Genomic DNA, 72,089 nt, shown 5'->3' with positions numbered 1-72,089 from the left:
TGTGTAGTAATTATCTAAGCAGAGGTGATTAATGGATAGAAAATACAAGTAGAAAAAAGTATGAATTCACATGAGCAAGCATTCCCAATGGAAATCTAAATCTAAAGATTGTGCTTATCTRGTGTAGAAACAGAGGACTGAAGTATGACCTACATATTGCGTCTAGCTGAAGCTGAGAAAATTCACCTCGAATTTGAATATTGAATCCTCAGAGGGAACTGAARATGGTCTATCTTAAGGTGTTGCTGATCCACAGTTATTTGATAAATATTAATGATAATAAGCATGATTAATTCAATAAARTAGTTTAGAAGCTTTTTCTCAAATGATTTTCAAATTAGGAGAAGGAAACTTCATCAAATTAAGTTATTTTCTATGAGTCGCTCTATGGGATCTRTGAGGGACTGATTTTAAGTCACTTTGGTTTTAAATCAGCAAGCAGAAAATTGTCTTTGAATTTAATGACTTTAATTATGTATTTTTTTGTTTGTATTTTATTTTACCAAGCCCAGATTTATACTTATTGGTAGCATTAAATATAAAACATGTTTATTTGATAATAGAAGTTAAATAAAAATCTTTATACTAAATGTTTTTCCAGCTCTTAAGAGTGGTGTTCTGTAGCTGTACATACTTACTTAAGCAACTATATAAGAATATTTTTTTACATTCATAATTTTCACATTTTAGTAGATTTAGAAAAAAGCGAATGATGTTTTGTATTTATGGCGTAACTGACTTTCTATATGCCATTTATATCAAGTTACTTTTGGAAGGAGACTGGAATTCAATTATTTCATACACTGAAAACCAATGTTGAAAATCATCTCTGATATGCCTTAATAGATTTTTCACACGTAACAATTTCTGAAATCTTCAGTAAAAGTTGCACTCCATAGACTTCTGAATAGCAGTGGTGARTAGGCCCAAACAGAGACTCTGTAAGTGCTGAAATTTGAAATTGCTGACATAGAAACTTTCTTAATCCACACAATAGTTTTACTGTTATTTATTTATAATGTGGGATATGACAGTTTTGTTAAAGATGTTGCACCTCATTCTTTCTTAAAAAAAAAAAAAAAAAGCTTGTTTAACCACTTACAAAAACGTATTGATTCAACAAATGATGGCTTTCAATTATTTATGTTATTATAATATGCTTAGTTATTTATATTTGTTGTTTTAAGTTCAAACTGAGATATAAAACAGGTTCATTTTTTACCATGCGATAATATAATTAAATAAGGATTTTGCATTGTCGATTTCTCATGTTATATCTCTTTCTGCTGGTTTGATCATGAAGCCTTCCTTCTTCAGCTGCTCCTTAGAAACAGCGCTGTTAGACTGACAGACTGCCCTGAATGCAGAGGCTAGTCCCTCCCGTCCGGCGAAGGGCAGCCCTGCTCAGCGTGGAAGCTGTGCCTTTTCTATGGGGGAGCGAAAGCCACGGAGTTGGGCATTTTGATTGATTTGAAAGAGTTCTGCAAAGTAACTTGGCAAAATGCTGTAAATAAAAAAGTGGTCTTGAAAAGATATTGTACATACGTGTAAGAGAAATGAAAAAAAAAAAAAAAAAAAGCCTTTTTTTTGCCTGCTGTTGTTAGCATAGCCACTGGGGAAATGTGAACGTTACTTTGTGAAAAGATAGGAGATACACAAAAGGACAATACTGGAAATAACAGTGTTGACTGAGCCTGTCTTAGGCTGTGTGAAGAGCAGAAAGAAAGCAAACAGATTCAGTAATGGCTCCGTTTTACTGCCTTATTTCTAGTATTTTACCCTAAATCAGAGTCTGCTTTTTACTGATTGCCTGTATTTTAAATCTTCCAAGGAAAATAAAGTGCATCTAATGCCTAACGACAGTAATACAATCCAGACATGTTTGTCACTCTGKATGCTTTATTACAAGGTGATAGCATTTGTACTTTCTGCATAGAAAAAACGTATGTGCATCTCATTTTCTTATTGCTTTCTTCTTTCCCTTTCCACATTATGGTCAAGTGGCCTGAATCTTTCCTGTTTTCTTCAGGTCAGCTGCTGTTGATRCTTAAGGTTGGAGTGATAGGACAAACTGGACAAAAATATAGAAAGCTTATGTAAGATAAAAACAAAAGTTGAATGTAGGTGAAGAATATTTGGGATATTCCCTGGATATATGTGGGGAACATTTCACAGCATTTGTCTTTATTGTTTTAATTGTGAACCACTAATTTAATAGCTGTACTCTGCTCATTGACATGCTATATGACTTAACAGTATTTCATCTTAATCTTGGGCTCAGCAAGATCATTGGGGTCAGGCTGCTGTCAGATTATGTAAATTATCTTCARAGTAAAAGACTGAAAGCAGACAGAATATTCAAGCTAAAGATGTGGTCCCATATTGAGTTCCTTTCCTTTCAYATTCCTCATAATGTTGGTGCGAAGAATTTATGTTTGAAGATTTTTTTCTACTCTTTTGTCTGGCAATTAGCTARCTCATGGACAAGAAGTCATAAAGCATTTTTGTAAGGTCTTCTAAATGTCTGAGTTGTTGACTTCTATCAAAGGTAGAGTCAACCTATCACTTCTGATTGTGAAGGAGATAATATTGGCTGTATAAGCCTAAAAAGGCCATTGACTACCTGCTTACATCTTTTCTCATATACAACTTATATCAATGTAGGTGGTCCTTTAATTGCGTTACATACCTTTTCCGTATCTGTCTGTGGCTTCATCAATTATTCAGAGATATTGGCCACATGTGAGTGTATTGATCACTTCAACTGATAGCTTTAGGAAAGCTATTCTTGGCAATAGGAAAAAATTTTCTTTGTTATCTTTGTTATCACAGTAAGAACTCCACTCTTGCACCAAGTACCATTGTGGCAAATAATAAATGAATATGTAACAGAACAAGTTTCTGTGTGGAGTATGCCTACAACATAAGTAAATAAGCTGAAAAGTCTGTATCAGATAGGAACCCAAACTTGTGTTCCACAGAAGAGCCCTCAAAATGACGATGTAGTGGTCACTTTGATGTCATGATATGCTGTAGGTCTGCCAGCCCATATAAACATCTATTTATTTAGGCTATAGACATTATATTTTTTACATATGGGATTTATAGAGAAATATTTCTAGATAAGAATGATAATTCCTCTGTGTGGCTTTCCTAAAATCATATTTAAACATGAAACATTAATAGCTCTTTATAATAGCACAGTGTAGAGTGTTTAGAGGATGGCAGCCCTCTGAGCCCATTTTTGCTTCACTTTGTGTGTCAGGATAGGCAGGCTGGTAGTGCACAGTTTTCTTTTCAGTGCATTTCTTTTATGGAGGCTTCTGTGATCAATGCTGACGTGAGCCAGCATTCACTGAATTTCCCCTGTGTTTCTTCTTGTGCCTTTATTGCCCTCATGCACCAGAGGGGAATAGGAAAAAAAAAATAAAAAAAAAATAAAAATAAAATAACTCTCAATGCTCATAAGACAAAGCAAAGGTTGTGAAGAGCTCAACCTTGGAGAAGGCAAAGCTAGCCAACCCCCTGTTTTGCACAACAAAAGAACTTGAGGTTCTCAGTTGTATTCATAACTTCTCTCTCAACTGATACTGATTTAGAGATTAAATTAATATATTAATCTATGGAACAATTACAAAAAGGTACATACTAATATTTGTAAGGATGAGAAGTRTTAAATAAAAAAGGAGAAATGTCATTATTAAGACTTTAATCCAACAAGCTGAAAATTTTGAATAAACAAAAAGAACCTGAGTAATAATTAGCAAAAGCAGAGAGCAGAGCGAGAGAGAACTATTATCCCTGTTTTACAGCTGCAATACTGATAGATACAACTCACTTTGAGACTACCTACAGAATTTCTTACAGGGCTAGGAATGAAACACCCATTGCCTYTTGAAAGTGCAGAGGACTGAAAATTCTTGCCTGTAGTTTTAGGAATGGCTGGAATTGCTACACAACACTAAAAGTTATTGATACAAACCTATGAACAAGGGAACTCCTGGAGAGCTGGCTCCATGCACTTAGTTTTATCTTTTGTTTTTTCCCTTGAATATCCTATTCTATATAATCATGTGCTTTTTTTGTTGTTGTTTTGTTTTGTTAAGGTTAATCTGTGGTGTAACCAGTGTATATTGCATATTTTATTAGCTTATTTACAACTGTGTTGTCACTGGCCTTGTTATGTAGCTGTGAATAATTAGTATGTGAAGTCTCCCCCTCTAATGGTTTGCTCTTCTGATTGGTGCTCATGGCCTCTTGGTATCAGGGCAGAGGTTTTGAAGGAAATGGTAACATCTTTTATTAGACTAATTGAAATATTCAGAATATAGAAAGAATGTCAGGGTCATGAGAGGCTTAGCTGAAGGAGGAATTGATGTAACCCACCTTCATTCTCTTAGGGACCAAAGTGAAAAACACTAAATACTGACAAAATATACAAAATAGAGAAGTGATCCTGTACAGAATCCCTTCTTTTCCACATTCTTTCCAATTTTATTGTGAGAAGTGGATATTTGGAAAGTGCTTCCCCCTTTCTATCCATAAATAGCTACTTCATGAACATGTGGTCCCAAGGCATTTTTGTAAGGCCTTCTGACTGGCCAAAGCCTTCTGCGTGTGAGTCCACGGTGGCTCAGTTCCCATACCAAGAGCCAAAAGAAGGTGTAAACGGAGTGAGAGGACAAACAACCTGAATTTACAAATCCTGCYGGTTACACCCAGCTGGTGTTGCCTTTCTGAAAGCACTGTCCTCCTCCAGCCCCTCGATGTGTGAGTTAAGCCAACGTTGTCTCCAAGGACCAAAACTTGGAGTGATGGGGTGTCAGTTAATGATTTATAAGAGGGCTGYGAGACCTATGTAGGCTATGAGCTAGACCAAGGAGTATTTAAGCTGATATCATTTACTGGAAGTATTGAGGGGAAAGAAATGTATCCTAATAAATTAAACAGTGCCAGAAGTTGTTCCTAGGTGCTGAGTATCRTTTTATTTATACTATTCAACTGTTGCAGTGGTCACTGGCCTGTTTTTAGCCCTGGTCAGCTCACACCCTCCCAAACAAGTCCCCTGCACAACTTGAAAGCTAGCAAGGACCCAGAGCCACCCTCTGGGGGAATTTGCARTCAGTCATCCTGTTTTGGACTCTTAGGAGAGTTTGATATTAGTTAGAGCATTTTGGTCTTTTTTGGTTCTGACAAGAAAATTTAGTTGGTCCCAATGGTACTCGCTTTTTAGAACAGGTAATCTTCTCCATCAAGTATACAAGGGAGGTATCATCATCTGTATGAGGAGGAAGTACCTTTAGTAGTGTTTGGTTTTGTTTGCTATTATGTACTAGTTCTCCACCTGGAAAGTGTTTGTGGTCATTATCTTGTTTTGTATTTGAAAAAAAACTGTGGTTGAATGAGAATGGAGGTGGAGAAATGGGTCTTTCTGTGAAACTTTGAAAAATCAAAACATTTACTTCTGAAACTCTGTCATCATTCCTGAAAGGAGTTTTGTTATGGCTGCTTCTGCTCTGCTAGTCAGTGGCTTCTGGTTTGGGGCCACATTTGGGTCTTGAACCACAGGAAGCCTCCACGCTTCCCCTCCCCGAAGGCATAGGCTGTCTGATGGCTCAGGGCAGTCACCTGCCTTCGGGGCGTCACACGTGGTGATATCTGCTACGAAAGTAGCTTGCGAGCACTCAGACATTTTTATGTATAGTGTTCTGGTCAAAACTCTGTATTTCCAATCTTCCTAGGCCCTTGCAGCCTCTAAAGAAAGCCCAGCTCCACAGCTTTATCCCCCTTCACTCAGCACTGAAAACGCCCTGCAGAGCAGGAGATGTCCCCATCTGAGGCACGTATGGGTAGGGAAACTGAGGCGCGTTGTCTGATCCAGGGTGAACAGCACAGCTTGGGAATGGAGCCCCAGTCCTGTGCGTGCCAGCTAAGTGCACGGGGATAGGTGACTTAGAGGTGACAGGCTGCGGCTGCAGACAGCCAGGCCTCCCCGCTCAGCGGTGACTAACGTTCCTGAAGAGCCTGCCCGGGCTTTCCTCAGTCATGATTTACTGCATGTGAGGGTCTTTATATAAGGTTTTCTATGCCAGCAGCAGTAATTTTAAACTGTATTATTTAAAAGYCTCTCCTTGATTGAAATAAGCACTATTCCTAAATATTTTGCTGGAATAACATCGAGATGTGTCATTTCTTTTGGAAAAGTTGAGCAGCTTAGTGCTAGAAGACCTCACTAGAATATAAAACAGATCTGTTTAAAAAGRAAAAAAAGATCAAAATCAGAACCGAACTTTCAGTTCCTTCCTATGCTGGAACAATAGAGCAGAGGCTGCTGCTGCATCACCCAGCTTCCCTGCCTGCAGTGGTTTTGCTTCCCTGCCTTCAGGAGCTAGGTACCTCCCCTCCTAACGCAGCAAAGCTAAATTTAGCCCCTGCAGAGTGCACATTTCCTATATTTAGTGTTCTGAAAGTCAGATTTCAGCAAGTAACTGGCTAAACCATTAGGTGTTCTGCAGTCCCAGAGACAGGAATAGAAGCCTAGCTAAGTGCCTCCTTGGGTTTTTCCCCCTCTGGGCAGGTAGCAATGACAATGAAAGGGTCTGTGCAAGGCTGGACTTCTCTTCTTCTTTTTATTTTTTAATACATATTACAGTAGTTACCTTGGGATTCCTGAGAGCTGCRGAGCCCAGTGCTACAGGGAGGAGACACTCGGAGGTGTGTGGAGGTGCACTGCCCAAAGCGGTGGCTCTGGCAGGCTGCTGCAGCATCCCCAGCAGCGCAGCCCACTGCAGCAATGATATAGGCTGKTTTTTTACCGTTTTGCTGCACAGCCGCATATTGGTATGTGTGTAATATATAGAAAGAGATGCATATCCTTATATACAGAAAGGGTCTGATTCATATTTACCCAAAGCCTGCTTAATATCAGCCTGGCAAGATTTGTAAAGGTAAGATAATATTGTTTGTCAAGCACGGTGATGCACTGGGGAGAGAAACAGGCAAACTTCTGGGTGCTCTGCGGGTCCTGCATCAGTATGGGTGACACAGGCCGGAGGTACCCTCAGAGGTGGAAAAGAGTTGTGGTTTTTGCTCAGTTGACACCGACTGTTTAGACGGGCGCAGTGGCATGGCGGCCCCCGACAGCGGTGCGTACCCACGCTGCGCGGCTCTGTGCCGGACCCAGACCTGAGCGTGGGGTGCACCGCTAGAGGGCTCACAGACTTGTGGAAAGGGATGTGACTTACTGCGTCTACACAACAGGCTTCCGTTCAAATTGTAAGATATGCCGGCATTAAACCCCTTTTATGCTACTGGTGGAGGTTAACAGAGACGATGTAAATGGGGATTCAATGATTCATAGATCATTTCTGCCTGCCTCTTGGGTCACGAGAGACATAGGATTTTAATTCCTGAGTGAATCGGAAGGCAGCAGATCGATTTGGCTGAACAAATCACTGTTTGTTTCTTCGTTCAAGTCTCTGGAATCTGCACCTTGAACAAGATTGTAAGTAGGTTATCAAGTTTCAGGATTATTGCCACCAAGGCCTAAATATTTCTTTTTCTCCCCCTTTTATCCCTTTTCTGTTATTGAACATTGCACAAGGGGGGTTGCTATAGCAGGAGCACCACTGGCAACTATGTCTTCTGACTTGTGTCATCCGAGGAGTTTTCACAGACAAAGTTGCACCGGAGGATCCATTTTTCCATGCAGAATACCAGGTACTGGCCTAGATAGGTGATTTGCCTTTTCTAATACCTTAATTCCTAGTTTTCCCAAGCAGATAGGTTAGTTGCTATAGAGAAAATCATATTGTTACAAGCCGAGGAGCGTGACCTCAGGAGAGGATTGAGAACAAAGCAGCAATAGTGAAGAAAGAGAAGCGGAGCCTTCAAAACATCTTGTTTTCACAGATTCGCTGTGAGATGCCAGGAGTGTATTAAAACATTCAGGATGGTATTCAGATATTGGTTGTTTCCCATGTATGGGATAGTCCTTGGGAAGGGGGAAATGTTTCTAGCCATATGACARTGTCCTAGACTAGAGTGAGCCCTGTGTTCCCTTGGCTTCTGTTTCCTAACTGAGTTTCCATGCATGTAATGAGTTGCCATTAATGGGTTTTGACCACTCCTTTGAGCTGGTATCCAGTAGCAAGGAGCTAGCAGGGAGTGAAAATCGAATATGTGTAGAAGCGGAGAGGAGGGAAGCAACTCTGAAAAGGACCAGATCCATGCAGCAAAGCAGAGCTAATTGCTGGGAAGAAGCAGCTCAGCACCTGTTGCTGTATATGGACCTGTGCAGAGGCAGGAGATGTTTGCCACATGCTGCGGCCGTGAGTGACTGGCACAAAGGCAAGTCCATGCTGTTTGAGCTCCAGTTTAACTTGTCTGGTACTCATAAAGCCCAGTCTGATTTCAGCATTTGTTCATACATGTGAACATTAGATGTATCTGCAAAAGTATATTTATTTTGACATCTCTTGGCCCAATGTTCTGAGTGATGTTTGATTAAAAAGGGGAAAGAAAGGACATTATTTTAGCTGGAGGCCCAACTACTAGAAAGTAGTGGAGATAGAAGGAGCTTCCTTGTTGAAAGTAATTAGAGAAGATGAAGTACTTTAAGTGAATGGTTCACTGCACTTAGAGTTAATGCTGAATTTCACTGGTCTGGGAAAAAGTGCTGAAATGTTGCTGCTCAGATTTGAGTTAATGATTTTTTTATGTGTTACTACATGACCCAACTCACATTGCCATGAAAAGAGATTAATTATAATCCAGCTAGTGTCCTGAGTACTCCAGGAAAAGATTCAGTAGAAAAAAAGCTGACCCTGTGATGTGTGTTCAGATAGCAGGTGAATGATTTAATATTATCTCGCTGTTAGATCCAAGACCCAAAGGAAATGGAGGCCTTGCAGAGCAGAAGGGTGCCTAAGAGCTAAGTGGTGCTACCCCGCTAAAACGTAGTCCAAACAAATATGATAGAGAAACAAGGGAGGATTTAGCATTGAGCTAGATGGGATCTGAGAAGAGATAGCAAMCTGTTATGATATGGGAGTGTGTGCCACTCTGGCAAAGATTAATGTTTCACAAGCAAAGTCCCTTAGACTCCRCTCCCAGTAAATGTGCACTTAAAGAAAGGTGATGGAAATAAGTATAATACAATTGCTTTTATAGCCGAGAAACTAGCGGCAGAATAACGCCGTGTAAGTTGCTATGGCCTGGCTACATGGCAATATCCAAATGAATGTCCGATAGCTCAGGTCCCAGTATCTGTACAGTGCTGTCAACACACTGCCTTGCCTCTGCAAATGTGGAGCCCCTCTGCACCAGGTTGGTGCAGCTGCAGGGCTGCTGGAGGGCACCCAGCTAGGCAGTAACACGCATCAGCCTCGGCCTACGCATTAAGCCTTTGCAGTTTCTCCATGTCTTGCTGCACCAAGGCAGTGTTGAAAACCAGCTGTGTGCAACCAGACTGCCAACGATTCAAATGAGGCCAGGATTTCAGCCCGGAGAGCTATTCGGTGTTGTCATCCTCCTTGGGGCCATAGCCGGCAGGCTAATTAGCCAAGAGATATGAAACCACGTGTGATTTTTCCCTTCACATTCCAAATTAACCTGCTAACTAGATACTGAGTACCAGTTTCCCTTCTTCTGTCTCTCAGGTGCTTATTTCTGTTGCCAAAAAGTCTCCCTCCCTGGCAGGCAACATGGGAAAGGACGGCAGCCCTCTCTCTGTCCCCAGATGGTCACTGCCATCTCCTCCTCAGCCACCAACTGCTGAATGTGAAAAGATTCATGATATGAGTGTGGACATAGTGAGAGGCTGAGAAATTCCCTGGCTTGTAGTACTGTCCTCAGCTCGACCTTCCTCTTCATCTATATTTTCATTTACCAYTCAGGGTGGAGGAGTGAGGCCGTGAGTCATCCTGGGGGCTGATGACTCATATTTTCAGTCAGAGCCTTAAGTATACTGAGCTGTGCTGAGGCTTTCTTGAGAATATGCCCAGCCTTTTATGCCCGGAAGCTCAGTTGCAGGAGGGGACTCTGCATTTGGGGTATGTGCATGGGTTTTCCTCACAGTGATTTCTAGCCCCGCATCGTTTTTTCTCTCTATTTCATCGTTTCCTCCCTTGCCAGTAGATTTTCTCTCCCCCGTAATCCACCTCCGTGCTCTCCGGCTCCCCAGTGAACCAATTTTCCATACATGCTAACATTTTCCTTTCATATCCCATATTCTTCTGCTGCTCAGAGAGAACCCCCAAGTATTAACTGTCTGTATAAGATACAGCTCCATCAAGGCTTGGAGAGCCTGTCTATGTGCTTGAGATTGCGCTAAGAAATACTTACCGCATTCTTCTGAGCGCTCGGTTGCTGAAGTGTGTGCGCTGCTGTATGTCATCCCTTGCAGCTGGTGTCACCATGGGTTAAATGGGCTGCTTTCCAACTGCACATTTGTGATTCTTAAAATACCCGTCTGGTCCCCAACTGAGGTTTGCATAGCATCATYGTGACTGGCTGAAGCAGCTGCTAGGCCCAAGAAGGACTTGTCTCCTTCTCCTGTTCAAGTTTCACCTTCATGACGGACTACTGTACCAAGGAGCCATGTGCTTGGGATCTCAAAGAAGAGTGGTGGCCAGGAGACTGGCCCACGGCTGAGTGGGGTCTACTCTGGGAGGAGGCAATAGGCGGCAATCTCGAGGTGGCTGTTGGGGAGCTGCAGGAAGGATCCTGCTTGAAGTTAAAGCCAGGACTGACACTGAAAGGGGATCTAAATGACAAGGGCGGATGGGAGCTGCAGTATGATGGAGAAACTGGAAAAGAGGGCAGGATTGGAGGGGCGCAAAACAGTAATCAAAGTAATCTCACCTCTTTTGAACTGAAGAATAGTGCGACATTCAAAGGCACCAAACAAAAAAGGCACTATTTGTATCAAACGGTGCATGGCTGATGTATTGGCAGTGCTTCATTATCACTCTGCATAGCTTTTAATTGAGGTTACCTAAAAACAATAAGGAACAAAAGTGTTTCACCATGACTGAATTCTAACCATTGCATGGGAAAATTGGTAGAATAATAATATATATGATGAAGAAGAATGGAAAAAACAAATTATGTTTTCCTCAGTCATTTCAGTTTCTCTTTAATTTGTAGAATTTTTAAGTAACACACACAAAAGCAAGTGATACAAACAAGTTATGGCTTATTTCTGTCATATTTTTTCTTTAATTTCTTTGCTCTTCCTCAAATTAAAAAGAGACAAAGGAGGAAGGAAAGTGAAAAAAACAGTTTGGGATTCTTCATTGAAAAAAACCTTTAAATTTTCAGTATTACTAAAATTTTTCTTTATAATTTTCATCTTCGAAAAATGCCAGTGTTTCTCCATTTGTTGGAGAAAAAAACCAAAACCAGCATGAATTGAAACTTTCAACCAGTCTTTGCTTGCCAGAATAAAAAATGGCTCCTGATCTCTGCATCTATCTTTGCTTCCAGATGCAGCAGACATAAAAAAAAAGGCAAAATAATTACACTGTGCGTACAAACTGCAGTGCATCTCACATTTTATGTGATAGGTTGAAAAACTTGTATTTGATCTGAGCCAGCTCAWGCATTGATAATAAATATAGGAGTTGTTAACAGGCTATCAAGGAAGTGAAGGCATTCTGCACCCTTTTCTAATCTTGAAGTTTAAAATAAAATCAGGAAGCACATATATAAAAAAATTCTCAGATCAAAGTATACCTAGAAAAAAAGATCTGCTGGAATCAAATAGCTTCCAAAATCTCTGGATACTTGCAGTATTACTGGAGCCAGACTCCCTGGAAGCTGCCAGCCGCGTTGTGTGTCTTTTGGCACCTCTGCAACATACATAAATAGCTGGAGACCTTTCTGCAGCCAGGAACAAGTGAGATGAGAAAAGGCCCTGCTTCTAAATTTGAAAAGAAAGCTGTAAACAACAGGCATGCTGACTGTAAATGTGCCAGGGGACTTCATGAGTCTGCCCTTTGGTCCTCTGTGCAGGCAAGGTCAGCTTCCCCTCTTTTTTTCTAACTAAACACAGACACTGCATGGGCACAGTCCAGGATTGCTCTTTCATGAAGACCGAATCCCAAGTAGAGAAGAGAAAACTCTTTTGCCAGCGTGATCCAAAGCCCCAAATTCGTATCTGGGCTTTAATAAGGCGTTGCTTGCCAGTTGTCCGAAGTGGCTGCTTTAACAGTAGATGGTCCTTCTCAACAGCTCTTCCAGTTAATCTAGCCTTTGAAACGGTCRGGCAGGATTGTTTTCAGGGGAAGTCAGGGCAGTAAATAAGATCTTAGGCCAAGCTCTCCACTAGCCTAAATTAAGAATTAAGTAATGGCAATTCACTACAATGTGAGTGATGGCAAAGGCCACATCCTACCGCTGTCTGGGACCACCACATGTTTAGTGTCTGGCCAGGTGTTTTTGTAACTGATTTATCTGCAGTTGGATGTCTTTGCTTTTCCCTAGCCTTATTCAAATACTAGTCATATTTCCAACCTCTGTGAACTCTGCACACTCCACACAGCGGACCGCAGATTCTGTTGAAGGTATAAATGAGGAAAGTTAGATGTTAAGTTATCTTTTCCCGGATTTCCACCATTTGAAGAGTCAGAGCCTAATTTTAAAAGGTTTTAGTTTGTTCTTAACTGAAATTTTTGCTACGTTACTTTGCAGCAGTGTGTGTATGATTTCATGGATCTTAGGACTGAAGAGAAGCACAATCCAATAGGATATTGAGGAATCTTGCAGCCACAGTGTTATGTCAATGACATTTTAGTTCCTTTAATAAAATAGTTGTGTAACACATAGAATCAAAACTGAAGTCAGTGGCTACCTGGGTAGCTAGGAGGTACGGTGCATCAGTGAAAACTCTAGCTGAGTAGGCAGCAGCACATGGTACATTTCACACCTCATCAGCYTTATATCCACTAGAATAATTTTTCAATTATTCACTTCTGCAGGTGAAGTTGTGAACTGGAATGCGCCACAGAAAACATAAACCAGTGCCTAACCTCCCAAGCTGCTCAAGATGCTTCAGTTTATTAAGCTTTTTTGCCACTTTTTACATGGTTTTCTAGTTCATTAAGGTAATCCTTCAWAGTTTTTAGCAGCTTACAGGGGAGCTGTGGCTACAGACACTTTCTTACCCTTTCCTTGATAATATATTTYTCATATTGTTCTTAGGAGTTGTTACTTCATCAATTTTCTAGTTCTGTCTTCAGATATCTTGTCTTGCAGATGAACAAGGTTTGTATACTTTTTCCTTTTGGGCCTAGACTTGACATAGCAGGGAAGAAGAGTTTAGTTTGATGATTCACCAAAATGTTCTTGATGGCCTCTGTTCTGYTTTTTGAGAGGATGCGCCTTCTTCCGTCTCGTCAGTCACATTTACCCAACTGCTTTGACTTCTTTGCACGTTTTCCAGAAGCCATAGCCTATTTGTGACAAATGGTCTGGGAGTCTTCAACTGTTTGTGCAAAGCTTGTTTTCCTCAGAGATCTTCAGTTTGGCGTAGATTTTCCTTTTTTTCGTCTTTTCCATGACTTTCTTGGAAATGTGGCACTGCTCACTGATTGCACCTGCCACCACAATAAAATCAACTTTATTAGTAGCATGTAATAATGTTTAATAACATGTACTGTGCAGTCTGAAGCCCACAAATGAGATCAGTGCTCTGTTTCACAAGGATGCACAGTTCTTCCTATTTTTTAGACAAAGAGCAGGACCTTGAAAAGACTATCCAGAAAACCATGGAAAAACCTGGTTTCCCTTCTGAGTCCYTTTGTTACCTTAATCAGAAGATAATCTTTCCTTTTTGGCATTTCCCGAGTGCTATGAATTACAAGTTGCTTACTGACCAAGAACACCAAATGGTGGTGTTCTTCCATGCAGGAATATTTTGTTCTCAAGTCTTCACAACTTAAAGACGCAAGGAATAACTTGTGTCTTAAATAGCTTGCATCTTGCAGATGAAAGAGCTGTTATTTTAGAACAGCTGTTCAAATGCACATAAACATCCTGACGAAATTGCTTAGGCTATTTTGCATATGATTTACATTAGTAAGAGGATTTAATAAAAGTTTGTAGTATGAAACTTAATTTCAGCTCCTGCTTACAGCAAGTCAGGTGCAAGCTGCAACTGATTAGAGCAGTGAGCTCTGATCTGCTGAATTGTGCTCTGCTGAGCTGCACTGTAACGGTGGAAGTGGCTGGGGTGGGGAAATTGCCTTGGGGACAGGTAGTGGAAAACACCTCTTCTGATCTGCTGCCTGATGACGTTTATCCATTGCATTCCCAGAGTTCCTACTTCTAATGGCTTCTTAATGTCCTCCATGCTAGGCATTAGGGTGATTTCAGTTAGGTTCACAGCGAGGAGCTTCTGTAGTAGCTGATGCCCTGCTTTTTGTTCATTGCCAAAGCAGGGGAAGCGTTAGGGCACTGGGGAAAAAAAGCCGTTCTCTGAGCGTGGGGCTGGAATCAAAGCTCGTTGTGGTACAAGGGAAACATATCTGAGCTGTGGAAAAAAGAGAGGGCTGCTATCTCCATGACACTGCTGCTGTTCTTAGAGCAGGGATAGTTTCTTTTTGTTCTTACAAAATGAGTGGCTAACGGACAGACGTGAAAGTAGAGACATATCAACGTGAGATATAGCTGCATTTCAGTTATGTGATACAATGCAAGGAAGAAAGTTTGGAGTGATGTGACCAGTAGAAGTGGATTGGTGGTTGGACCTTGAGCACCTGTAAACATGCTTATTGTGTTGACTTTCATGGAAGTATATGAATTAACAGTAGCTAATTCTTTAGCTTCTAACATAAAATGATCAATTGAGTCTAGATTTTGATATCTGATGTTTATTTCGCTTTTTTTTATTTCTAAAACAATTAAAATTTTCAGGTCTTTTAGAACACAGAGTATGTAGCTATCAGTAGAAATCTAAAAATCTCTTTATTGGTGTTACTGCAGCAGCACAGCTCTACAGATTTCAATCTATGTCACAGATGGGGTGAATATTTAGGAACATCTCTTTTGCTAGTGGTATATATTCTTTTTCAAGGTTGAAGGTCTTGGGAATGATTTGCTGAACAAATACTGCAGTTTGAAGACTGACCTCAGCTCCCAAGGAATGTAATGGCAACAGGAAGTGTTGTGATGTTGACTCTGTTCCTTACCATGAACTTCCTGTGTGACCTGGAGCAAAATGTCTTTCACTTTACTTTGGCTTCTGTCTTGTGAAGTCGAGCATATTTAAACTKCCTTGTCACTGAGAAGGTTGAGTGAATATACCATTTTAGTGATGATGAAGGACAACAGAGGTGCAGCCATGTAGGTAAATATTGAATATTGTCAATGAAATTATTTATATTCTTCCATATTTGTATGCATTACATGCCTTCATCTRTATCTGTTACAGCTATTTATTGTGCAAGCTTGTGCTTTACTTCCAATACACCAATTCATGTTTTTTAATTTTTCGAGTCATGCTCCAGTCCCCAGTGAAACATGCAACACCAACACTGGATTTCAGCATTTCCCAGCCAATACTGTGGCCTTTCTCCAGCTCCTTGACCTCTGCATATCAGATAGAGCAGAACAGTTCACTGAGCAGCTGCAGCTGGCTTTTGAGCCCCTCTCTAATGGCAGCTCCTGATCACGTCTGTGCTCTTCTCATCTGACCTAGAGTGGAAGGAGTGGCTGGGTTGGGATACATGACCATGGACACACAGCTGTGCAGTGCCTGCATGCTTGCCACAGCTGGGTCCACTCTTTGCAACAGCTTATACTACTGTGAGACTCCTTGAACTGGGCAATTTACAGACGTCCGTGCTCCATAGAGGGGCAAGAATTTTCCATTTAGAAGCTTTTCCTCAGAAGCTTATGAAAATAAGAGGTTGCATTTTGAGGCATTTTGTTACAATCTAAAACTGTAGACAACTGCAAGACTGTGCTCTGGAGTTCATTCTTCCACACCGAAATTCCTACTAACACTTGCAATTGAAGATAATTCCACATTAGAAACTGAGAGTCATTGTGGGGCTGAAGAGGGGCATAAATGCAGGGGCTAATGAGTGGAGAAGGGAGTTTGTTCTTACGTGTTTGCCCAGGTGGTTATATGATTGTTCAGGTGACAACTATCTTCTGATTGACCAAAAATAGTGAAATAGTGGTGTTTGYTCATCTCTGTGATTGCACTGCTTTATTCTCATTGCAGACTGATATATATGATTGCCTATCTGACAGAATGAGAAAGACCTATTTTCAGTTCTTTTTTGAATGTGTAAGTTGACTTGGCAACTAGGGTCCTCTGAGGAAGGACAATCTAATAACCTTCTTCTGTAAGGACAGTACTCCCGTGTAAATGCGTTTTTTTCCATATTCTGCAACTTGCAGCTGTTGTTATACCACAGGTGCCAAAGTTGTTGACAGTGATTTGAATGAAACAGTTGTTATTGGGCTCCTGGCTCTCTGGAGCAGTCTGTATGGTTTCCTCCAAAAGTTACATTGCAGAATTAGTCCCTCTGGAAACTACCCTTTTCTGGGTGCAGTGCTTTTTAAAGAGGTAACAAGATTTGTGATAATGAAAGAAGTGCAAGGGAATGGAGGCTGAAGAGAGTTAAATCATTACCCTAGGAGGTCAGGCTGCCTACGTGGGAACCTGTCCCAGATGCAACAGAGGACCAGCAAGACCCAGCAGATCTCTTCCTGATTGCAGACTATAAAAATCTTTACTCCTTCAGTGAAGCAGTTACTGATGCTGAGGCCCCCTCTGAATCCAGGCAGAGTCCATGGAGCAATTCTATGGAGTCCTGAGACTTCAGAATAGGCATCCTACTTTTTAACAAGTCAAAGAAAGTCACTCCTGAAGAGTCTGTCTGGGCAGTCTGGGTATGGTAAATGATAGTATGGAAGAATGGGGTAGAGGTTAAGAGAAATGAGCGTTTTTTGAAGAGAGGGAGGGATATTATCTGAGATAAAAGAAAAAAGGAGAGGATAAATTTGAAGGACGAAGGACAAAAGTTTACCAGGCAAAGAATATGAAAAAGGAGTATCTTGTGCAGATGCTGTTTTGATGAACTGTTATAGATTGGCAGCTATCTAGTAGCTATCTAGTTTACTTTAGCAATCTAGACAAGGATTCAACAGTTAATCTTCACCTAGCAATCAGCCACAGACACTGTGATGCGTTACAGAGAGGGATTTATCAAGAGCAAAACATCCCAGGCCTGTGTCAAGGTAGAAGGGGAACAAAGAGACTGATACATTTGCAACCTCACATTCACATCAGCCTGACTACCCAACCTGCCACTTCTAAGTGAAAGATGTCACATTTTAAAACACATTTACATCCCTAGGGATGCATAGAGGTGGCTTACGGCATTCTCAGAATTGTCTACACATCCTACTCAAGGGCACCAAGTGAAGAAACTTTCATTTCTATACCTCCATTTCGGATGCCTAAAACTTTTTGAAAATCTAACGCTAGGAGGTCAGATACATCATGTCTTACTTCATTTCATGACTAGCATGTGACTGTGGTCATGAATATTGTTTAAAGGCTTTCACTATATTATTTATAGCCATGATGTTGCATATGTGCTGCAGGATTATTTTAAAACTGACTGTATGCTTTTCTAAAGAATATATAAAGATTATCTGCGCTCTATTTTCCAGTTCTCATAAAAGGAGCAGGAACGATGCAATATTGTGACGGTGATATGTGAAGTATTAAATGGTTTGACTTTGAAATGACTTATCTCATGAGGCCTGCTGTAATCTCCTTTCTAAAGAACTCTCCCTCTCTTCTGGAGAGATTTTCTTTCCTAATGGTTACTTMGTCATGCTTCTTTTTATAAATATTGGGTTAGACTAGGCAGGGAAGTGACACCTTACGTGTGACAGAGATGGGGCAATCAAACAGACTAAGCACTGCACTTGTGTGTGTTGCAGAATGCACAGGTTGAAATACATATCAAATAAAGCAAAAGTATTAGCTGAACAGTCATTTCTCTTTTCTAATGGCTACTTCCTTTGTTCTTTCTACTTTTCTCCATGTTTCCTTTTCTGTCTCTTTCCCTTCTTCCTCCTTCTTTAATTTCCTTATTGTATATAGGCCTGCTTGACCTCAGGGGGAAAACTGCATCTTTAGGCCTTGATTCAGCACAGGACCTAAACACAAAATTTAACCATTGCTAGCTCAAGGTGGTAAGTTTTAACCTCTTCTTAGGCATTTAATTTAGAAAAAGGAATGGGAAGGAATTTGGGTTGCATTGACACTAGAGTAAGGTCCATAACTTTCCACAGGCATCCATCAGAATTTCAGAATATTTTCTGTGTATAAGCATGGGATCAAAGACTTTCTGTTACCAAAGGCAATGAAGAAATCTGGTAAAAATCTCTGTTGAAAATCTGTAGTTGGGGGATCAAAGAATTAAGAGCTACCACTGAGGCAACAGTTGCAGATATTTGCAGTTGCAGTGAGTTTAATGAAGAGAAAAATAAATGACCCAGAGGCTGGAAAAATATTCTTTTTGATCACTTGTTTGCGGGTAAGTTTGGTTGTTGGACAAGAAAATCCTTCTCAGTTTTCAAGCTGTGGTCCCATTTTTTTTTTAGCTAATTTAAAACAAAATGCCGAGTCACCACGCTTATCTGAAGGCAGTTCTCTGCATTCTGCTTGTTTTGTTCGGAGGTGTCCCATTCTCCAGCCTATGGCCAGTCTGAATCACTTGGATGCATGTATTTATGTTCTAGTTCTGTTGTAAAGTACCCACTGGGGATGATTGTAAGTTGACTAATCATTGGTGCAAAAATACAAATCCTACGGGATAGAAGGAGTATGTTTGTGCCCCCTAAGTTTGCTGGTTAGATTTGAATCTTTTCCCATGATTTATACTGGTGCCCTAGTGCAAAATCCCATACAACTAATCCATACAACCTCCACAGAGTCCCCAGAATAGATTACTTCTATCTTAGTAAGAGCGAGGTCATAAGAGCCCAACAGGGACAAAATAAATGAAGAACATAGAATTAGTTTGTGAAGAGTTGTGGTGGTTGCCAAGTGGTCTGCAACACTTGATCACTAATGTGCAGTTATAACTCAAGAAGCAGCAAACAAACTGCTGCCACAAGAAAATGCCCAGCTCACAAGTGGAATTTTGTTTTTGCTTTTGGATGCATTTGGACATTAGCCTGAACTATGTAYTGCCTTATGGAATTCAAGCTCTGTCACCTGGTCTAAATACAATGTTCAGGCTAAGCATTTCAAAGGGAAACAAAGGAAAAAATCTAGGAAACCATGCAAGCCCCTTACTTTCTTCATGGRCCACAAGGTGGTCAGTTCTGCAGGAGATCCTCATCCATCCACTCTGTTGTGGTGGGGAGAGAAGCCTCWATGGCCACTGCTTGTGCTGGAGCTGTGCCTGGTGTTGCTACATCGTCCCCCATCCACAGAGGTTGTTCCAAGGCAACAGCTATAGCAGTCACCCTGGGAGCAGCGTTTCTCTTACAAACCCCTAATGATAGTCCTTTGGAAGCTGCCAGAGAAACCAGTAAGATCAACAGCCATTGACATGCCAATAGGCTTGAAATCCTGTCCTGCAGGTATCCCCAATGTCCATCAAATTGCTACTCAGCCCACAGCAGGAAAGAAGAGTGGAAATCTGTGGTGGAGTATGAGTCAGGAGCCAATATGAGACTGGTAGGAAGCAACCGAGTCTGAAAAAGGGATTTATATTATAATTAATGCTATTGAATAGTGCTGGATAATACTTGTTCTTTCTGTGAAATCACTGCGGGTGATGGCTTGAAAATGCAAATGCTCTCAGCTAGCTGGCAAAAGGATGTAAGCTAAGCCAGCTGCAGTCCAGATAGGGCACAGCAGTACCTGTATGTGCTGCTGCTTCGGCTCTTGGAGAAGAAAAAAGAAAAGAGCTGGAATGTTATGGAAATCTGGGTGAAGGCAAAGAGCGGTAGATGCTGGAGCAGAGTTGTCTGTATGGAGGTTGTAGGCTCCCCCTTCCTATAATGGCAATGGCACTTGGTGATCTGAGCAGCTAGCAGAGCACAGACTGGCTCAGTTCGCTGTTTTTTCCAGGTGATGGCATGTACAAATAAATGAGGGGCAGCAGACAACCTGCGAACAGAAGCTTGCTGAGAAGTGTGGAAGCTGTGGTACATAAAATGGTGTTCCTGGGCTTATTCCATAAAGCCTTTTTGAAGGTACCTTTTGATCTGAATCATATCACATGGATCAAAAGGAGGGATATGAAAGGTATGAGAAGCAAAGTAAGTTGTTAAATGACATGAGATGGGAAGTTTCAGTTTYATACTCTACATTTTTTGATGCAAGCTGATCATTGGAACAAGTTTTGAGAGTAGCTTTTTATTGGAAATAGATCTGAATGGGGGATGCTGGCAGTAAGTAACAGGCTGTAGGAATTTTTGGAACCTTCCTCCTTCCTTATTTSAAACTGTCTCCTAGAAAAGTCTTTGCTCTTGCTCTGTGGTTCTCTTTTACTAAGACTGCTGTTTGTGCAGCCTCATAGTACTACAACCATAATATCCTGGGAATAACAGTTCACAGTAGTGTACTGTACTTGACCTGCATCTTGCAACCTACTGTCAGTGTCTCGTTATCAGCTTCTTTTGTATGCATTTCCCTCTAAAATTCTGATATATATTCTCCCAAATTTGTATTGACAGAAAACTTTTTTTGCCATGGCTTGCCTCTGGCTTTCCATGGATTGAGATTTTCATAGCTCATCAAGAGTCATATGCAAAGTACCTGTTTCACATCTCTCTTTTTTTCCCTTGGCACTCTAGTATTTGAGGCAGGATGGGTACTGAAGTATGAGGTAAGAGACAATGCAACTGTTCATTTAAAATTTGTTACACAGAGGTGTACTACTGTGAAACTAAACCGAGCCCCTACATTAGGTATTTTAGCCAAGAAATAGGATAAATCAGAACATTCTTAAGAAGTCCTAGATATGTTTTTCAGGGCAGATAATTTTCAGTGAATATACCCACCTGGTCCTGACACAAGCAGACTTTACTGAGTAGTATTTGTTAGGCGTTAAATTTAATTCTCCTTGACTAGCTTCTTCAGCAGATTTTGGCTGAGTTGAGGAGAGGCGCAAAGGAGCTGTTATTCTATGGCAAGCGAATGTGATGCTATTGTATTTTGCAGATAGGTTTCTGAGATGCATTCTGAGCCCTGTGTGCATTATAACTTTAACAAACAGTATAAATATTTACAGATTCTGCTTCCTTCTAACTCTCCGAATGGATTTGCTCGTGAGAGAGAGAACCGGGTATTATGTGCTTCCCACGCAATCAGCAGAGTACGAACCGAGTTCTCGCTCTGAGATGACTGAGCCCATCAGATTCAGAGGTTTAAGGGCAGCTGTGACCTTGATCTAAAGGGAGAGCTACAGAGCTGTGACTGTGTCACATAGTGCAGGACTGCACACTGCACTGCTTGGTGCTGGTAAAAAGGCTTAACTTGCTGGTATATCTGTGCTCAAGTTTGCAATGCCAGTGTTTGGGGAATGAAGGCAGCACTAGTTTTGCTTTTAGAGATCTCATGTTTCATCTGGAGTTAGTGAAAGGCAATAAATGCTGACTGAGATAGTACCCTATTTAGTAAATGCCTTCCCAGGGACAGAAATAATGGTTTCTAAGTCGATTAGAAATGTTGTATGTGTGACTTCATTTTTATTGCCTAACAGTTGGGTTTACTACAGTTTCCCTGTATAAATAAATAGGCCAGTTTGGCTGTGCAGAAATCAGTAGGTTGGTCAGACTGCTCCTTTAGCTAGGTGATAGTCAAAAATGAGCAGGTACTACTCAGGCAGAAGCAGTATCCTCCAAGGATAATTATTATCCTACCATAGGGTAATAACTTGAAAAACATGGAGTTGAAAAAAACCCTCTTGATAGCCAAAAGAGATTAGAAACATTCTGCAAGAATTACTTGAAATCTGCATAATTCAGAGGAACTAATAAACCAGGAGGTAGCAGGTACTAACTCTGTAATGCAGATGGAGTTTCCTGATCACCAGAATTAGTGTTTAAAATGGCACATTTTGTTGCAAGGCTTTGCTGACACTTTTTGAACTTACAGAAATACTAGTTTGGGCCAGTTTACTCTAATTTTGGCTATTTTTTTTACCCATATGACTATAATACCTACTATGCTGAGCTGCTCTGCCTTTTCCCACAAGCTTACCTTGCTACTGCCTTCCAGGCATGATCTCAGGCTGCAAAAGGGAAATTTCTTCTTAGGGAGAATGGGAAAATGCCTTCGGAGCTTCCAGGACAGCATCCTGATGAGACTCACTTCTGCCTTCCAAGAGGAATTTGATTTAAATCCACAGCTAATCTCTACAGCCACTAAACAGCCCATCAGATTGTACCAGCTTTTGACCACTCTGAAGCTGGAGCAGGTTTAGCTGGGTCATGTGGACCTGAAAGGTTTTCAGTCTTCTTATAACCCAGTGAATCCCTCCTTGCACCAGACTGGCTTATCCAGTTCTCTGCTCATCATTGCAAGTGCTTTTCCCTCAATTTCATTTTAGTTTGTGTATGAGTATTAGTTGTTGCTAATTTCTGTGTAGTTTATGTTTCATGTCACCTTTGTTCTATCCTTTATACTGTGCTTGCCTTTTTGTTATTGTAAAATAATGAAGCAGGATGACTTATAGGACACTAAAAGATACAAGGGAAAAAATGAGTGCACAGGTGCCATCAAAATTTTGAGAGGATAATTTTACTAAAAATTAGCTGTTTCCAGTTTTATTAGCTCCAGTCTTAACCTGAAAATTATTCTGACCTAGCATTTTGTGCGAAGATTTATTAGGAATAGAGAACAAACTGGGTGACTCTTCCCTTGTGTATACACACATCTACCTACACACATTTACAATGTATTTATTCTTCCTTTTTTAACCTATAATAATGAGAGAAAAGCTCAAGAGAGTTATGAGTTGGCAGAAATTTAATGTGTTTATGTTGAAAGGCATTTATGTTGTTATGAGTAAAAACAGTTTTTTGCTTCTAGGTCAGAAATAGACATATAAATCATCATCTTTTACCCAATTACCTCCCTAATTTTGTTGCTTGATGAAAGGATGTGACTGATTGTCATAGGCTACTTAAATTTATTTCTAGTATGCTGAGAGAATGTAATAGGATGTAGGGGCAAGTGGGAAGGTTGCTGACTAAACCACTGGCTGGTTTTTATGACCAGCTTTGGCCTGTAATGCCACCTGATGCAATTGTAATTGCTTTACCCGATAGCAGAGGACTAGGGAGAGCTTCCCTGGGCAGAGACCTTGTAGCACTGAGTATTTTGAAAGTCCATATGATTTTGAGTGGCCATGTGATTGCAACACAAATTTCCCAGACAGTAATCATCCACAACTAGACTTTCCAGTGTGATTAGACTGAAGCCAGCCCTCAGCGAGGATTACACCATGGTGTTCACACAAACCAGACTGCAGGTTTGGCTCCCAAGATATGGCAGTGCCAAAACATGGGATCTAGGAGTTCAATGTGYAAAAAAAAGAAAATATCAGAAACCTGCACGCTCTCTAACTACAGCGTCAACATCTGTAGCTAGATGGCTTTCTTGGCCACCCAAGAAAGTTAGAAGAGATTGCTGTCATCTTTGTTGTCAGACCTACTATGATATGAGAGATCCCTACTGCCAAAAAGTCTATACAAATATCTTCTTTGTTGCCTACTTCCTGCAACTGAAGGAAAAAATCCTGCAAGGTTCAGAAAGGAAGGTAACAGAGCAAAAGTAGCTCATCATTTATGTATTCTAAGGAACTTTCTCTTTTTTTTTATTTTATTTTATTTTATTTTGAAGGAAGATGTTTCTGATAGTAATGTATGGAGTATGTGTGTTTGTATGCTGACACACATCATTAAAAGGGTTGCCTTGACACTGGCACTGATAGTCCCTATCTTTAAAGCCTAAATCTGCAGTTCAGCTATTCCAGATACTGCTTCATTTAAGAAAGTTATCTGAAGCTGCTAACTTGTAAGGTGTGAGCTTTGCTTAGAATAGCTAATTTTGATCTGAAATAAGTAGGTAAACTGCTCTGTGGGTGATTAGATTAAGAAGAGGGTACATAATAAGTAGAAAATTACTCTTTCTGGTGTTAGCCACATAATCTGCTCTGGATGTTTGATAACTAAAACAAATTGCTGCAAAGTTGTTGCCCAGCCTGCCAATCTGTGAGGTCAAGTTCAGTCGTCAAGATTTCCTCACCATATCATTCAATACCTAATGTAACCAGGGAAATTTTAATACATCTGTGTGGTAAGTTTCCTTTAAATCAATGTCAGCTTGCTTATTTGTTTCACTCATGCCTATGAAAATTACAGAGCATTGATTTATTCTTTCTGAAAGCATCATGAGCTGAACCGATGTGGAATAAGGTGAAGCAGTTGAGTTAGCATGAGTTTACATTATTTTCTATGCACTTTAAAGTGTTACTCTCACAATCTTTCAAGAAACAAATGTTATAAATTCTAAATATTACATTTTGGAAATAAATCATCCTTGCAAGTGACTACAATCCCACCAAATGTGCTAAACGAAACTAAATGCTAGTTATTCCCAGAAGGACTGTGGTAGACCCTTCAGGCCCAGGAATAAATTAAGGCACAGTACAAATAAATAAATGGAAGACAGGAAAAGTTCCTATGTCAGAGAGCTTACAGTATTAGCATATGAACCAGTGCCAAAGGGCAAAGGCTCCAGCATAGTTTAGAGCCACGGCTCTTGTAGTTTCTGCAGATTGAAAGCTTTGCTTTTCCAGAGCTTAGCAGTAGGTACTACATGAGCTTATGCCTTAAATTTAAATTCAGGAGTGGTATCCAATCTTCAAATCAACCATGCCCTGCCTTTTCCTAAATCTCAGCCTTTCTGTAAACTAGGTTTGAGGAAGCAGCAGTTTGACTGTTGCATGTATCATTTGTCTTTGTAAGTGCAAGAGAGAGGGTTCATTGAAACAGCTGCAAAGTATCAGGTCACAAGGCTGCTCTGAGAGATGCCCCTTGGACAAGTCAGTACCTGCCCTCCACCTTTCACCACTCCTTTTCTGGGAAATAATATACCAGACCAGTTAGATCCAGTATCTGATGAGAAACTGGAGCACATGACAAGTTGATAAACAGTGAGATTTCTTTCAGTATAAATTCACCTTCTGTAGATGCATGGAGTAGTTGTTTTTGCAGGCCAGAGTTTCAAAGTGATTGGAAGAATGCAGACTTGTTTTTGAAAGACTTATAGCTGAGAAGCATGGGCTGTTTGGGGGAACCAGGTGACAGCCCACTGGTGTTACCATTGGATATGCCCAGGTGCTTTGCTCTGTCTGAGAACTGGGCAACCAGCTCCGATGCTGCATTAGAGGGCAACGCCTGACAACCRTCTTCAGAGATATGCCGTGAGAAACAGAGATGGCCTACTGCCTTCACAGACTTTTCTATATAAATCCAGTATACAAATAGAGGAAATATGCCTTAAGAGGTTATTTTATAGGAGGTAAGGTTCACATCCCAATCYTGGTACTAACTCAGTATGATCCTGGATAAGTCCTTTCCCTTSACTTACACTCATTTTCAGGAGCCACAGATATGCCATAGAATAATATTTGCCTTTCTTATCACGAGCAGTTAGTGACTGGGAAATGCTTTGAAGTCTTTGGCKCAATGGCACCAGATTTATAGACTTTGTTGTGCTGCATAAAATCCTGAGAGTGTTTTAAAGGGTATAGATGAAAAAGGGGCTGACTTTGAAGTCTATGGTAAAGTTTTCACGGATTTCTGAGGGCTTTGAATCAGATAATCAGTGTGGCAGGAAGGGCGGAGGGTGAAAAGACTTGTGCAAGGTCATCATCCATTTGTCTTTAAAGAAGGAAGCAAGCTGCTGAACTTCTSATGTGATTGCCCTTAATGCTGGTCCTCAGAAGAAAGGAAGGTGAGGTAAATGTTGCTGAGATCCCAGCTACTTACAGCCAGGTTTGAGATGGATCCTGGCAGTTCTCTGAATCAGTGCTGTCTGAATTTTTCTGACCAAAGCAATGATCTGGTGATGAAYGTGCCCATGAAAATGGAAGAAAAATGACTGGATGCTGCAGCTTCTTGCAGTCCTCTCACAAACAGACCCTCTAACTACTGGGAGCCACACTGCCTGGGTTGTTTCAAGGGTCAATGTCCATGTGAGGAATGTGACACCTTGGGCCATTTCTGTAACTGCCCATGGTGTAGCAGGTGAGCAGGGAGTCCGTGTACAGAGTAAACAAATCCTGTCATCATTTTTTCCTGTAATGTCAGGCTATTCTGATGAAGAAGACATGTGAAGCCAAAGCCAGGGATCAAAACTTGGAACCTGCTTACAGCTTTGAGAGGAAGTACTARAGCAAGGGAACTTTCCAACGTGTTTCAAATGAAGACTGAAATATCCCACCCGCATTTGTTAGTTCATTTCTGAGCCGCCTCAGCTGGATGACTGAGATATTTGTGCACAAGCGATGGGAGAGGGGATGGCCCACTCCGTAGCATGTGACGTGGCACTGGGCACTGGGATCTGTGTRAAAACTGGTATTTGGTCCCTGATCGAGTTACGGTGTCCCAGCTTCTTATCTCGGTGCACAAAACGTATGAAGAGACTGTGTGCATCCCACGCTGCCGGAGCAGGAGCTGCTCATCTCTGCTGCTGCCAGTGCAGGCTTCTCCATGTCTGGGACCTGGTGAAGCTCTGGTGGGAGACAAGACAGAGACACCCCCAACTACCCTTAGTCCCTGGTAATAAGGGGGACAGCAGCTAAGAATCAACAACTTTTCTCTCCCCAGAGAAGCTTCTGCATCTATTTCCCATGGTCAAAAACAGCATTTATAATGGGCACTTGTTAGTTGTTCAAGACCATCTATTTGTCTACCATAGATTCTAGCRCATACTTTATATATTTCGTAGTTTCTCCTTTTCCCCTTCTATTTAAATGTAGCATACTGTTATATCTAGACAGTCCAACCTGGTAGTTAGGAAAGAAAGACATTTTTCCAGGTTTACCAGGGCTCTACTGTAGTTATTTTCAATAAAATTATTTAATAATGTGTTGCGCTTTCTTGAGGGAAATAGGGACTTTTATGGAGTAACATTCCTTGATGCCCAGTGAAGATTTTCAGTCAAGTTTCATAATTTGTTCAAGATTTACTTGTACTTGACTTTTCTCTGGCACAGTTAAGGCAGTGATGCACACATTTTACTGTGCGTAGTAAACTTAGATTATTAACATTATTAGTCATGTTAAATGGAGAGAATAGAGAATGAATAGCTTAGCTTAAGTTTTTTTTGGAAGGCAGGTAATTCTTATAGCTGATATATTGCCCTGTGTCCAAAGTGCGGACCAAATTTTCTTGTATCTATGCAGCAGTTCACTCCTCTGCTGGGCTGTTTCCATCTGTGCTTATATTATTTATCACTGATGTATCCATCAAATCAGCATCCTTTAATGGAGCTACATTTTGCTTTCCCTGTAAAATGAATATCTCATGCCTTGTTTGTCTGGGTGATTTTTTTTTTTTTTTTTTTTACGTTAGGGGAAGAACAAAAGAACAAAAGGAGGAGCAGTGCTCTGATGCTGAGTCAGAGCGAGCAGGAGGTGTTACTCAGTGCACGTGTCTGCAACTGCACCTCACGCTGCCTCCCTGAGGCAAGCAAGAAGCCATCATGCTTGCTGCATGTATACATCGAAATCATAGCAACTCCCTTCAAATTAACGTAGTTTCATATTCTGTCCCAATGCAAATACTGATCTAAAGCCCACTGAATTCCAAGGGAATCTATTCTTTTGCTTCAATGGACTTCGTTATCTAGGAGAGAGGCAGGGGGAGAAGAGTATTGAATTAAGAAAATGTGCAAGAGTTTTTCCCAGCTAGTCACAAGCCAGCTGTACTCTAGGACACAACCAAGAGATGGATCGTTAATTAGCTTTGAAGGGGGAGAGAGAAAGAAGTTTCTAGGACCTGTTTAGGAGGTCCAGAAATGGATGTTCTTTATGTGACTCTTACTGAAAGTGTCCATGGAAGTACAGGAATCTCAGGAGGAGAAATAGCCTAGTTGTACCTGGGAATCAGCGACAAACACAAAATTGTGGAAGATTTCCCTTGTCCAGTCCTGTTTGAAATACCTCATATTCAGGTCTTCAGCACTCCAGACAACCAAGCCATCTGCAAAAAGTATTAGTATGTATTAGTGTTAAGTAACTGAAAGTTTCCTTTGGGCTTCCTTTAGTCTATGTTAAAGGCTCTTTACTGGAAACACAGTGGTGCGAGAATGGAAACAATTTAACAGAATTTGCAAAGACAGGAATGATACTGTACTAAGCCTGACTCACACTAAACCTACTAAGCCTCATGGAAAGCCTTAGTTGTGGTTTTGGTATCTTAGCCTTGGTGTTGAAAAACATGTCATAATGGCTTAAAAATGAGGCAACTTCTGCCTTACCAAGGATTTTCCGTAGAGAATTCCCATGAAAAGTCAGTCAGTGTCCAACTGTGCTTGGCTTGCAATAAGAAGACTGCTAAAATCGCCAGTCTCTCTCTATGCAGGACTTTTAATTTGCTCACCCTCAGCCCAGTCCAGTGTCCCTGATGCCCTTCCATTGATTTCAACTTGCATTGGATTAAGCCCAGCAATCTTCCAAGCATATTCATTTCATGGTTGTTTGTAGGCTATGTTTCAGAGGTTATAAATGTACTGACCGTTATAAATATCTTTATAATTTGACCTTACAAAAATGCAGCAGTTTTACTATGTTCTYATAGTCTTCATTATTACTGAGTCATCCCCTTTTAAGCAGTCAATGGTTTAAAAGTGGAAAAACCTTCCATTACAAAAACATTGCAACCTCCTCCATAGAAGAATATAATTTAATGTCATCAGCTATGGAGCTTTTTAACTTGGTTWACTAGCATTTATCTTAAGCCATTAGCCAATGCCAATTCCAGCAAGCGTCTCTTAGTTCGAACTACTCCATACTCAAACTATCTTTAAGCTCCAGAGCCTATACAAAGGTCTGCTAATTAGAGTAGGTTTTTTTCCCATACTTTGCTGGCTATCTAAGGAGACAAGTTTTGAGAATGTGGAGCTAAAAAGGGTTCACATTATCTTGGCTACTGTATCAAGCAGCTTTACGTCAACATCTTCAAGTTACATCCAGCCTTGACCTTCAATATCTAGCCTGGGACTTTCCAAAGCAGGACTCTTTAAATGAACAGGGCCACAGACTTGGAGCTCAGAGTCTGATGTATCGGGCTACCGCAAAAGATGYGCATACAATCAAACACAGAAGATATGTGTACAAGTGCGCTGTGTTTTAAAAGAGTTAGTTCCACAAAGGAGCATGAAGTACTAGGTAAGGTACCTCAGCACCTCCTTTCAACCCCTACTCAGCAGCTGTTTCAGTCAAGGGTRCGTGCTTTCTATGTGTGTATGAATCTTCTAGGAAAATACTGACTAATTTATGCTGCTGGGCACAAATCCAACTGCTCAGTTTCATTTGGCTCCAACATTAAAACCCAACAGGACTCTCAAATTAACCATCTTTCACCTGTAGGACCCAGTCTGGTAGATGTTCCCAGGACTTGCCTACTAGTTCATGCTGGGCACAAAACAGGACACTCAGTGGTTAGAGTACTTGCTTAGGAAGTAGGTGAACCAACATAAKGTCCCTCCTCTGTCCAGTTTGGAGTAAGAGTTTGCCTTCAGRTGTTCCACTTGCTGGCAACTATCAGGCTACCCCATGTTCTGGCCTGCATAGCTTGTCTTGCTGTAACTGCTCCACTCTGTATGAACTACTTAAGCATTTGTTAGARCAAATTCCTTCTGCTGGTTGAATGTGCTAGGTGATCAAGTTACTAATTTCTTCTTTCCTTCTGTGGGGCTCAGTGAATGGTAACAGTGTACATACTGTTGTGGTCTTGCACCAGTGATTATATTCTTCTGAGATGAGTAACGACAGTAGGCAAAACAGCCCCCGTCCGGGAGCAGGGTAAGAGGTGGCTAACCTTGCCCAGTATCACACCTGTAGAAGGCTCCCTGTGTTACATGMAGCAAAATCTCATACACACACAGATGCACATGAACATGAAGTTCTCAGCTTCCTGATAACCCTCTCCACCAGGCAGCTCTTCTTCCTCTGTAGCAAGAGTCACACAGTTTGAGGGACTGTATATGAGTACATCAAAAACACTTTCTGAGCCACCAAATCAGCCCTAGGAAGAAACTGCACCTGAGCAACTGCACTGCACAGCAGCTGTGGCTGTGTGATAGTGCTGGMTGAAGTGATGCATGAGGAAGATTCACCTTAAATGACACAATCCTATCCTTTCTTGAAAAATGGGTCTGCACTTCAAATGCACTTTCCCCTCCCCTCGTCTCTGCCTCTGCCTGCGCTCTTGCAGCTCTGGAAAGCACGCTGTCCCGTGTTCCCTCCTTTAGGCGTGATCTGTGATTCAGCACAATCCCTAAGAGCTCTGGCTGGCTCCCAGYGCTCCTGGACTGAGGGTGCTTTTTAGTGACACCACCTTCTCCAGCAGTATGCCATTTTTTAAAACATCCTGGGGGAGGGGGGTGGAAGGGGAGGAAGGCATTCTTCCCTGATGGAGGGACTTGTTTTCCCTCTTCTGAGTAAAAACAGGACTCAGTTGGCTGTTTAAAGCACAAAGATGCCAACTTCAGCTATTATTATGCCCCAGGATGAGAGGTGCTAGATAAGGTGGAATGAAAGAATGAAGAAAAATCACAAGGGTTTATTACAGTGTCTTTGAATGAGACTGAACTCTGTTCTTACACTCTGTTAGAAGTCACCTGTGTGAAATGAAGTATGTGAAATTACTGGGGTTTGTAATAACACAGCGATGCAAAAGGATCACAGTTTGCCCTTTTCTGAAGCAGAAAGTATATGTCTTATATTCTAATATAAAACTGGTAGATCTAGTCAGGGGGGATATGCCTGGCAGCACCTTAGATACAAAAATAGAAAAAACATTTAAAGACAAGTCTCACTTTGATCCCTTAGGAACCTTTTCCTTCCTTCCTACAATCAAGAAATGTGGTGCTGACTGTACAAAAATATTCTTTATGCCTTGTGTGTTGCTTGGAGCACTTCACCTGTCTGGTACCCCACAGATGAGAAGTGCAGCTTTAGTACCTTAGGGGCAGCAGAGCAGCTCCGCTGCTCTAACCTCGAATCCCCTAACCCAGAAGATAGGTAGTTGGCATGGATGAAAAACAAGGTGCCTGCCTAGGCTGCTGGTGCACTTTCTGTCTTCAGCTGAGTGACTCCTAAAGGATGTGAAGCCAAGTCCAGTTTACAGCTGGCTCATTGGCACTGTCAGCATGTGGTAACTGGCCTAGCAGCAAAAAGCAAGGTAGGCAGGGAGCTGGTCTCTGGCCATGCGGATTGTTACACACCAGGACTCCCAGAAGAAACAGCCATATTTGGGGAGCTAGAAGTGATCACATGAGCAGGGGCCGTATCACTGTTTGGTGCATTGTAATGACTGCCCTGCCTGGGAGGTCACCATGCTGCTGTGAGCTCAGGAGGGGACCATGGGGTGGAAGAGCCCAGAGGAGCCATGCAGGATTTTCTTGGCATCTGTAATCCAGGCAAGGACAAAATGTTGGAGTTTGGAGCTAACACTATCACACTATGATTCATCTGAGCTTCCATATTTAGAGGTGTGTCACTTTCTCCTTATCCTGTTATCTTAAAACATCACTGTTATCCTTGCATTTATGTGTGCATCATGCCCATGATGATTATTACAGAAAGGGAGATGAAATGCAGAGAGGCACAGGACAAGWCTAAATTACAAACGAAACGAAGTACACAGTTCCCTGTCTTTGCATTAACCAAGCTATCCTGGAATCAGGCAAGCCGTGTTAGCTGACATATGCGCCTGGATGAATTAGCAGCCTGGACGTAATGACAGTATTGTTTCCAAAATATGTGTTAGTATCTCTGTATGGGACTTTCAGGAGTACCAACTGCCTCAAAGCTCATGGCATGGTCTCTAGCCTTGTTCTGCCTTGTGCCRTGGGAGCTCAACCTAAGTGACCTACTCAGCTCACATGGAGTGTGAAGCAGCGGAACTGAGCTTGAGCCTCTCAAGTCCCAGGCTAGCGCTTGAACCATTAGATGCTCTTTCCATTGGGGTTGTTCACAGTGGGACTATTCACAATGATTCATAGCAGAGMCTCTCATGGGACTACTCATCTCAGTTCTGCTGTGGATGCCAGTTCCCCAGGACTCCCTTATTTTCTGGATCCATTCCTTCTACATCCATTCCTTCCCCTCTTTCTTTTCTCTGTGAAATGGTCTCTGGCATGACTCAGACATCTTTTTGCATTGCGCAGCATTCCAGATACAGATTGCTACTTGAACAATTTGTTGGAGCAAGATCCTGTAATGGATTTGTTCCTTTGACTGAGGACTTTGCATGAATCACCCAAAGGCCTTCTGACCAGGCAAAAATTGAAAGATGAAGCAGGTGTTTCTGCACTGGACTTTCACCCTGAAAGGCCCCTAAGAAACAAGCAGTTGTGGTTATTTTTTGCTGGAATTGCCTTCAGGTTTATTATCATGCACCTACCTAAACACTCCAGTTTTTAAGACTTCCAACAATTGATTGCTTCACTAGCAAAGCCTTGTGATGAATTTTCRTTCTTAATTTGTTTCTAACTGGTGTTTTCATACTTCATGGTAAAACTTTTAAAGGAGTCATTAGCTTAGTCTCTCACTATCATATTGCCTGCACATGTTTTTTTCTCCCTATCAGAACTTACGCTGTTTTAGGCACTTACCTGGCTCTGGCTTTCAGATCTATGGTTGAGGTTTGCTGGAACATGGRGTACCATGTAATATCAACTGCACCAAGGTCATGCTTATAATGTGGCAGGTGTCATCTTCTTATCCTTTCCCATCTCCTATAACTCTGTAGTTTCAAGTACTAAAACAGAGTTATTTTCACTGTCCATGCAGGATGAGGAGTGAAGACACTGAGTATTTCTCTGTATTGTACACTGCACAGAGTAGCACCTACTACTATCCAAGCAAATGGTAAACAAACTGGCTCAGTTATAGGTATATGTCTGGTCATGACCAAATGGGACATACTGGGTCATGGTGGGCACATTCCTGTTCTAGAAAARCTTCAAATAGCATTAAGCTCTGTATCAGGGAGAAGGAGGCCCCAGCAGAAAGGAAGAACAGGTAGTAGAAAATAGCCTAATTTCTGAAAACAGCCATCTCTGAAGCACTAGCCATTTTTGATATAGTTTTTAATTAACTCAGCAGGAGACCCATGATAAAATACTTCATGGTGAGCTCTGGGCAACTGGAATTAGACTGTTCTAACAAACAAGTTCATTTCAAAATGCTGTAGTTTGTCAGTACCACGCTACCATCTGCTCTCCATTATGGCTAAGACCGCAGTGACTCGCCAGAGACCAGCACAGAAACTGCGATGTGTCTTCCATGCCCTTCTGTCTCACTCAGGGTGTTTGGCTCTGAAAGCATTTATATCACGGTTTCTTTAGTTCTGCTCTTCCCACACTACATCATCRCCCCTTTTGTTTATTTAATATGGTCTTTTAAGCAACATACTGAAGTTTGAGTCAATTTTTAGTTAGAGGAGGGAAAAGAAATAACATGTTACCTACTCTTTCTCTGCTAGATCGGAAGAGTTAATTCATTGCTGCTGTATCAGCTGACAAAGAGGTAACAGTGGCTCATTACCTTTCAAGTTATCATAGAGCACATCATTATAAAAATGTTATTAGCTTTCTTGAATATGCACATAGCATCTGATTTTTTTGGTGCAAGTGAATGTACCTGGCTTCCCAGAACAGAATTGTTTAAATCTAACCCAGGTAATGAGATCAGTAGGCGCAGCAGGTGGAGAACAAGTGCATACACAGGGACCKCTTCTCTGAGATGGAAGAAATATTCCATGTCTGACCTGATTCAGCTAAGTCTGTCTGAGAAATCTTTGCCAACCTTTCAAGCCAGCCAGTGGATGTACAGAGGGCTGTCAGTATGAGGAAAGTGGATTAAAGCAGGGTCAACCCAAGTGTCAGTTTAAAGAAGAACTCTTGATATTAGAGAGAAGTTTGCTCAAAGGCACCAGAATAGTGATTCCTAGAGTATTAAGGTAATTTTGTTGAAAAGGACATGTGGAGGTCCTGTGGGATTGATTTTAAATATTTGAAATTTCTTTTGATGTCAATAATTTCTCTGTTAATGTTAATGATTTTTCTTGCTTACTCATTACAGTTGTTATTATAGTGAGATGGGAAAGTGGAAGAAATGAGCATCCTAGATGGCTTGACAGGAACCAGGTCAAACTAGCTATGTTGTGGGGCRGCTCAGGGCACACAATGCTGCTCGGGCAGAGATAGAGGCTGGATGAGGCCATTATTTGTGAGATTTCTTGGCCCAAAGCAAACAGCGCGGCCACTTGCTCAGCTCACGCCAAGTAGGAAGAGTTCCCTGACTGCTGAGGAACTGAGCCCATTTATACTACTAGCCAGGGACACATGCACAGTATAATAGAGGAAAGTAATCACTAAAGCCATAACCCACATTTCTTGTTAATAATCCTGCAAATGCTCTGAGTCTGTATGAAGTGGTTGCAGAGCATAAATGTTCTTTCAGACACTGTTTCAGGTTAATGCCGTGGTTATCTATGTATTTACTGTATCTGCTGAAGAGCACTTCATTTCTTAAAGATCTTCTCATCTTGTCGGCTTGTAAATAACGTGGAGAGTAACTGCAAATGATAGCTCAATTTTTGGCTTTGAGACTGAGAGTTCAACATTTATTATGCTGCAATGTTAAGTGCAGAGTTTGTGGTATATATATGCCATAGCTCCCACCTGCAATGAAGGCAGATAAAAGACAGMGGTGTCTGGAAAGCAGATAATGTTGTAGTAGGGAATGAGCAAGATGCAGGCAATACTGCTAAAAAGGTTCAGATYTGGCATTTGTAAGTAGGGTGAAGAAGGATGTCTGCATCAATCTTGTCTCATCCAGTTCTCTTCCTGGACTCTTAATTAAAAGAAGTAGGTGGGTATTTCCAACCTAGTGCAGCATATTCAGCAAGCAAAAATCCTTGGACAAATCTCTTGGTGCTACAGTCCAGCCTGTGAGCTGAACAAGTGCAAGCTGGTTACAATTTAATAACTATTTGATTACTGATCTTGAATTAAGTTTATGGTCGTGAGTCAGTTCCTAGCAGAGAAGCAATGGCAACTTTAAGCCCTTTGGTRTTTGCCTCATCAGTGCAACTGTTGCATGAATGAGCCACAGACACTCAGCTGCTCTCCTGCACCCCGAAAAGGTCCCTCCCTGAGAGGCCAGAAGGATGTGCAAGAGCAGTGCTGTGTCTGTTCTGTGGATAGGAGTTTCTCCAAGGCCACTTAGGATTTTCCACCAGTGCCAAATTCATGCTGAAAAGGTAAAATTGAGAATAACAAAGGAAGAGAAGAACTCTCCTTGTAAGACCATGGTCAGAGATTATTTATTTATTATAGCAGYTCTTGACTATATACTCTTTCACATCCTGTTAAAACCTGCTTCCCTGCCTGCTGCTAGCTTGGCCTGGGAAAAATGTGTGAGCTTATCCTCATGAGATGGCTCTATTCCCTCACACAGGGAGTAGTGCAAACTTTACAAAAGTCTGTGGAGAAGCTTCCACCRTTATCAGTGGGCTTTGGGGCAGGATTTTGGACAGTGGGCATGTATATCTGAAACTAGACCATGATACACTGTTTTAAGCTGTTGCCTATTATTGTTTATACTGTACTGAATGCAGTTAGTTTGTAGTAACCTGACAAGTCAGACAGGGAGAGAAGATTGTTGCCTCATAGTCTTTTAGTAGTTGTAAGAATAATGTGAACGCAGGAGAGATGTAGATAAAGCTTGGGAGCAGGAAGCTCCAAAGCAAAGTCATGTGAAACTAAGTAAAGTTAGTTTCTGCCCACAAGTATGACAGAGGAGATGCTAATTACTTGCCTCCCAGATTATAGCACTTGCGGCTAGGGGCTGCCGAGGCCAAACCCACAGCGTTACATGCTTACAAGGCCATGTTTTCTGCCTCCCAAGTAGAAATAGCAGTAAGGGATGAGAAGGAAAGAAATTGTGAGCTTGCCTGGGTGGAAAGCAGTGGATAGGAGTGACATTCACCCACGGGTTCAGCCGTGGCATCTGTTAGACTACGGTAGAGTACAAAACACTGAATTTTGGCTGGTTTGTGTCATTATGACATTGCTTTTGCTGATGATTGTATATATTTCAGAGTCAATGCTTGCCCACCTCAAGATAGACTGGAACCAAAACCAGAGTCTTAAGCAACGTTGAAGGAGCTTGAGCAGTATGTTTATGTTGGCTGAAAAAAAACTTTGGGTACAGCCTCATGCAAGCATGGAAAACYAGAAGTTCAGTTCTGGGGCTACATGAAGTGCCAAAGGCCTCTTTTCTTTATCTTGCTGAGGATTTCTTTCCTTTTGATTATTTCTTTCCTGTTTCCTGATCTGTGACCACCCCTTCTCCTGTTACTCACATTTCATTCTTAGCGTATTACTTCTGTTCTCCGCTTTGTTTTCTTTGGTCAAGGGCTGAGACCTCCCAGCACAGATTAAAAGAATTATGTCAACRTTATCAGTTGGCTCAGATTCACTTGGCAAATCCCCTGCTTTTCACAAATGACATTTGATATATTGTGCTGTCTTCTTTCCTGGTAGTTTTTTGGCAATTTTTCTTCAATTTCTTAAAATTTTGCTGGTATTATCCCAGACATCACATCTCCCAAGATATAAGGACATGTGTTTATTTTAAGGRATTTCATAATGGCATATTCTTCAGGTGGGTTCATGCCTCTCTTCCACTGTTCACTTCAGTCCTCAGGTTTCTTTCAGTAAGAACCATCTCTTGTTGTGCAGCTATGTGTCCTTCTGCGTTCTCTGCAACTTGAGACAGTGTTTTTAGGGCTAGGTTCTAAAGCACAGCAACTTGCTTGGCTCAAGCAAGGTCTGAAGAATTTGATTCTGTGTATAAACTGAAGCTCATATCCTGCAAAAATATAGCTGTGTCTTTATATACTGGGATTTATCCCACTGGCATGGCTTGTATGCTAAGCTTAGACTTATAAATTGGGGTGTAACAGAGTGCTAGGGCAAAGTTCCCATTGAAGTCAGTGAGATAATAGCTGTTGTGAAGCTGATACATGAGTAGGGAGTTGAGGATTTATTCCTACAGAARAACATCTGTTTATTCTTTTTAAATGGTTTACAGATAACCTAAGGCAGAGTATGTCCTGCTCTCCATGAAGTKAAGGCAGTTAAAATTTATGTCTGAGAAAGTGAGAGCAGACTATATACTACCTTATCTGCCCCCCTTTGTCTTGACACACTTTTGGACTGATTCCCTTTAACTCGGGGTGCAGTTTTTCCACTCTTCCTTGTAGACATATGCCAAGTAAGCTCTGATCCTGAAAAGGATTTACGTGCCTAACTCTTGCTTGAAACTGAACTCCATTGATTTTGGCCAAAGTTCACAAGCARGCCCATTGATTTCAATGGATAAGAGTGAAATCAATACTGTTCAGCTCAAAGGGCTGAGCCAAGCCTGCTGGTCCTGGCCCACAGGCTCTTGTGCATGTCTTTAAGTGTAAGCGTGGGGGCAGCCCTACTGCCTTTTCTAAATTTCTCAATGTGTAGATGCAGCTTACTATGCAAAGCATCAGCTACACACATACTGGTACCTCGACACAGTGATGAATAAGATAGCAGTCCCTTGTGCAACTACTGTGTCTTGAAAAGTAAATCTATACACAAGCAATGCTTTATGTTTGATACTGAGTTTTCAGCAGAACTCTTCCTGCCTGTGATTCACAACAACATCACTGYTGGTGATGTTTATACTACCTGCTTACAAAGAGTAGAGTACCCTTAAAAATGCAGGCCACCGCAGTACCATGCTAGTGTGATAAATATGGACTTGCAATAGAGTTTAAAAACAGAAAAGGATTCAATAACTGTGAGTCAAGGATCAAGTCTAAGTATGTGCTCTTAAGAGCCAGCTGGTCTTCTGCCAGGTCTTCTTCATCCACGGACTGGTTTCTCTTCAGCTCTGTTGGCATCTCTCTGCTTAGGTGATGCCACGACCTCTGTGCAAAGCTTATCTTATGTTACATAATCCTGAACACTGAACTGACAGAGGTTGCAAGTTCCCCCTTGATTTTATGGGAAATATGCCTCCATTTCATGTGGTTATGAGCTTGCCTTTTCTTTTTTTAACCATTGCTGTGCTGCTAAGTCTGATCTTTTTATCATTAGTCTAAGAGGATTTTATCATAGTCTCAGAGTCCTATAAAAGTAGTCCCTGCTCCCAGATTCAGGTGATTAAAAAAAAAATCCCTGCCATCACGTTTAAAAAAATAGGCTCAGAGTTATTGAGAAGTAATTGAAAAGTAATCTGTTCGAAGTGACTGAAAAATATTGAAAGTGAAAAATATTGAAAAATGTTGAACGAAAACTGAGAAATCAGAATGTATGGAAAAAATAGAGTTCAGTTTTTGCTACAAAAGTCCCATGATTTTTAAGTTAACCTTCTGATTTGGGGAAAAGAGCAACTGAGTCCTCCTCTCGCTGCTCCTTCTCTCCAGGACTGGTAAAACTGCCCATGTTTTCCCCAGTTACCTCTACCATTATCCTACTCATGCAATGTCTCTTCATGAGGAGTGGAGCAAGTAGTTTAGCAACAGGCTTCCCTGGATTTTGGGAGATCAGTACAGGGAGCAAATGTTGATATTTCTCTCCCTCAGTTCTCACCTTTTTCTTCTTCACCTTTTTTTTTATTAAGAGTTACAAAAGTATCAAAAGTTCTTTTTTTTTCTTTTTATTTTCTTTTTTTTTTAAGTTTGCTGCTTTTGTTTTGTCATTGCAAGTATTACTCTGCCCCAGCTTAGCTATAAAAGCCACTGACCATACTGRCTGTATACTATCTGCAGACCTGCTAGAGCTGCCTGTTTACCAAGGAGTGCTTTTCTCCTAAATCTTTGAATTAAACGTGTTATTATTTATTAAATAAATAAAGTTTTATTATTTGCTGAAGTTTTTATTCATGAAGAAATAAGGTTTGATTTAAAATRTTAGGCTTATGTGGGACTTCAGTGATGCATAGGCCCTATATTGGCTCTCAGATGGGGGGGCAATTACACCTTATGCTAGAAGTGTAGGTGGGATGTTTCTGTGCCATATAAGGTATAGAACTGGAGAAGTGCTGTGGGCTTCCCCAAACAGTGCATCTGCTCTTAGCTGCGTTTTGTCTGTATAGGACCAACTGTTCATTTCAATGGCATCTGATTTGGGTTAGCGTGAGCAGAAGGTGGCTCAGTCCTTTTCTGTACAGTAAGGGTGTCCTAAGTAGCTGGAAATTCTCTCTTTTCCAGATTAATTTTAGAAAACTCAAAGCTGGTTTGATCAGTTTTTAGAGCCAGAAAACTTTTGCAAAGCAGACTCACCATTGCGTTGCTCTGCCCTGAGGAATTCAGGCTSGAACCTTATCAGCTTAAGTGATACCTTCCCACTCACAAAGATTATCTAAACATTAAAGGTGGATACTGCAGCTTAGATAAAAACTAAGTTCAGTTTGCAACTTTRCTGACTCACTGTCCTAGGACCTCACGGGAACCATTCCTCCTCTGCTTCAGTTTTACTTTTTTGGGTTTTTTTTCCTCCATGCCCCATTTCTGCCTGTCCACAAGATACATTTTGTTTCCCACCTATGCCTTTCCCCTTTTGAAAATTACTTAACTCTTTGGAGAAGAGTCCTGTGAGATGTATCCCACACAGCAATGCAGTGCTAGGGCGCTGCTGGGAATAGAGCAAGCAGTGTGGGAGGAAGGAGGTGATGGGGACAGAAGAGGCAGAAAGGTCGATGAGATGATATGACATGGGAGAACGGAAAGCAGAGGGGACTCATCCAGGGGCTGCTGCACCCATTTGCAGGTGAAAGGCTGGAAGAAATGTAGTGTGTCCCCTGCCTCGAGACCTGATGAGGTACTTGACAACAAGAGAGGGTTGGCTGGGCTAAAGGAAACATCCTGGGCTTGACTCTTCAGCATCGTAAGTCCTTCTGTCTGTGCTGACAGCACAAGGGAGTAGCAACAGTGCTGAAGATAGAGTTATTTGGAAAGTTTTCATAGTCATGCAATGAGATTTCAGTTGGCTTTCTTGCCAGTCCTTCTCATGAGAGACTGGGGGTTTGGCTGGAGTAAGAATAACCGCAATAGGGTTATTATCCTGCTGGATAGCAAGGTGTCATCTACAGCAGTCCTCACAACGATGAAAATGATACAGGCTGGACTAATTGACCACAGCTTGGTCTGAAAGTGTCAGGATTATTTGAGGCTTCTCTTTAGTCTCCTCCCTCCTTGCTTCAACTCAGGCGCAGAGTACTTATTTAATAAGTGCAAGACAGCTTCTCTCTAGAAAATTTGGCTTTTGTTCTATGACTGTAAAATTTACCTAAACTGTCCCTGTCTGGGGAGCAGAAAATCTCTCTGATGAACAGAATTGGTTTAATGTCAAACTCCTCCAAATCTGGGACCAGCAGTAGTCCGAGRAAAGTTGCCTGTGTGTGTATATGAGTGGTTCATACACCATGTCCAGCTCAAAATACTTCACAGAGAGGAATCTTTGCACATCCCTGAGTGATTTCCTCCACTGCTGGCGGAACGTGCATTAGTGTTCAGAATGTAATTTTGGGAAAGAGAGAAAGCAGGTGTGCAGGCAGTTTAAGACTACTGATTTTARTTACCTCCAGCTAATCTGTCATAGCAAATTGCATGGTGATGAAATATCTTCCACATCAGTCGTTCCTTCTACCTATCSCAGAACTTTGTAAGGGCTCAATCTKCCTCATAAAAGTGTGCTGCAGGGAGTGGCCCATAAATCTGAGTGATCCCATATTTCCAGGGGGGCTGAATAGAGCAAACAGAGCCAGAGTTTGCAGGAAGGAGGAAGGTGCTTCATTGAGGCTGTTTTAGTGAGAACGGGATGCCTTAATACGTTCGGAAATCTGCAGATACCTGTGAGCATGATTTGGTTTCATTCTGGCAAGATGTRGTTTCACATCCACTTTAAGCTGGCCAGTATCTGTTGCTGAAAAGGACTCCCACSAGCTCTTACAGCCACTTTCCTACTGCCTCCACGGTGCTGCTGGAGCGTATTCATGGCTGCATACTCAGCAGGCTCTGGGGTCTAATGCAGATGAAAACTAACACTACCCAAAAACAAACATGTTTTTTTCTGGGTGACCTATCTGATATCCTTGTGACCATATGGCTCCAGGAGCAGTACTGCTAGCAGAGGGAAAAGAGCAGAAATGATCTGTGGCTCCAGTGGAGGAGAGAGCAGAACTGCTCCCTTACATAGCACAGTGTATCTAGATTGGTGTAAGCTGATCTTCCACAGTCCCCTCAGGAGCCTCCATGAATCCACAACGCTTTTATATTAGACATGACGTGCACACACACACTCGAGAGAAACCTACGTAATCATCAGTGTAGGGAGAAGGATGTACTACATAATGTTTGGGTGTCCATCTAGGGCAGGTGTTCCCAGAGATGATCCCTACCTACTTAATTATAGTACCTGTTTTTTTCATCAAATCCCTCTAGGGTGAGTGCTTTCTCCTCTGGTGCTGTCTTGTTTGGACCTCTCTTGGCTTCTTTTCCCTGACAATGTCAGTTAAAAACCTTCTGCTGCTTCCCTGGGCCTCTTAACTGCTCCTTTCCACTGCAACTTAACTTGTCTCAGGAATTCCCTAATTACCCTCATGGTCTGTGAGAATGACTGAGGGTTTCTTTGTGTACAAATTAATGAGTCACTGTAGGAACAGTATAATCAAGAAAGAACAAGGCTACAGCAATGCAAAACCTATTATTCTTTTATTGGACAAGTGTGGTTTTAATGCTCACACTTGTGGGTATGCTAGTAAATATATTAAAAATGCTTGGGACATGAAAACCAACTGACCAACACCGCTGTTCCTGTGAAGCTTARAATCTGAAATTGGTACATGGCCCATTCCTCATGGCCCTTAAGCAAGTGCCACTAAAGCCACCGTAAGTCTTACATTGACTTTACAACCTAAAGAACGGAGCCCTGAATTCTGTCTTCTTCAAGAACAAAAGTCCCACCCCAGATCTTCCCAGAAGAGATCAGTGGTCTTTCTTGTCAGATTACAGCTGCACAAGTGCTGTGCAGTCTTGAAACCTGGTCAAATCATCCTTTACAGGGAATGAGATCTGCAAGTTGGAGGAACTGAGGTGACCTGAAGTCATTAGTTTTACTTGTCTGATCTGGGCCAAGAATACATTGTTAAGGCAAGATACTGTCACGCAGGCACCTATGGTGATAGCCCAGTGCACCTGAAAAGTAGACTCCTGATGGGTATAGTATACACATTTACTGAGTGAGCATGGCCTAGCTTACTGCAGGTTTGCCCAGGTTAGTGCTCTTGGGGTAGTTAGGGCRTTGAAAACTTTAGGGCAATATAAAAGAGACTTGGGATCTGGCTTAGGTTTCTGTTTTTACTGATGTATCTACTCTCATTTTAATCAGGTACTGACATCGTCCCTTACTGCATATAGCTGGACTTCCCCTGCATAGACAGGCATTTGTAGCAGTGCAGCTCTGCYGAGAGCTGTAACAGGTAACCCCAGATGCAGTATGTCAGAGACCTACTAATACTGCTTTCAGCACATTTCCAGCTACTAAATGCTGAGAAGCTGGTAGAGATCACTGGTTTGTAAGTAAAAGCAGAAGATAAGAAAGACTATTTCATGTTGGAAAGGTTGTATTATGTTTTCTCCTCATTTGCAGTGACTTTGCTCAGGGAAGCAATTTATACAAAGATGCTATGTGAAAATAAGTTGTATGTTTTCAGAATATATATAAAAGGTAACTGTGCATATGTTATAAACTTGTGTGTCTTAAACGTGTGTGTCATCAGCAACTTTAGTTGGGGGATGCAACTGCCAGTGCAGCTTGAGGGAATCCTTCAAAATTGCTGTTGCAAGCATGTGGGATGGCAATTTATTTAATAGCTCCAGAGGCAAGAAAGAATTATATCTTCAACAGACAGCTGATGAGTCTATGTACTTTTTTTGTGAGTCTAATTGTCCTTCTCCCGTAATTATCCACCCTCACCCCACCCTAGCCCTCCCCAAGCTCTCCAATTTTGGGATACTCAATCTTTTTAAGCATTTTGAAATGGGCAGTCATACTCTGTCATCCTGCAGACAATGAATTTCCACTGACGATCCCTGTATGGGAAGAGAGACAAGACATAAGTGTTAATGAGACAACAGGGGGGCAGCAGCAGAGGATAAGACTGTACAGAGAAGAACAACTCTACACCAGACATTACAGCAACAAAGACATCTGTCTGCCATTAGCCTGTCTTTCCACTGAGTGCTTTATGGTTTTTTTGTGTGTCTGCAAGTTGTGATTCCCTCCCACTCCCCAACAACCTGATTACTCTCTGAGTAATTACTCTCTGAGTAATCAGGTATCTCTCTGCAGACAGTATCTGAGTATCTCTCAGAAGACAGTGACTCTTGATGGTGATCAGTCCGGAATTAGCTTTAAACGGAAAGGAAACCAAGAGGAAAAGGATGGTTCTAGTCAAAAGTTATTGTTATGTGATGTATTGCTCAGAAATATGTACAAAGTAAAGTGCAGGGGTGAGCTTCAAGCCATTTCTGAGTGGGTAGTTATCCATATAGCAAAATCATTCCTTCCTTTTTTTTTTCCTGCTTCACTGATAGGTCTTCTAGTTAGTGACCATTATTAAGGATGTGAAAGAATCAATAAGTGAAAGAAATTAATTTCATATCTCATCCTTGATCTCCACTTGTCACATGTGAGGCAGGGTAACTCTTACTACTGTAAACAGAGTTTATGCTCTTCCTGCTTTGTGACTAATTGCATGTTTTAATTCTCTCTCAGGAGAGCAATATGATACCAGCTAATAATCATTAGTAAAAAGAAACRTGCCAGCAGGATGCAACAGTGGAGGTCAGTGATTTAGCACCCAATACCTACCTAATACCCTGAAAATTTCTGCCTAARCTTATTGTACATTACATTCTCCCTGACAGAAGGGCATGGTTCAGAGGAGCAAGTGCTGTCCTGCTGTGGAGCAGAGCATGCACAGTGCAGCTGCTCAGTTTAGGCCTTTTGGTGCTGGGTGACTCCGGCGGTTAGCTCTAGAGTACAGTACTTGCAAATGGCAGCAGTCATTTAAAGCAGTAATGGGGAGTTCTCCAAAAGGCTCTGAAAATTTGGATTCTGCTAATATGAACTCTTAAGCCTGAGACATGGGATGGGCAGTGCTGCCGAAATGGCTCGGCAGGAGCTCCCTCTACAAGACTCCTGCCCGTGTCCCCGCTTTGTGCTGGCCAGCCCCAAGCAGTGCAGACAGGCACAGGACTGACTTAACTCAGTCTTAACTAAGAGCAGAGATGTATCTCTACCTGAGGTTTGGGTATCACCTGCTTTCTTCTATGCTTTCCTTGCCTGAATGACCCTATTTACCCTGGAATAAGAATAATTTGACCCTTAAGCTCTTGGTAGGTGTAAAGCTTCTCATTTCAGTTTTCATTTACTGAGTTTTTCCATTGAAATTTTACTCTGCTAATTCAYGAGTTAATGCCGAGTGTTGTTTGGAACATGTCTGTCTACTACTCCTCACCAAGTCTGAGGCTGATTATAAAGTTTTTATTTTTCTTTTCTGTCCTTTTTTCTTTAGGCTTTCCTAGGGATTTTAATTATTATTTCCTCATAAAACTGTTAACAAAGGTTAATGAAATTCATTTTAGATTTATTTTAGGTAGTCCTCATTTGGGCTATATGYATGCCCTTGAAAGGTATTTATTACTCTTTTGGTCACTCAGATACCCATACAGAGGAAAAAGATGACTTATGCGGATTAACAGTGTTTTATCAGTCAAGATTAGCACCTATTATCAGAGAGACTTTCATCTCAAAAGCTGAAGTTCAGTCATTTTTCTGAAAAAAARGGATATTGTCAAGTTAAAACTCTGCTTGTTTAGAAGAAATATATTCTGTTCAACTGAAATAATTACATGTTCTAAAATACTAAAACAATTATCTCTGAAATTTTAATTTAAGCTTTGATTTGCAAACACTTAAGCATATACGCACATGGGTGATGGCCAATTGGTTTATGCATTTAATTTCTTAATTTGTTTTCTTTTGTACTACTCATGTTTGAAGTGTGTATAAACCGTAACATGGCATATACGCTGTTCCTTACAGGGAATTCCTTAGCAGGGAATTACTTTGCACTGTTGATGCTGTGTGCTTACTCCATAGKTATCAGCCTATTTCACGTTGTAGGTCTTTTGAAATTTCCCCCTGAGGGGATGCAGATTCCTTCAGAAATTACCATWTGAACATTACTGTGTTGTATATATGAAGGTTCTACATATGTAGTCTATATAAGGGCCTGTCCCTGCAGACCCTTCTCATCAGTTTATAGATCCCCCCCTCAAATTACTAATTTCATGCATTCTGCTTGGCTTGGTGAGCCAGCACTGGATTGTCACCTTTATTCTCCAGTTGTCATGTGCCCAGTGCTATTAGACTTGAGTTTTTCCTGMTATAGGGAAAAGTTTCAATCTACAAACCTAAAATACCTGACAATTTATCTCAGCTCAGTCTGCAGGAATCTAGCTGTCTAGGCATTTCAAATGCAGTTACTGCTGGTTTATCTGAAGGCTGATGTATCTTTCAGTGATGATCTAGCAACTAAGAAATTTTTGGCTATTCAGATCAGCCAAATAGATGGAACAGAAAACAGTTTTAAAAAAGAAATCAGCTTAGGGCAATCTGCATGTGTTACTTTATACTACACAGCGAAGGGCAAGCTGAGGCACATGCCAAGCACACCTGATAGTCCTATCTTTCTGTCCAAGCTGCTCACCATGGCTTGGGCTATGAATGTTCAGTGGTGCTCAGAAAGAGCTGAACCAGCAGCCTCACATCAAGGCTTTGCGAGGGAGCTCATGCTACCACCACTTAACAGGTTTCAGAGCTCAGGCTGAAGCTATTCTTGTTTTGCAAAGGGCTTACAACATGTAGGTCTGTGTGGGCAGTTTCCGTTGTTTTCAAACTGCTTCACATATCCCGTATCCACCTGCAAAAATCTCTGAAACTTAATTATATCAGTCTGTCTAATAAAAGATATTACCTCTCCTTAGAAATGTTGCCTTACTTAATGTCCATAGCTCATCCTGTCTGTAGCAACATTACCACCAGGCTCCCAGATGTGCTCTCAGAGATTTTCCAAGCCTCTGCGGAGTCTTTCCAGGTGCCTTTGCCTTGCTTTACAGACATTTGCTTTCTCCTTTTTGRCTCATTTAAAATGGGGCCTAAAAATGTGAATGTTAACCACTTTTAAACCCTCTTCTCCACAGATGAGCTCATTAGACCTCTGATAATGCGAAACAACTCATTCATTCATGTGCAATACATAGGCAGGGAAATTCATCTGTCACTTTTCTYAGCTTTCTGGAGCATCCACTAGAGGCATTATGTGCTCTCTCAAGTATCTGCACATCAGCAGTGACCCCAATAATGTGGTGTCTTAGGAGGYAGGAGGGAAGGATATGATTTCTGCAAGCTAATTCAAAAAGTCTAAAAATACCCAATTGCTTGAAGTGACTAGGAGAGCTTAGGGTTACAGTAAAATAGCTTCAGAGACTTCTTGTTAGCCCAGGAGCATTACCTGATATGAGGTGGATAGTAGAGACACAGGTTTTTATGTACTTGAAAATGAAAAGCAAGCTCAAAATCTACAGCATGTGCACACAGACGAGTGGCATGTGTGRACTTCAGGCTGGCTGGGACTGGGAATAGCATTTTTTTTTCTCCTATTCTGCCTTAGCCAGCTGTGAAGAGCCATTTAGGAAGACAAACTTTGCATACGTTTGCATGCACACTCTTCATGAGAATTACTGCAGGAGTCTGAATTACAAACTGGCATCATAGGAAAKCCTTTCACTTGATACACTAGGACAGAACAAGCTGGGTTTAATTATTCTAGAAGCTGCAGTCCAGCAAGTTCATTAGCTCAGAAAAGTTTCCCAGATTGCACTAATAAAATCTTTTGTCCATAATTTTCACCTGCTACTGTTGCAGGTTCATCTCTACTGTCATAGCAGAGGCAGAACAGAGGTGGTGGTGGCTGCTGCCCTTTCCAAATACTGTGATCTGGTAACCTGTGAGGACCTGAACTCCTGTCGTCCCTGTGATGTTCTCTCTGCTCTTGGCCAGTCCCACACTGTCACCTCACTCTGAAAGATATGCTGAGTCTTGGGCAGTGACACATGTGTGTCTGCTCGAAGGCACTGGTTGCCTGAACTGCTCTGTTTTCCACACTAATCTGTGTGATTCCTGACATCACCCTGGTCCATATCTGATGATGGTTGGAATCTAGCTGCAGAGAGTGCACTGTTTGCAGTAGCACTCCTGCTCTCTGCAAGGCCTATGAGAACCAGAGATAACAGCAGCACTGGGGAATATATAAGAGAAAATCCCAGTATAGGGAAATACCTTGCAGCCTTGTGTCTTTATCCACAAGAAGGGGAGATACCTTTKAGTCAACCAACCATGAAAGCTATTCTTCCACTTGTAGGAATAATCTGTACATGCAACTTCCAGTTGGTAATAAACAGGCTAATKAATTTTAATCAGAAAATTATAAATTCTTGATCCGCAGCAGTCTAACAATGTGTAATAATTTCTGGAAAGGCCTCCTTATTAGAGGTAATCTTTTGGTTCAGGGAAACCCTCATGAAATCCAGTGAGCTGAGAACATCAAGTGACCAAAAGAGCTCAGCTCCTTTGGACAGCATTGGAGGCAACTCTAAATATTGGTGTGTTTGAAACCCAGTTTTTCCCTCCCCTGTCTCCCCTTCTTCCTCTGCCATTCTTGGCAACAACTGGCTAGTGCAGTGCACCAAAGCAAAAAATTGGTGTGCTAAAAAGCACACCAATTGACTTGCTGTCCATATTGTGTTTGCTAGCAAATGTTTTAATATACTGCACTGAGGCRTCAAAGAAACATCAGTAATGAAATAGCTCACGTGATTGATGAATTTGCAGTCAGTACGAGAGAGTCAGGGCCCTCCTACCACATTCAGATTTCTGTGAGTGCTCACATGCTGCTTAGACCTGCTACATTCGGAGCTCTCTAGTCCCAGATAGAGACAGCACTGTTGGGTTTATGTGTGATCCACTTTTTACAACATTGCAATTGTATGTAATAGAGAAGGAGAATTGTTTCTTTTTAATTGAGCAAGGCACCTATGCATCCCTTGGCATGACTACAACTTTGCTATCCACAGGGCCTTGCACAAGAAGAACAACTGAAGGCAAATATCACCAGGACTGAATAAGAGAAAGTAATGAACTCAATCCCTGCAAAGGAGTAAGTGTGCGTTGCATTAATTTCAGTTCCTGATGTGACCTCAGATCTGTTTAGACCTGCATTGCAATGCTTCAGTTGCACGACCTGGGCATTTTGTAACCTACAGATTGCAGTTTCTATGGTCTCATCTTTGCATGCTGGCAGATTCCGTGCTTCTCTGTCAAGAAAGGTGGGTCAGAATAAGCCTTTGTCCCCTGAAAGGGCAAAGCATTCCAGGTTGGGCTTTMACAGGGCTAGAGAAAAGATGCTGTAACTAGAGGCTGGTGAGAAGCAAACTGAAGCTCTGTCATGTTTTGTGGAACTGAGTTTTAGGCAAGCCTACCACTGTATTTTTCATACTCAGGTGGACACAACAGATGATCCCATGGTGCATGAATGTCTCCTTTTCCTTGTACACCGCTCTGGACAATTAGCCACATGCATTCTGGACTTTGGTCCTCCGGAGTACTAGCCTGATGCTAAATACCACAGCTGATGGCCTGTAGCCATGTGCTGCTTCAGGGAAATAGGAAAAGGAGAGCCTTTTTAAAAAATCTCTAGTAAAACAGAGCTAAAAAGCAAACCTGTCCACAGCAGAGAAAGTTGTTGTTGCCCCACGGATGTAATGGTCATAAGTATACATCATCATGTCCATATCTTCTCCATAGTGTCCAGGATATTCTGTTGTTAACCTTTATATTAAGGAAAAAGAAGAAAAAATAATTGACCATCGTATAAAGAAGTCCAGTTGACTAAATGCAACTCAAACAGTAGATTTTTTTTTGATGAACATTCTTCTTTCTTGACAGCACCACAAGATGCAGTCTCACCCATACTCTACTTTCATTTCTTTTCTGTGTAGCTATCTGAATAATTTAAATAAATTTAGAATTAAGAGCAGATTGGAATATTATATATACGTATATCCACAATTTTAGGAGAAAAGCAGCCTGAATTTAAGCTTGTCTACTACTAATGACTTTGTTACAGGGATTTTTTCCTGGCCTCTTGTCAGTCTGTTTGGTTTGCTACTGTGGAGAGCTGTAGCCAAGTTAAATAACTAGAAGTATTTATCCATTTATGCATTTTATTAAATACATGTAGCACTTAATCCATTCCTCTTTGTTCTTTCAACTTTCAGCCTTGCTTGTAATTTAAAAATAATGGCTTGGACCATACTTTTTTGCAGTGTATTTTATCTAAGAAACTCCAAGTATTTTTATCTAAGAAACTCAACGTGTTTCTGCATATATTAATCAAATAATTGTTTCTGCTTCCCTGGTAATGACAAGTAATATTGGACTTGATTTTATGGACATTTTTCAGGTTAATGGTCAGTTGTAGGGAAGGGCTGGGACCTCGACCAGTATTTTAGATCAACATTGTGTTAAAAATCAGGAAACTTTGCACTCAATCTTTCTCCGTATTCTACCATTTTATGTGGGAGTTGCTAGTGGAGTTGTATCAGCTTCACTTCAGAGTTGCATGGGGAAGAATCAGTTTCCCTGTAAGGAAAATGCTGTCTCCATTGAAATGAATAGCTGAACTCCTGTTAAAATTAACAAGGTTAAGATGCCTTTGCAGAAATCCTGATACCTGTTTTTTTGATCTAGTTCAGCCCAGCAGAGGGACTTGAATGATGCTTGAAGGCAATCSTAGTCCAAACCATCCAAGGACTCATTTATATGTTTACATTTTGTTAAATCAGTTGGATTTGAGCATATGCATAAATATTTTACTTACTAGGAGTACAATTTTAGGGATGGTTTTAAGTTTTTAAAATTAGATATTTTGGGAGTATTTGGGCCTGAACCAGTAGCTATCAACTACTGAGAAAGTGCAAGCTTACATGAAAACTGAGGGACTCCTGTATACACTGTATTAGGCTGCTTTCTTCTGCTCACTATAACAARAAATATTCTGTAATTGCTACCAGTGTCTACGTATTTTGCTGTATTTTTGGTCACTTTGTCTACTGTGTTCTTATGCGATTTACATCTTCTTTGCAAAGCAGATGTGACTTAAATGCAGGTCATTACCAACTTTTGTAAATGGAAGAAAGCCCTCGCCTAGCTGGAATATCATTCCTAAGAAATCATTATTCCTTTACAAATGAAAAAGGAGATTGAGTGTGAGATTCTGACATGGTCCCTACGTCTCAACAGCCAACTCCTCTGAACTTCTCCTGATATCTCCTGCRTCCTGTCCTTTGGCCGTGGCAATTCACGGTCATAATATGAGAGTGCCCGTGCCCAGGCGCATCTGGGAAGCAGACGGCTGGCCTGGTTGCAGCACCCGTCTGTCCGTCGTCAGGGCTCTCACCAAGGGCCCGGGGGTGAGCAGAGCCCTCGTGGTGCTGGGCTGTTGATAAGAAATGAGCGGCAGTATTTCACAGGAGGTACAGACAAATGCTGCAGGCCAGGAGGAACAGAAAGAAACTGCATACGCAGGCAGTTATTAAGATGGATGATTAGTCAGACGGGGCAGAGCCGTCACACTGCTCTGGAARTGGGAAAATTAGAGCCACGCTCTTCAGTCCAGCTCCAATGAATGTCCAAGATGAAACCTCCTATAGATTTTAAGGAAACTGGCAGGCCCGGACCAAGAGAATAAATAGAAACATTACAGGAAGCCTTTTCATACTGTGCCAAGTATGCTGGTAGATTTTCCTAGACTGTATGGTTTTTCACATAAATATGTGAAACCATGGCAAACCTAATTTATCCGTTATTTTGACTGAAGGCTGACGATATCATTTTTGCTTTCAGGACATCTCTCCTCATGCTCCTGAGTATACTTGTCAGTGTCTGACAGTTACAGCTGACCTTTGAATACTTTTTCACCAAGACAATCTACCACCTGAATCTCTAGTACCCCTTTATGGCCCTGAAAAAGGACTTTAACCTGAGCGTAAATTGATCCCTGGGAATATAGGGACCAGTTTGCTGGAAACCCTCCAGTTAGCAAAGACGTGCTTTCGAGGTTCTGCACTCCGCATAGGGAACTGCAGTGTGAATGCTGGAGGGCTGGAGTCCACAAAGACTGTCTTTTGCTACCTGATTTGTATTTTATCCATTTTCTTTCCTCTGATACCAAGGTCTTGAGGAGGACTTACTGCATACATARGTCACATCTCAGTGAAGGCATGAATCTGAATCTGGGAACTTTACGGTATTTCTGAATCCATAACCAGAGGCCAAGAGAAACTGTGAACATCTATGCTAGTAAATTAACACTAGAAAATGTTTTGGGCACTAGAACTTGATTGCCGAGACTGCTAAATTGTTAGGACAATCCTCCAGACAATTTTGATGCAGGCCACCTAGCACTACTGCAGGGAAGTCACCATCTGGGAGTTAGCGTAAGCAAGGTACTGTTCTCAGCAGGCAGAATGTGGCCATCTTATTTTGGAGGGTAAGAAGGTTTAATAGGATGGCTGCCTCTCCTGCCAAAGGAAAATCCGTACCTTTAGTTTACTTATTTTTAGCAAGAGTGTCTGCTAGCACAGACTTGGATGGCATCTTGGAAGATGCCTAGGTCACAGCAGGTATTTGGGACCTGTGGCATGGGGGCCAGATATGGGCTGGGATTTCATTTCTCATTTCCCCATCAAATCTGGGTTGTTGGGTTGGGGTGGTGGGGGGGGTGGGCTATTATTTTGAGAAAAAACACTGAGGTGCATGTTTATATATGTTCCACCAAATGTATTTCAGACATCTGTTTGGCTTTCAGCAAGGAAAATGTTCTGTAATCTTGACCAGCACTGTGCGCTGGGCAGGCTAGGCTGTGCAAAACATGACATTCAAAAGCTGCTTTTAGCTGTACTCGGAATAACTGAGAATCAGTCTCTTGAAACAGTTTCATGAGTYTTTCAGTTAAAAAAGTAAATCTGATGACATGCTCTAGAATTACTGTGAAAGGTCTCAAGGATGTTTCTCAGAAGTAGGCAGTGTTATTCTGAAGGGAAGAGATGTGGTAGGGAAATCCTGCATTTAGCTTCCCTCCCTTTTCTTTCTGCCTGCTGTCATCTCTCCCTTCCTCTCTACTAACTTCTCCACATTATCATTCAGCCTTTCATGCTTCCTTCAGTCAGATATGTTCAAAAAGCAAATGTATGAAAATTACCTAAACAAATGATATGGGGATTTGAGCTACTCTGCTGTTCGTCTTGTAATATTGTAATAGGCACAGATGCCTACCGACTCCTTTTGTTCTGGAAAGAAAATATGTAAATAGTGCTACGAAAGCAATGTTCAAATTCACTTGAGTCTGTGTGGTCTGTCTGTCTAATTCTGTTCGCTTTGATGTTTGCCGTACTCATTTATGTAACCGTTCCCTGAAGCCGTTGCATCCCAAGGTCAGCTGGATTGCGTGAGAGCCTCTAGAAGGAAATGCAACTCATTATCCATATCGCAAGGTTTTGTGCTGTTAACCAGCCCTTCCCTATTATCCCTATTTTTGGAGTCCTAGGGCTATGTCTCACAAACTAGATCAGTACTGAGAGATCAAGCTCTTACATTGATAGCACTGGGGTATTCAGTACTTAGTTTTCTTCTCTTGGAAGGGAGAAAGGTCATTGACTCAACAGCTGAACATCTCAGTCTGCTCAGAACAGGTCCATGACTCCCTCAGCATTTCTTGTAGTTTAGTACGTAACCTGAGAATCAAACTTTTGACTGAAAATACTATGTATTTCACTCCCTGATGCAATGCTGCCTATCAACTGTGCACTGCCTACCAGGGCCTTACAGACCACTGGTGATTTGCAGACAATTTATTTACGAATGTAGTAGCATTTGTAAGCTACGTGTGTCCCATGAGGAGTCATGACACAAGTGAAAAGAGGCACTCTTTACCCTAGCTGGTGGGAGTTTGCAAGCCCAAGGCAGTCTGGAAGAGCAAGGACAAGTTTGGGAAAACCCATCCACAACAGTCTGAATGAGGGCCCTGTAAGCGCTTCCAGCACTGACCTGTTAGCAAAAACGCCTGGGTTAGGTGAGCACCAAGGAGCCTGGGAAGTGCCAAGTGCTGAGATGAAGTTGCTGCTACCTTTTGGGGTGATCTAAGGCCTCTGGGATGAAGCAGTGGTGCTTTTGGAGCCTGAGAGAGTAGATGAGGGACAGCCCTTGAACAGAGGCTTTCAAAGCACCCATGAGACCTGCATTACGTTGGTCACGGCACCTAGACACTGAACAGATTTGGGACAAATGAACTCTTAGAAGGAAGGGGACCAGTGTAGAGGCTAGCAGACTGCATGTCAGTAGGGTTATATCCTTAACCTGGATAGGCCCAGAGGTATTAAATTTGAGGAAGGGCTTGCAGAGGAGAGGAAAGAGCAACGTGAGAAATTTGCCAAGTGGTAGTCTCTTCATCTGAATGATCCATTTGCAAAAAATTAGTAYGGAAAATAGAGGAATTTTGCTTCTGCTTTACAAATCCACTTCATGTTAGTATTAAGGGTATGACATTTGCACACAAGATATTTGGAACAACAGTGGTATTACTGAGAGGACAGAAGGCAGGAAATTCTACTATTAGGGCTGGGAAAAAAGGCTTGTGAGAGGGAGTGTAAGTGGGTTGGCATGTGCGTGGAGAAAGGCAGGAACACCTGAAAGGAAATGGTGTTTTCTTAATAGGATTTTTACCTGGTGCAGTTGATCTGGGGTGCCTTCCCTTCTGAGTGGTTGCTCCCCCCCCCACCATATAAATGTACTTTATCATAATCCCATAAATCTTGCTCAGGGCAGAAAATGTATTGAAGAAAAAGGCATTTTAAAGGCATTGAATCTGTAACAGGATTACTGTTGTTATTACCTCAGTTTGAAAACAGCAGTTTTGTTTATTCTCCATAGTGAAGAATTAATGTGCTAGGGATTAAGAGAAGGCATMGGGTTATTTATTCAGCACTAAGAAGAATGTTGTAATAATCTACAGTGCTTCTTAATACTCTTTAAGGACTGACTTCAGAGGTAGTTATCATGAATCTCCTTTTCACAGATAAGGAGCTAGAGTCACACTAATGGCCTTATTAGTGTTTTACGACCCTCACCTTACTGCAGTAAGTGGGGACTGTGGATATGCCTTGTCTTCAGATATCAAGCRGAGAAAAGAAATCTCAAAAGAAAGATCAAAACCAGTCAGTAGTAGAGCTTGTTTCCTGCTCCAGCTGTTGAATATACTTATTCCCTGATGGTAAATGCATTGTTTCAGAGTGCCTTACCCTTTTCTGTTCTTGCACAACTATTATGCTAGCAAGATGAATGGCTGCTCTTTAACCTTTCTTTTCCTCCTCACTGCTGAACTTTAACAAAGCAACTGCCAAAAGAAGGAACTGATTCATTTCAAGAGGGAAGCGTAAGAGCTGACATTGACTTTGTGATCTTCAAGGATAAGAAGCATCCTATGAGTGGCCTTATTGCTTCAGATGTTATTTATAATTGCTTGAAGAATATGGTTTTCCTGAAGGAGAATTTTGTTTTAAGAGCTATGAGACAGTATGTCACATTCACCAAACATGGGAATTCAATGTCCCTTTAATCAACATCAGTTGTTTCTCTAGCTGGTAGACAGCTAAGAGGGCATCCCCTTTTAACAAGCACATTGTGCTGAAAAGCCAAAGCAGGTCTTAGTAAAGCATCTGTAGAAATTCCTCCCCATGTTCCCAGGACTGCGGGGCTGCCAGGGAACTAGAGATATCCTGGTGCTCTTGTAGAGGTGAGCAGTTTTCTTACCACATCACATATATACATTTCTGGATTGATTTCAGGCTCCACCGCTGCTTCTGGTGTGCACTGTGGGCCTAGGCACGTCAGTGCACTTCTCTTTTGGCTCTGATCTAGTGAGACTGTAWACTCTCACAGGAGCTAAGGAACCATGTGGGCAGCACAGTGGGACCACAGCTCTTTGTGGAGGCCTACAGGAAGTATTATTTGCAATACAAATAATAGCAGCAGCTGARAGCTCAGGACACTTTTTGCTTATTCCTCCAGAAAGACGTGGTTGAAATAACATTAGCCAACTTCCCAGGGTTAAGTGGATGTGTTTTCTATGAGATGTCTGAAGGATGGCCCTAGAGATTGAACTGTAAGGTTGTTTCTGCTTGGATAACGAGAAAATCAGTAAAATACCTTTAAAAAAATGGGGGATGTGGGGTGGGAGGATTGGATTGCCTAGAAGTGTATGTTTCCACCACGTCTATTCTGAGTTCACCTTCTGGGATGTTATCTGTGCTGCTGGCAATCTAGGAGAAGCCTGCTCAAAATCTGAATATCAGTATGGCTTTGGTAGCCAGCTGAGTCAAGGAAACAAATAAGTTCTTTAAGCCCCATAACTCTTGGAAAATGTAATTGTTGCCTGGACAATGTCACAGTGATAGAGAGCAGCCAGCGCTCCAGACAGACATTCTGGCACTTGAACTGCTGGTTGTTTGGAGAGGGGAAACAGTCATAAACAGTTTGTGCAGACTTGGGGCTGCTCTGTGACATGTGTTTGCTTTTAGGAGTATAGAATCAAGCTTTCAATTTCCTTGCAAAGAGAAAAATCTGAGAGCCGATGGGACTATTTAATAACATTGTCTGCACATCTGCAAGGGATTTGCTGCTTTATGATTTGGATAACCATTCAGTTTTACTGCAGTAGAGTTACACAGCCAGGTAAAATAATTGGAACTTTTCTGCCTCCTGTGAGGAATGTTAATTATTTTCAGTATGGTAAAAATGTGCAGAATCCATGACAAGACTTGGCATGGTGAGGAAGGAAACCAAATACTTGTAAAAAAATATAAAAATAACAAGTGCAAAACTATGAGAATGCAAGAGATTAGTATAATTATTTGCAGTATAGGTTCACTGTGCAGCTAAACTGGGAATTAATGATGAGAAGAGGAGCTGCAAAACATAACCGCTGGACTCTAACAGTAAGGATATAGACACTACTCAAGCAAAGTCCTTAAACATGTGTTTGGCTAAATTGTGTGCTTAAGTTAAGCAAAGTGTTTTAGTATGAGTTTCATTAATGTCATAAATTAGTATTCCAATAAGTAGAATCAGGACTCAAAGAATACAGAGAGGATTGTTCCAGCTCTAAAAGTTGGGTCAAATTCTAACAAACCAATTTTATGGCTAGCCTATATGGAAGAAAACTGTCTTTATTCCTTTTAGGGAAGAAAAGAATACATTCTTGCGTAGGTCTCCTGAAAGAGAAGATCCAAGAGAAGCCATAAATAAAGATCATCTGTCTTACTAATCATATATTTACCAGAGATCCATGTAAGGAGACATCTGGGAAAGGAAGGGATTAAATACCCTAGGTGAGAACACTAATTTAGAACAAGAAGTTTTGTTATGTCTCAGTACTGTTAGTTTTCCTTAAAAATACCTTTCTGCCTGAATTTGGTTCTGTAATGAGAGATTCATTGCAAGCTATAATTCAAGGCTCTAAGAAATTCTGCAGTGTGGACTATTTTTTTAATATGGATTTTCCTGTGTGTCACACATGATCCATGGGGCACCACAGTCATTTCATATTTTCCTGATATTACTTTTCCACAAAGTCATATATTGATAGATGCCTTTGTATGGAATTAAGCTGCTTCAACAAAGAAGCAGGAGTCAGCAGCATGTTAATAGCCATTTCTCCACAGGCAGTTTGTTGACAACTGGTTTCAGAAGGAAATGCTATTAAAGGCTTGGGCAGAAACTGTAATAAATAATGGTACTATATATGTCAACACATTTTTATTATATTTTGTATGTATGTGCATTTTGATGTACTAGCAGTGATGGGCTAGAACTCCTTTGCAGATTGTTCAGCAGCACAGTCTCTGTGGCTAATGCACCTTAAGTAGACAGCGCAAGGTACGACGAGCGTGATGTCTAAATTAGGTTCTGTGGCAATAATTTGGAAATGCCAGTGGAAGTGGGGTTCTGAGTGAGAGCCACTGGACTTAAAGCCTCAGAGGTTTAGTTCCTGAGCACGGAAATTTAGCAGTTCTGACAAGCTGTATCTGCAATAGGAAAAGTGGTTCCAGGGCATGGGGTTTTGCACTAGCACGTTATGGGTCATGTTTGGATGTTAGCGTAACAGCTGGTACTCCCTTTGTCACTATCTGGGGATAGTAGAGGGAATAAAACATAARAGGACCTGTTCCCAGCAGACAATATGCATGAGACCACTGTAATGTGGAGGGAAGGGAGTGTTTAGCTGTGTGATGTGGGCCCTCAAGCAGAAGAGTCCTGTTTGGAGTCACAGGATACCGCAGGCAGCAGGAGACCTGAGGAGGTCTCTAGTTCAACCYCCTGCTCAAAGCAGGRTCAGCTGAGGTCAGACCAGGCTGCTCAAGGCTTTATCCAGTCAGGTCTGGAAAACTTCCAAGGATGGAGCCTCRCTGGGCAACTGGCTCCACCACTTCACTGTCCTCATGGGGAAAAGGTTTTCCCTTACATCCAGTCTGAACCTTTCTTGTTTCACCTTATGCCTGTCATCTCTTGCCATCCCACCATGCACTGCTATGAAGAGCCTGGCACCGTCTTCTTGGTAACCTCCCCATATGTCCTGGGGGGCTGCTGTTAGGTGCTGCCRAAGCCGCCTCTTCTCCAGGCTGAACAAGCCCAATCCCTCAGCCTCTTCTCACTGCACAAATGCTCCAGACCCCACGGCTGTCTTGGTGGCTGTCCACTAGACTCAGTCCCATTTATCAATGTTTCTCATGCTTCAGAGTGCCCAAAGCTGCACACAGTATTCAACATGTGGTCTCGTGTGCACTGAGCAGAGAGGAGTGATCACTTCCCTTGACCTGCTGGGCATGCTCCTATCAATGCAGCACAGGACACTGCTGACCTTCTTTGCTGCCAGGGCCCACTGCTGGCTTCTTCACAGCTTACCGGCCACCGAAATACCAGATCCTCTTCAGTGGAGCTGCTCCCCAGTCAGTCAGTCTGCAGCCTGGATTGTTGCCAGGGGCTCTTCTTTCCCTGGAGCAGGACTTTGCATTTGTCCTTGTTGAATTTCATGAGGTCTGTGTCAGCTCATTCCCCCAGCTTGCCCAGATCCCTCTGAATGACAGCCCTGCCCTCGAGCATGTCAGCTGTTCCTCCATTTTGGTGTCATCTGTAAACTTGATGAGAATGCACTCTGTTGCCTTCTCCAGGTCATTGATAAAGAGGTTAATCAGGACAGGAATCAGGACAGACCCCTGCTGTGCTCCACACTTTGAACTGGCATTAATGACTACCTGCTAAGCCTAATCATCCTGCCAGTCTTTTACCCATCCAGTTGTTTGCCCATCCAGATGGTAACATCCTAATTTGGATAACTGTATGTAGAGAGGCTTGTATCTACCCTGCTTACCCCAGAGGCAGAAAGAAAACTTGAAAGAAATTGGGAGAAATACTTTGTAAGGAGGCAGTCTAGGATAGTCAGATCAAACAGGGGTCTCAAAAAAAAGAAGGTGTATGAGAGACCATCCAGGATGAGAGAGGATCTGGAAGTGTCAGGATAGGCTGGTTGTCTGACCAGAACTAAATGAGCTCCAGTTAAAGTGTCTGGGGTTGATAGTAGATGGTGCAAAATGGTTTTATAATATACCTGTAATCCTAGTACACTCCAGAATCTATTCACAAGCCTAGGTGTCAGATCTGGACAGAGGTTTGATGCTGTGATGTTCAGTTCTCCTTTGCCAGAAGGATATGAGCACAAAGGAGCAGATTTCTCTCCTACTAAAGTGGGGAAGCACTTCACCTGCCTTTGAAATGCAGCCTTTTCTGCATGGAAAGATGGTAGCTGCTGACCAGCATAATGCAGTCTTGTTCAGGAATAAGAAACAGTGTTGTCCCTGTTTAAAACAAAAGGGCAGTATAGAAATCCATGTGCAGCTGGGATGGAAATGCAAGACATCAATAACCCTAGACATTTCCATTGGGGTTTGCACTACTCTCTGTATTGTGATTTTCAGCAGAGAGACAAAGCTGTTGCAATGCTGTCAAGACAATGTCTGAATACAACAGAATTCACAACAATAACAAAAGAAATCATAGATTATTTCTGTCGTCTCACTGAAAATTCACACAGTAGAGGACTCCAAGAGATTGGAAGAACTGCTTAAAACAGAGAGTGAGTCTTTTTCTAGAGATGGGAAGAGCTGGGGCAGGTGTGTAAATAAGCCCACAGGTGCAGAACATCTGTAAGCATTAGGGGCTGAAAAGGGGCCAGAGGAACATTCAAAGATTTTTATAGAGTTGCTGTCATTTAAAATCTTTAAAAATGAAAAGACAACAGTTCTTTTCCTCCTGGCTGCAAGGATACTGAAGTCTGCAAAGCAAGGCACTGCTGTTGTGTTTGGCCATGAGCCAGCCAGCCAAGCAGTAAGACCAGTGGGCATGTAAACATTTTGTATGCATCGCAATTGAAAGTTTACTTTAAAGCCGAATTTTGAAAACAAAGATTCAATATAGATTTTATCCCCCTTTTTCTTCTTTTTTTAAAGTGTAAGAAGGTAGTGCTTTCAGTGCCGGTGAAAATAGCTGGATTGATAGCCCTGGAGCCTGAAGTCTTGAGTTCTGTTACACAGAGTAGATAGGAGCAATATGAGCTTTCTCTACACAATCTGCTACCGTGCTTCCACCTTGATTTAGAAAGACCACACCTGGGGACAAAGGGAAGCTCATTTTTTTCCATAGTGTCTATGAGGTTGCCAGCTCCAGYGAGTTGTGATAGCCCATTGAGAAGAGGTCATCTCTTTGTTGTGCTTGGACTACAATTGGTAGCTCATTTTGACTTAAGGCTTCGAACAGCCTTTAGAGAAGGAACAATTTGTATGTACTATAAAACAGAAAATCTCAAATTCTTAGCCAGAGGGTGGTTTTTCTGAGGTAAATGGAGGGAAGTTCACTAGCATAAGTTATTACAGCACAGTACTGCAGCCCGAAGATGCTCTTACTCCTGTAAATGTGCTGGATAAAGTATTGGAAGTCATATCAAGCTTTTGAAAYGAAACTCCCACTTTGGAGACTGCTCTCATAGTTTCCAGCATAGCTATGCTGCTGCTGGCACCCAAACCAGTTCATTTAGGGCTATCTCAGATGTTTCTCCTGTATTGTGCTGTTTGGTGTACCTGTGCCCACACTTTCTTCCCTTAGCCATGGATCTTCAAGATGCCCATACCAAGTGGAAAGATGCCCATGCCAAGTGGAAATAACTTAAGCCTGTAAAACACAGTTAACCTTTTCCCAGATAAGAAAGTTCTGACCCTTAATGGGCCAAACCGGCAATGACATTTACTGGAATGCTTGGATGATAGAGGCTAACAAGTTTGGTTTCTGCTTGAACTCACCAGCATGAATATGGGCATCTCCGACTATAGCGGCAGCAATAAAATTGCCATTCGCGGTCAAGCACAGATGGAAAATACTGACTCTGGAAACCGGCCACCAGCCCATTGTTTGAACAGGTCTGATACCTAAGAAAAAGGAGAAAGAACAGAACACAATAAGGAAAGCATGAAGTTAGATTCCATAAAAGTTTCAAGTGCTTTCTAAAAGAGCATTGGAAATCTGGGTTCAGGGAGGATGTTAAGGGTTTAGCTCTGTATAGAGAACCAATGATCTGTTACTATATATTGAATAATCATTTTATGTAAGAAATCAGCAGTAGTTAATTAACTATGAATGCCTCAGCATTCATGTACCACTTTACATTTTAAAATACTGTACAAACCGTTTTTAATCATTTAACCATTGCAATATGCCGATGAAGTAAAGAAATTGTTCTGGTTTGCTGTTTTCAAGTTTTTACAGGTTGTGAGACTGACTTCCAAATAGTCCATTAACGCCTTTATCATTGACTGCTGGTATTTGGACATTTGGCGTTCGCTGGAATCACTTTTTTAACAGTTTCTCTGCAAACAAAAAACCTTTTATGTGAGAAGTTTAACATTTTCTTTTTTCTCTTCTCTTCTCTTCTCTTCTCTTCTCTTCTCTTCTCTTCTCTTCTCTTCTCTTCTCTTCTCTTCTCTTCTCTTCTCTTCTCTTCTCTTCCTTTCTCTTCCTTTCTCTTCCTTCCTTCCTTCCTTTCTTTTTCTCTTCTTTGCTTCCTTCCTTTCTTCCTTTCTTTCTCAATCACTACTGAGGGGAAGGCACTCTTAACAGTAAGCATTATAAGCTTGTGAAGAAATCATGGTTTGCTAATACTCTTTCACGTGAGGAAATCTGAGACACAGATTTTATGAAATTATATAACTCACAAGTTTTGTGATGGGATTTTCAAAAGGCAAATCTGCTTCTTCATGTTTTCTGTGTACTGGAGAGTTATGTCATACAAATAAATCAGTGGCTTCGAGTAGAGTATATGTGTGCTCTCTAAGTATGCAGATACATGCTCCTCTCCCTGCACACCTTACAAGCAGCTGGTCACTGATACCCAAATTAATTCTGGCAGTACTCAGAGTTTGGATAGCTTGCTTCTTTGAGACAAAAGACCAGAAGAGCGTGAAGACGGACAGCACATTCGCTCAGCTGTCCAGCACCCATTCATTGATGCACCCTCTCAGCTTCATTGTCTCCTCACTGGAGAAAATTACAGAAATGCCATTTCTTCCATTTCTTTTCTCCCTTCCTTTGTCAAGGAGAAGTGGCAGCCTAGAGCTCTAACAACAATCCTTCCTTGYGATACTGTAAAATCAAATGCATTGATATATTCAAGAGACACTTCATAAAGAAGTAAATTTGTGATGAAAAATATCAAAAATGTTGCTTTAGTTCCATTAAGTGACTTCATAGTTTATTTTAGTGGTTCTGGTGTTCCCAGAAGGGAAAACACATCACCTAACAGACTTTGACTTTAGGAAAGTCATTCACTCATGCACACAGGTGCTGGTGCACAAGCACTTGATGCAAAAGCTGAAAGCCTGACCAATTTTGACCTGTGCAAGGATGAACTCCCCTGCCTAACTTTAGGCTTCCAGCTTTGAACCAGGGGTCTATTCTCTTCTGTTAGTCTCTTGCACAATCTTCTGTTGTTCAGACAAGTTTATTTACATTTGTTTCCATCCCCATGTCTCCCACATTGCTGGGGCCACACATCCTTGCTGTGCTTTGCAAGGGGCTTTCGAGGCCCTTCAGAGTTAGGCAGTGGTGGGGCTCTGAGTTGCTATGGTATCATGCCGAGTAAGGCAGTTTGGCTTGCACTCAGAGGACTTCAGTAGGACTTAGATAGGGAGTTGSTCTGTTTTTTTGGCACGTAGGCCACAGGAACATGTGGCTAAGACTCTTTGTAAACATCTTGGATAGCTTCAGATGATTGGTGTAATCCTGATGGAAAGAAAGTAGATGCATAGAAATACAGATAATGGTTGTACCTGTTGCAAAATGAGCACTTTTCTGTATTCTATGTAAGGTAGAAACAAACTTGTGTCTCTACCTTCTGCCTCTCCCCGTTCCCAGTTATGTGCATTCCCACTGCTCAAGTCCTTGTGCCCCTGGGAGTTTTTCTTTTGCATAGGTGCAATAATGGGAACATTTCCTTCCCCCCTTTTCTCTTGCACTTCTCTCAGGGGCTTTTGCACTGCAGTTTCCCATACCTACTGACTGGCACCTGATATCCTTGCCCATACATATCTTTGGGCGAGATTCTTCCTCCTCCTTTTCTTTCCTCACCTGCTGACATTCAAGCTGGAAAGTCCTACCTTCTTTCTTCCTTTCTTTCCCTGTAACTGCTTTTTTTGTTATCTTGTCACTTCTATTAATACACTCCAACCTTAGAGGGAAAGATTCATTTTGAGAAAAATGTGAATCAATCAGAGGTGACTTTCAATTTGAAATTGAAATACTTTACGTTAGCTTGAGAAATTGAAGTGCTATGCTTTAGCTTTGAGAGAATACAAGTTTACTTTTCTTTTGATCTTTCTAATTTTCAAGTCAAATCCACAAGTATGGCACTGGATGCAAGCTAGTAAAAGCTTGGGGTTGCTAAGAGGAGAGGAAGATACCTTTTAGAAGGTGAGTGTAGATGGGCATGAGAAAGCAGCTCGGACTGTGTGGTATTAAAGTTGGCTATGGACAGGTTGTTTTTTGATATTGGCTGAGATTTTGATGCATCAAGAGCTGTGCTTTGCATCTGGTACTGGGAGATGGGGAGGTGAACTGACTGGTAGATGGAGGAGAGGGAAGATTCGTGGTGATGAGGGTTAGGTGTTGGTGAATGGAAAATTGTCCTTCCCTTCTTTCTTTTCCATTTTTGAATCATGGTTCTCTGGGACCACAGAAGTCCTTTATACCATTCTGGTACCATACTGAGAATAATGATGTACGCAGGCATCTGTGTGTTTATCCGTTACAGTCTTAAAGCTGAAGGCTTTTTGTATTTTTAGGGAGGAATGTGTTTTGCAATACATGCTTTTTTTCTTTTTCTTTTTTTTTTTTGGAACTCAGAGTAATTGATTAAAAAGCCATGCCAATTTTTTTTTGATTTGTTGCAAATGACTGCGGGGTTTCGTAAAGTAACCTACACAGGCTAATTCTGTCTAGGAGGGGTTGTGTGCAGCAAGTGAAAAGGATATGGTAGCTGAGACTTTCCACAGCCTGCTGCAATTGCTGTGAAAAGCACAGGACTGCAACAAATCTTATTCTGAGCTGGTTAATAGTTATGTCCTTTATACAGCTGAGTTCTATCATGGCAAGCCACCAAAGGGTGCATCTATGCTAGATGCACTTTCAGAGCAAATCATCCTTGTTTACTGATTTTTGAGTCACAAGGGAGAATGATCTTGGAGCAAGCAAAATGAATTTCTTTCAGATGAAACTTGACTGGAGGATGCACTCCACAGCTTGCTTGTGCACCCCAGTCGCCAATGGGCATGTAGTTCATGGAAGCAGACTAGAGCTGGTTTGAAGTAAATGACTCAAAATGTGTATTTGTTTTTTGATCATCTACACAAACTGTTTCATCCTACAGATCCACTTCAATTTTGCCACATTTTTTGCAAATGTTGATGTAGCCTCAAAGACTAAGTGTATATCTACTTGGCTCAACAACTGCCTGCCAGACTCGAGACAGAATATTGCTTACAGTAGTGCTGGTGTTTTGATCACAGTAGCAACAGTGTTGGTGTCACTTCACAATTATGCCCATATATCCCTTTTGTGCTAGACAGTGCCGTGGGGTGTTGTGCCCCACCTAATGCTGGTGCTATGCTATAACCCGTCCTTCACRTCCTCTGTCCCTCCCATCCACTAGGGATTAGCCTGAGCAGTGTATCCTCTTGAGCTCAACCCAGAAAGGAAGCCAGTTTGCTACAGATCTCCTCAGGGATGCCTAAGTTGAGCTGCAGTGGCCGATGCTTTCTCAGACTTCATTGAACCATAGCACATGGACTAAGCAGCAGGTAGCCCGTATGGTAACTCCAGGAATGCCTCATGCAGGCTGATGCACAGTTCAACCGACACAAGGCCGTGCTGCGTTAAGGGCAATTTGTGCCTTATAATAGGGTCAACTGACAGTGTCGTTCTCCATGCTTCCAAAAATCCTACTGTTTTGTAATAGAGCTGATGGCTTCTATAAAAATTATATCATTATTTGCTCTAAAGCTGCCTTTCTTGGCCTGTCAGAGCAGAACGGATCTGCATTTTATGGAGCTATATCGGACGTGACAAACAGACCCAACAGAAAAAATGTTGCATTCTTGGTCATCTGCAGTCTTTCCTGGAGTACCCGTGGGGAGGGGTGGCCTAACCTCACTCAGTGTGTAGGAGCACAGCTAGAATGGAAGAGGCATTTCTTAAATGAGACATTAGACACATTGATTTCCAACAGTATTGCTTCACCAAAACCTGTTATTTTCAGTATCCAAAACTTAATTTCCTTTTAGGTACGATAATGGAGGGAGACCCTGTCCCACTGCTCTGGGTTGTTTGTGTAGGGTGTCCTTCCTCTGTGGAATTGTTCATTGCGTGATGGCAGCTAATGTAAAGGTCCGTCTGTGATGGGTGAGAGGCTCAGGCCACTTGACTCAGGCCAGCTGAAACACTGGCAGTCAGACTAAGGGAACTGCTTCTCCACTTTTGGTTAGGCCATGCTGATCTCTAATGGTCACTTCTACAAGGAGTCTTTGGTATCCATTCTGGGGTGGTGAGGCACATGTTCATGCAGTTCCACATGGCCAAAGGCAATCTTACTGTCATCTTCTGTTGTATTTTTCTTTCTCTCATAAGACTCAGATAATCATGAAGGGGCTATCAGTGGCTTTCCTTTCTCCTGTCTGCCCAAAGGGAAGGCAATATCCTAATCCTCCAATTCATTTCTCTCTGAAAGTTGCTGATGAGCCCTCCCTATCCACATAAAAATCCTTCCTCTGAGAAAATACTCTCACTGGCCTCAGTCCACTGCAGCTGTGTTAAAATCTTGTGGCACTATCCCTTTAATATAAATGTAGGCCTGTGAAGAAAATTAACTTGTTTATGTAGATAGCACAAATGAGAACATTTTTAAAGGACAGCTTGATTATCAGGTTTGGGTAGCACAGCCTCAGATTTGAGACTTGGGATTGGTCAGAGTTTCAGAACAAAAACAGTCCTTCGCAGATGTACCGGGATGTGCTGCCAATGTCTGAACAGGAGGCTCCTACAGACATTTCCTTCCTTTGCTTATGAGTCTGTCTTTGCACTCGCTTATGGGAAATGAAATGGGATTGTGCATCTACTTGAAAGATCTGAACKGTGTGTTTGTGTGTATAAAGAGAAGACAAAAGAGAGTGGAAATGGGAGTGGGGTGGGAGAATCATGTCATCTGTTTTTTTCCAACACCCATCCAAACGTTTTCTCAAAAGTTTAAACAAGGAGAAGAGGCAGCAATCATGCATTCAGTAGCACTTTGCTAGAAATGTTTCTATTTTATACCTTTTGAATAACTGGGAGTATAGTGGGGATATGGCAAGATTCCATCTATATTATGTGATGAGGGGTATAAAAGAAGCAATTCCTCCTGGAAAGAAAACTTGTTTGCCTTTGACTTGCAAGCTTTTGTTTATTTGTTTACTTAATCCCTGTCCTCTGATACAATCACTTTCAGGCAAGAAAAATACCTTTTCTTGAATATCGCTTTCAAAGATTTGTCTGCAGAGACAACTTTGTAATTGATCTCCAGCAAAGATATGAAGCACAGCCTCRCCAGAAATTGCTCAAACCTTACCTTTTCTTAGCTGGTGGAATTTTTACCCAAGGTCAAATTTCCTCCAGAACAAATAGAGCTGAAGACATAGGCCTTATTCTGTTTGAAAAGGTACAATTCCTTACACTGTCACGTCAGATAGCTAGAAGAGATGTTTAGAACCTGGGGATGTCCTGAAGATTTATCCCTGCTCCAGGTATGAGGATTTCCTAATAGTTCAGGAACAGATTCTCCTCTCTCAGAAGAGGGCAGTACTCAGGAGAGGCAGTAAGACCATAATGAAAGTGGCTGGGACAGATTCAATAAAACCTTTGTACGTATGCTTAACTTTAAATATACTCACTGGTTTTTTTTGAGCCAAGAAGGCACCAGTGATCATCTAATCCAATTTCTTGCCAGAATTTCCCCTTTGAGTCTTGTTCACGAGTTTCCCATGTCCATTTAGCAAAACCATAAGAACATGTCTTCAGCAGTGCATGTGCACATATATTTAACTGCAGGGATGCACTTATTTAGCACAGCACTTTTAGTAAGATGTGTTCTGAAATGCCAGTAGGTAATTTTAGACAGTTTAATTAACAACTGTCATAGTTGATTGATCTTCCCCAATCTGATTATGGGGAGAGATGGGGTGCCCACAAGGGCGGTTTTTAGAATACCTGTTTCTCTCCATTGACTCCAGAGGGGAGCACCTTGATTAGGTGTCTCATGTTGATCTGTGTTGTTGCCTTCTTTCTGCTGAATCTTTTTTTTAATATCTTTAAGATGCAAAATCTCAAGTGCTTAATCCTGGAAGTCCGTATAATAGTCAGCATTAGTGTAGGAAGCAAACTTATCAAAACCAGCTCTGCAGTGGCGCAAACTTATCAAAACCAGCTCTGCAGTGGCCCCCTCCTGTCCAATATTCTCCTTGTGTTCCCCACAGCGAGTTCTGCTGTTTCCCCCCCCAATGCTAATGGCCAAAGAAAATAATGAGTTGGAGACTCTTTCCTCTCTGCTTCTATTCCCACTCCGTTTTCTCTCTAAAGCTTTTCTTGGTTTGTTGTCTTTTCTAAGGAAACATCTCTTGGATTTGTCTCTGTTATGCAGCTGCAGAACACTTAGGAATGGTGATTTGTGAAATGGCACAAACGCCATTTGTCAGAGGTCATTTTTTAGTGTTTCTGCCAGACTAGAGTTTCTGGGACATGTCTGAGAAACTGGAGAAAGTTCAGAGGAGAGCTGCACATATGAACAGAGCTTGCTTAGAAGCTTTGCAATATAGAACTGCCAAAGGAGGACGAGAAGAGTGGAGACATGTTCAGCCTGAACAGAAAGCAATGTGAGGGTGCAGGGGTGAGGGAAAGGCATAGCTGCTATATAAATGCAGTTGCCTATAAATAAGTTAAAGAGACTTTGTGAAGAATGTAGGGTACTTGTTCCCATTACTCAGTGAGGGTAAGGCAAGGACTAAAAAGCCTCAATTACAGCAGGGGAATTGTAGGTTACATTTTCAGGAAAATTTTGTGGCTTTGTGGGTTTTTTTTGCAGAACAAGCCATGGAGTCTCCCCTGGATGTGATGTGAAGGGTGAGACAAAATTCCCTGCAAGGCAGAGTTGAAGAAGAAATAATATAGTCCATCATATCCGGATGGGGACTGGACTGGATGGTCCAGCAGAGTGCAGTCTCAGCTGACATGAGTGTAATGTGTTGCTCACAAAGAGATTGATTGGTTAGGTGACTGAGCAGGAACCAGTGATACAGATCACGACTTGTATTTGTGGTCCTGCCTACTCTCTTGAGATCTCTCTTGAGATCCTTGTGGATCTCTCTTGAGAACTGTGAGTGGCCTCCAAATAGCACTGAGAGCAGTATGACAAAACAAGGTAAAGAGGTGCAGGCAAAGAGAAATAATTTAAACACTGCCAAGAGAGGAGGTGTGGGATTGTCAAAGGTCCCATAGACCACATCCACGCTGTTACATTAATTTGAGATTTGAGCTTGCCCTTGGCCACCTGAGTGGCTATCTGTGGGCCCACGCTTTCCCTCTGGTCCAGATGAGCCCGCTGGATTCTCCGATGGCAGTATTTGGGCACAGTGAGGGACACTGGCTGGCAGCAAGCCTCCCACGTGAAGCACCACATATGCAACCTGTGGCACAGAAAACTGCAGAATGCAACCAGCTGCAGCTAGCTAGGAAGTGCAGAAAAAACTAGTAACTAGGAGCACACAGTCACCTTTTCTTCTAAGGAGTTCCCCTTCCCAAATCATTTTGGTATATTTGACAYCCCCAAATGAAATAGAAGAAGGAAAGAGTTCTGCATAGAGAAGACAGATAGATGTAAAAGCATTGGACTGGAAAGATCATATAGGGAAAAAATAACTCCAAAAGCTAGGGAAGASAGTTAAACAGAATAACACATTCCAGAGGGATTGGAAAGAAATATATTTGATAGAAAAGAGGGCTGCGAGAAAGGCAGTAGGGAAAATACAGGTAAGAAAGAGGACAAAGCAAAAAGAGTTTTAAGAGATGAAAGAAGTGAGTTCAGATAATATGCTGAGTATGTACTCATACTAAGTATACGGAGCCTGATGATGAATATGGCTCCATGGTTCAGATAACAGACGAAAACATTTTGTGTAGACTTACGCAGTATCTTGTTTGTAAGAAGTGAACTTGAGCAATTACTGCCAGGGATTTTCAGAAGGAGAATGGTGATTTTATTTTGAACAACAAAAAGGTCTCATTTGAAATTATTATGCAATAAGTATAAATTGCATTAGTATATGAAAAAGGAACAGGTAATGCAGTATTACCACAATGTCTTCTTTTCTTTCTGCCTATCTGCCTTCCCCCTTTCTTTTCAGTCTTATTCCAAAATGAAGTATGGGGTCAATCTTTTTTTCCTTAGCAGTTGCATCAGCCATGGGAATGTATCACATGGTAAATGAAAGAGTATGAATAATTCAGAAAAAAATTTTTGAACCATTTAAAAAGCAGAGGCTTCACATTTCATTTTTAACTTGTTCCCATATAATGTGTAATCTACAAAAATTACATTCATATTTTTGGAGCRAAACTATTTAAAATATTTGAAAATATTTATTTCACTGTGTCCAAGGAGTATTTTGTACAGAGTTTTCCAAATATGTGTTCTAAATTTCATGAAAAAAATCAGAAGAAAAATAAATATTGGGGTTATATACTACCTAAACATGAAACACCATACTTACTTATTTCCATAAAATATTGTGGCCATAAAATGTGATCAYCTTTTGCCTCTAAGCTTGGTAGAGAAATGAATCTTACAGTCAATCAAAACTGACCATATTAGGGAATTTACATGATCTTTTTCTATCATTGTCATGCATATATACACTACCATCATCATTCATGAGCGTGAATTTTTGGCTCCTTAATACCAGCATGACTAGAAAACAGCCTTTAACTGGGCCTGAGCCAAAAAGCTTAGCAACCAAACACAAAAAGAAAGTGCAATACTGAGAAGAAWTTTTTCCTAGTGATAAGAGCAGGAGTGCAGAGTCAGGACTTTGAGGATTTGTTCCCCCGTTTAGTCACTGATTCAGTGATGTGTGGCCTTTCAGGAGTGACTTTATCCTCTCCTTGTTAAAGGTTCGTGCCTCATTTTCCTCATCTGAGGGCCGTTTTCCAGCTGAGGCTGTGAGTGACCAAATGGCACAGCGTTTATAAAGCACATTGAAACTCTCCAGTAAGAAAATGCTACAGAGAAGGCAAATAGCATCCTGATCACCTCCCATGCATGCGGCATGATTAATGAGCCTGAAGCAGTCATTSGGGGTAGCTAAGCAGATGGCTATGGTAGCGTTAATATGCATTTGCATTGCTGTCACCACAGTATTAGCATACACATTCCACCTCGGGTATCGCGGCTGCACCACGGGCGGAGGGTTTGGGGTGTCCTACCATTCGGTCCCTGCCCTGTTGATCTCTTCCCACCAGCACTCGGTCGGCTCGCCGAGGCTCTGGGCCGCCGGCATGCAAGCGTAGTTCCACAGCCTGTCGGAGCCCTCCTTCTTGCTGTAAACGCTCCTGATGGCCACAATCACCTGCCCGTGCGGGCACTGGAAGTTGAAGCCCTGACGGTACACGTTGGCCCATTCATCATTATCTCCGTAGTTATAGGGGCCATAGTAGTAGTCACCATACTGGCCCCACACCACTGTCACCAAAGGCAGAAACACACAGAGAAGGGCAAGGTCCATGTTGACGATGCTTCTGGCTTAGAAATGCCCCACCAGTTCGTTGGGCTGGCTCTTTTATATCGCCTCTAACATTTGGCTTCCAGATGTTATGCTTCCAGATCCAAGTGCAATGTGTCATTGCCTAGCAAACCTTCTCTGAGTTACAGACACGTCCAATTACTTTTAAGGTGGAATTCTGCAAGTACAGTAACTCTGCAGGCCATGAAAATGAGGGTTTCTCACAACCGCAAGCTATCTGTGATCCCTTGCTGTAGAGTTACCCTATAGAACAAAATACATGTTGTAATGCATGTGTCACAGACATCCCACTTGTACTCTCGAGAGAGCAGTTCAGTTTGCAAACTACTTTATTTGAAATTAAAGCTCTCTTTGAAGTTGCTATTTCTCATCATTTGTAACATCTGACAAAATGTGATTGTGTCCCCCCCAGCCACTTTTTCCTTAAATATGAGTGAAATGAGTCCGTCAGTTCCTAGAAAGATGGAAGTTGGATAAGGCGGGGGAATTTACTACTCTCATTGCAAAAAATCCTATAGACATTTTGGCCTTGTTTGGTCATGGGGGGAGTGAAGCCCAAATGACTGAGAATCCAATGTTCTAGCTTGGCATGGAAACAGCYCACATCGAGAAGCAGGGCACCAGCTTGCTCCATACAAAACTAATTTTGCTGTGACTGGGTGTGAGCACTGTAGAACTGTGGACTCAGCAGATAATTTTACGTGAGAGTTTGCACATAAGCAAGTTACGGTGAGAAAAACTGTGTATTACTATAGCCCATTGAACATTTTTGAGCAAGGCCCTTTAAACTACTTTGCATTTATCGTGGAGCTGCCACTGGGAAACAGCTACGCTACAGGTTCACAGCCTGGCTTATCACTTGGAAATGTATTTATATAGCATACCTCCAGATCATTTCTTTGTCAGGAAACCATCCTATTCAGGAGAGCATGGAAGAGTGCATTTTGTTTAACTGTATACTGCAATCCTATAGGAAAGTATGGGACCTGAGGATGTTTTATTAAGTAATATGTGCTTCAACTTTCCTTATTCAGAGTCCAAAGTCAATGTAACATGCTCCATATACACATATGTTGCCTCTGCTGTGT

General features: G+C 41.7%; 1 protein-coding gene across 1 annotated transcript; it reads right to left on the bottom strand.

Moving 5' to 3' along the window:
* Positions 1-42,032: 42,032 nt before the first annotated feature.
* Positions 42,033-71,025, bottom strand: DPT (dermatopontin). Its single transcript, XM_085301456.1, has 4 exons — positions 70,685-71,025; positions 60,931-61,056; positions 49,187-49,294; positions 42,033-43,431 (listed from the first exon to the last, which is right to left on the bottom strand). Exons 1-4 carry the CDS (start codon positions 70,981-70,983, stop codon positions 43,365-43,367), a joined length of 600 nt encoding a protein of 199 aa, XP_085157582.1. The 5' UTR covers positions 70,984-71,025; the 3' UTR covers positions 42,033-43,364.
* Positions 71,026-72,089: the final 1,064 nt, after the last annotated feature.

The sequence above is a fragment of the Rhea americana genome, unplaced genomic scaffold, assembly GCF_003343005.1.
Source record: "Rhea americana isolate MKP2758 unplaced genomic scaffold, rheAme1 scaffold_177, whole genome shotgun sequence".
NCBI lineage: Eukaryota > Metazoa > Chordata > Aves > Rheiformes > Rheidae > Rhea > Rhea americana.
Note: the sequence above shows the minus strand (reverse complement) of the source record. Positions and strands in the feature narration are given on the sequence as shown.

Coding starts and splice junctions, on each gene's coding strand:
- DPT (XM_085301456.1), bottom strand. CDS start 70,983: ATGGACCTTGCCCTTCTCTGTGTGTTTCTGCCTTTGGTGACAGTGGTG. Junction 61,057..70,684: donor AACAGGGCAGGGACCGAATG/GTAGGACACCCC, acceptor CCTTTTTCTTAG/GTATCAGACCTGTTCAAACA. Junction 49,295..60,930: donor AGATGCCCATATTCATGCTG/GTGAGTTCAAGC, acceptor CTTAATATAAAG/GTTAACAACAGAATATCCTG.